Here is a 72,089-nt window from a genome sequence, read left to right on the forward strand (position 1 = left end):
AAGAAGAAGGGGGGGGATGGAGAGGTCATGGGTTCATTGGAAAGCAGGGAGCCTGGAAACAACAGCACTATGCATTCATCCTCTTAGCTTGTAGAACATGGTTAAGTTTTAAGCAGCGATAAAAAATCATGGCACAGCTAATCTTTTTTCCTGCTGATTTTTTTTTTTTCCTCTGAGCAGCCAGTTAAGAGGCAAACATAGATTACTGGCTTGTATATCAGAATGGACAACATGGGTGTCTACAGTCATTGCCAAGAGGATTCCCCCAGCAGTACTTGTCATGCAGGCAAGCAAGTTCTTTTGCAGAACTGTGTGCTGTGGCACTAGTTCTAATCCAGATATAATTACCTGGAATGGTCCAACAGGTGTACAGCCCAGGTGTTATATACTTACTACTGCCTGTGGTATCTTCATGGCATTTGAAGTCAACACAGTGATCAGATTTCACTGAATCCAAGTGTAAAATCTGTCTGCACCTTACTCTGTGTTGTGTTTTTTTAATACAAAATTGCCATTGCCTCCATTGATAATACATGCAAGTTTTTGACAATTTTGTTACAATTAAATGGAAGAAGGACAGTGCTTTAAGAGCACCAGAAAATGAATGAATTTGTTATTTTCAAGTGTCTGGGTGGCATATCAAAGATTCACAATACTGAATAACTAAACTTGATGGTATGGGCTATTCTAAAGGACACTGGGCCAGCAACAAGTAAGCACACTGCTGCAGATACTCTGTGAACATCTGATGTTTGCTCCTTCTGGGACTGGATACAACAGGGGGCTAATATCCATAAAATCTCTGATCCACATTCAAGTACCTGAAGTTCAAAGGATGCTTCTGAACAGAGAAAGAAGTAGAGACAAACAAAACCACTATTACACTATTAAACATGATTTTTTATTCTTTCTGATTTTATAAACTGCTTCTACATATGCAGCAAGTTCTTGGCCAATTGACAGAAAAAAAGCATTTTCAAAAGCATTTAAAGAACTGTTTTCTTAACATGACATTAAAGGTGTAAAACTTTTCAATTGTGTTTTAGTCTGCTGTGTTTTTTCTGTGCCTGCACCCTCCCTTTAGCTGCTCGGGAAAAACATTTTGAGTCTGAGATATAAGAAATACAGAGCTTCAGAGGGTCTGGAAAGCAAAAGCCTGGTCCCACTTTTAGCCAGGCATTCCAGCCAGGCATTCCTTGTCATAGTAGAGGATGGAAAGATGAAATGACAGGCCTCCTCACTGTTAGAACCTCAATACTCCTGATCTGAGTTACTGTCACTGCAGAGAAATGCCAGTTTCTCCTTGACCTGCTCATAGAGCTAATGCTGTGGCATTGAAGGTAATTCCATTACCTTCAATACTCATCAAGTGAACCAAGACTTGTAGGAAAAGAAACTAAATCTCCTTGGTTACATAAAGCCTAGTATAATGTGGCAAAGAGTTAAGAACCAGTTATTTGCCAGTGGTATAGAGGCTGCAGGATTCTTCCTGGAGATGTCAGGAGGGAGATCTGGTGGTATTCCTGAAATCCGCTCTGAAGATGTGAGTTACCAGTAAGCATTCCTTGTGGAAGAGAGGGTGAAGTAAAGACAATCTCTATAGATTATATCCCAGAATTAGCAAATGAACTAGGAGCTATTCATTCCAAGTTGATTGTATAGGACAGGGCAATGGTTGCAGAAGATTGTTTCATTTTGATTGGAGGAGAAGTTCAAGTGTAGAAATAGCCCCTGTACTAACACACTACTGGACTCCTGAGAATATCAGTGGTTGAGTTAGATGTTAAAATAGGTCATTAAATTCAGGACAGGATAGTCTTATGACTGTTCCTCTAGAGCTATCTTTCTGGATTAGCTGATAGATAGGTTGGTTTTTCAATTCCTCCAGCATCTTGAAAGAATGCTAAAAAAGCAGCTGGATAAAGACAGCACTGTATATCAAGGACTCATTAAAGAAATACAAACCACAGCCTACTTAGGCAAGCCTTCACTGGTACTTAACATACTTTTCTCCTAGGCCTCTGAATGCTCTGAAGGCAAGGATGAGGGTCAGATTTGAGTCTCCATCCTGAAAGCTGATGGTGAAAGCAGGACAAGAACAGTGCACCTTCAGCCACCTGAATGGCTGAGGGGATGCACTGTGTCACTCTGAAGTGAAAGGTTCTTTATGATCAGCTGTGCCATGTGGCTGAATTTCAGCTAACTGGCTACCAAAGAATAAGCAGCCCTGCTCTCTTAAAGTAGTAGATTAAGTCTCTTGAAAAGTCCCCCAAGATTAAAATTCAAACAATTTACTACTGGCCATAGCCAGAAGACAAAGATGCTCACTGCTCTCTTATCAGTTTGTTTGGACTCCTCTGCAGGCTGTAAGGTCACTAAACTGTAGTTTTTTTTCTTTCATATGCAAAGCTTCTTAAATGGGACTCTGGCCTTCAGAGATGATCTAATAAGTAAACCTGGTTGCCTCTACCAAGTCCTTAATGAAAAGGAATTTCTTCTAGGTGTAACCTTTTTTTATTGTAGAGGCCCTCGTTTCCACCCACTTAAATTACTACCTGCTACTGATGATTACTTCATCTTTACTTTGTGGGTGGAATCCTGGAAACTGAAAAGCTGGTAAGCATCTCATTTCACATAAGCGGGAAATGAGATATGGATCCCCAAGAGTTATAATAATTTTACACACCATAAACATTATCCCCATACAGCAAGAGATGCTCATAAATAAGTCAGCCACGCTCAAAAGTAATGTATAGGCTTAACAACAGAGGTGCTTAAAAAACCAGAATTGCACATTACTTCCAATGAAGTCAGCTGAAATTTAGGAAAAATACAAAAAGATAATACCTCAATTAGGAAATGCTGAAGTAGTCACTAACTACTCAGAACACTACTTTGATTCATTAGCTGCTCTCATCAAAGAAAAGTTTGGGGCAAAGTATTCCCTCCACCCATTAGGAATTTGAATAGTCCAATTCTCTAATTCTTCTGTAATTCTTTAGTATATTCTACGTGTGGTATAATCCAGTACCAGGCTAGCAGCTCCAAGAAGAGCAGGATCTGCTAGATTTGAGACCACCACATCCACTGTTTTAACAGAGGACAGTGCCTGTCGATTTATCACATCTTTGACAGCATTAACATAGTGGTTAGCTAGAACCCCAGAAAGGATCACAAGAGACGGGTTCACCGTGTGTAGAATGTTCACAACACCAAGGCCCAGCGCTGTCCCAGCTGAAAGATGAAGTAAAAAGAAATTGAGTAGAATACTCAGAGCAGTTCTAGCATCAGTAGTTGAAACAGTTCTGTTAGCAGCAAATAACACTGGAAAGTCAGTAAAGTGTTTTGTTCAGAGTTTTATGTTATCAGGTAATATGTGTCTGCTATTAAATTTTCTTTTGAAAGTAAAAAAAAGAAAAAGCAATATTTTTTGCACAATAATGCATTATTCAACATTATGGATGTGAAAAGACAAAACAAGGCATTAAGCGTGCTTGTAAGAAAGGAGAAAATAGGAAAGCATCGCTCTACCACCTCAGTGTTAACCACTGTGTATGAGGAAGGACTATGCTTAAAACTAGTAAATCAGTAAAATCCACCATGTAAAGTAGCACATAACATAAATTGCCTTTGCTACCTCCGACAGCCATTCACTTGTCTACAATGAAATGGAATTTTCCCTTATGATAATGTTGAGACTTAACTTCTTTTTTAAAGCAGAGCCTTTTAATCTTTTTTTTTTTTTTTTTTACTGGAACAGATACTTTTAACACTTCTGCTGACATTTTCTCCAACATTTATATTTAAAATCTCATTACCATTAGTAATATCTATATTGAGAGGGCCTCAACATGTACAGGCTGCTTGTAGTGTTACAGTGCACTACCATTTCTGTATCCCCTAAAATACAATCATGAAAGTGTTTCACCCTCTGGGCTATGTTCTCACCTGTTCTGAGAATGCTCTCTGCTTTTGTATTCCCAAGTTTAGCTGCTTGAATAAGGTGTGCAGCACTAACAATCTCCTCCTCCTTCATTGACATTCCTTCTACTAAAAGCAGATCATCTGAAAAGGAGAGAAAACCAAGAGCAAAACATGATAATGTGGCAAGTCAGAGGGTGAAAAAAAAGAAAAATTAAAATCTTTCCATCTCTTTTACTTGTATACTGAATCCTGAACAATCTGTTCAACCCTGAGTTTAGCTGAAGTAATCATATCCATATTATTCGGGACACTACTTGCAGAAGCAGGGAATCAAACTCAAACAGTTAGAGTGTGGTAATTCACTAGTCTTGTTGGACCCAAAAATAAATAAAATATAAATATTCTCACATTATTTAAGACTTAGAAGCTTTTGCTGAAAGACAATCACTGTGAAACCAAATGTCACTGAATGCCTGTCAGATGGGTTTTCATCAAGCTTAAAAAGAAAAGGCCAGCTCTACTGTGTGCTTCTGCGAGTTCTGAGACCAGTGGTTCTAAATGTTCCTTGCTACTGAAAATGATCTGTATTATGTATGCTGCCTGTGCACCTATTCTTGTCTCCTCCTAGAAAAAGAAGGCAGATTATTTTTTTCTCAATACCTTCTTTTAAAATGTCTTCCTATACTGCAGTTTAGTAACAGTGTTTTCAAACCCAGAGTAAATAGATACCATCATGCAGTTTCTTAGCTTCTCTCTGTAACGCTATTCCTGAGGCATATGCTTCTATACATCCTTGGCTGCCACACAGGCACTCTGGTCCATCTAAGGATACAACAATGTGCCCAAGCTCAGCAGCACAGAAAGAACTGCCATGGATCAATTCATGTTGATGAACGATTCCACCTCCAATTCCTGCAAAGATATTAAGACTACTTTTGTTTAAAAAAAAGACAAACAGCCCCTGCTCCCCAACAGTTTTTAAAGACTACAAAACACTGATATTTGCTGATTCTGATGTAGACAAGATTAAATAATTTGCTTCAGTGATTTGACACTCCTAATACACAAGCTCATAGCTCCCTCCTATTCATATATGTATCAAAATGGTATATAATGTTTGTAATTTTTTTAAACCTATGGATGGTACTGAAATATGACAGAACTTTTAAGCTTGTGAGTCATACTCTTTATGCAGAAAACTATCCAAGTGGCCTTAAAATTTTGCACTTCAGCAGAGAAGTTCTAATGGTGTATTTAGACAGTTAAACTTGTGTGTTAAAGGGCCAGGACAGATAAATATGCAGGCCTCTGCTGCCCCTCCCCAAACTGGGTGTAGATTCATCAACTAGTTCTTACTGCCACCATCTAAAGGACTATATACTTAACAAATGAGAAAAGTTACCCCATATTTGCATTTGAGATTTAAGCATACTTTCTTATATTCAATTGCTTATCTTCCAGATACATATTCTGCATTTCTGAAGTTGAAAGAGGATTAGTCTATAAAGCTGAAAAATGCCAAATTATTCCAGCTGAAGTTGCTCAGATTTTCCTTACTCGCCTGTGTAGCAGTACCAGAAGAACTTCTTTGATCAAAAAGTCTATAAACTATGGAAGTGGTTTTATTTGCCGGAATAAATTAAAAAGCTCCCCAAACCAAACAAACAGTATAGCAAAAGAATTTTTGGTTTTCCAGGCACAGTGGTAATGTTTATGCCTATAGAACACCTGAGCCTCTAAGTGATGGTGCTGGACTTTGGGTGTCATTGAACTACAACATACCCACCTGTACCAGTAATCAGTGTTACAAAATTTTCTATTCCTTTTCCATGACCAAACTTCCTCTCTGCTAGAGCAGCACAGTTTCCATCATTGTCCACCCAGACTGGCAGGTGCAAAGCATCAGATATAGGAGTTCTGAGATCCACAGAGCTCCACTCCTGAATGAGTTTTGTAGAGTGAAGCACAACTCCTTCTCGAGGGTTTACCCGTCCACCTGTGGAAATACCTAAGTCCCAAAAATACAGGAGAGAAAAATGAAAACTAAGTCTGTGTAACAGACTTTAAGTAAAAACCTATTTTTCGTTCTCTAATGACAAGATTTTTTCCCCCTAATATTAGGCTTTGAAGCAGAGTATGAAAGTAAAAATTTTTGAAGTATTACTGGCAGTTCAACTTTTGACATGTACAGATCACAAAATCATTGAATGGTTTGGGTTGAAAGGGACTGCTGGAGATAATCTAGTCCAACCTCTCTGCTAAAGCAGGTTCACCTACAGCAAGTGGCACAGGATTCTGTCCGTGTGGATTTTGAATATCTCCAGAGAAGACGACTCCACAACCTCTCCAGGCAGTGTGTTTCAGTGCTCAGTCACCCTCAAAGTAAAGAAGACAGTTCATAGAATGCCACACCTCTAATCACAATGCACCAAGTATCTTTAGACTAACTAGATGGGTAGTGGTTGTTAGTCAGAGAGTTAATGTTCCTACTTCAGGCAAGATTGCAGCAAATCACTTAATAGCTGCCTTTCTTGTTAGTGGTGTAGAAAAGACATAACAGAAAAAAAATTTATTCAAACCGTGGAACTCTATTAGTATCCATAAGTCTGCTATTACTCTCAAGATTCAGAATGACTAAAAATAATTACTAGACCTAGAGTAGCGATTTTTCCTTAAAAACACACAGTTTTTGTGAAAGATCAAAACTGTGTTCAGAGATTTGTCTGCTGAACAAAGTAGGCCAGTAACAGGCTCTATTGGCCAACCCAGTTTTCCCTAGCTGGAGAGGCTTCCAGAGTTGGTGGAGTCTCTCAGGACCACTGAAAAGCAGGTGTCCATAATAGAGGTATGTAGCTCTAGACAATAAAGTTTGAATATTTTCTTGTACAGAGCTTATATGACTGCGTCACAAATGAAGATGGCTCCAGGGTTAATGCTGTAATGGAAAGCAGCCATAAAAGCTCCAAAACAAGCAGCTGAATTGAACATTAGAGGTGTAAAAAAGATCAGATTTGAAGGGCTAACATTTCTCCTTACAGCTTTGTGTACTTATCATTGTTTTTAAAGTTCAAGTTAACTTTTCTTTGTAGTGTGTGATTCAGGTAAGTTTTCATCTGGAACAAACTACTTTTCTTTAGGAACATTTCTCAACTAAAATGAATATTCTACATCCTTCTTAAAAATCCAGGACACATTAATCAACATCTTCATAAATAACTAATATTTAAGGCCAAATCTCCTAGTCACCATCAAACTGAAGAAGCCCTGTCTGATACAAGCACAGCTTAATACAGAACTGTACTGCAAGTGAACTAGAAGTCAGCAGAAGGGCTGCTTTTGTCTCTGTTAGCTACAAATTTACTCCTAACATTCTTGCCTTTTTAGTTTGCCTTGGTGTATCTGAAAATTCTGCTGCACAGTTGATCCTAGCCTTAAAGAAAGGCTTACAGACAGCAAAGAGCTGTTTTGATAAACACTGAGCATCTGATTCACAAGGCCAAGACAGAAGAGAGCTTCATAATCCAGACTACAAAACCACATTTTAGATACAGTTTACCATAACTTAACAGATTGTTTAATGGTTGTTACAAACTGTAGAAACTTCAGTCTTTATACTCAGCTTCTCATTTTTAGCTATTTAGAAATGTTTGTTTGTTAAGAATATGTAAGAACTTGAGGTACAGATGATCCATTTTAGAGAGGTGTTTTAAATTAATGAGTAGTGATTTAATTTCATGTTGGAAAACAAAGATGTAAAAAGTATTTGTTAACTTACCTACTCCCAAAATTCTGCAGTTTACATTTACTGCCTCTGATGCAGCCTCTACACACATCTTTAGAATTAATGCTAGTCTGTCTTCATAGGTTTTAGGGTTGAGCTGGGTGTACTTCTTAACTATTTCACCCTAGAAATTAAAAACAACAAAACATGCCCTAGAGAAATGTATGTCATGATGAAATTTCTCTTCTATATAAATTACAGGTCAATTTGAAAATAGAGAGCCATAACTTATCTCTTTAAAAAAAAAACACAGATGCTATACTTTAGTTTTTGGGCCTGCAGGCAACGTTCTTGACAGCTCTTGAGTATAAGTTTGTAAGATTAGGCATTGCATTCTGCTTCTGTAATCAACCTCCCATCTGAAATTAAATACACATTTTAAGGAACACATAGCTCATGTGAGGAAGTATCACCAGAGCTGCTGCAACTGTTGTTAGGCACAAACCATGACAGAGCAATGTACTTAAGCTCAACACTGTGTTAAAAAAAGAGAGTAACAATTGCTTAAAAAGGACAGGAAACCCACAGTGCTTTAAAAATAAAATCTTTCCAATCTGACTGCATGAAAAGTTTCTGCACAAAAAAGCAGAATCAGACAGACAGAAATGCTAGAAATTTCAAGGCAAAATTGACTATACTTTCAGAAATATCTTTTAAGTGATTACACTTCTGAGTTACTTGCAATATCTGTGGAGTACCATCAAGTGTCATACATCATGACACTTGGTGGTACCCAGAATAGTCTGGGTTCAAAGGGATCTCAAAGGTCATCCAGTTCCAACTTCCTACCACTGGTAGGGGTAGGGACACTGAACCAAACCAGGTTGCTCAGAGCTCCATTGAACCTGGCCTTGAACACTTCCAGGGATGCGGCACCCCAGACTCTCTAGACAACCTGTTCCAGTGCCTCCCCACCCTCACAACAAAGAACATCTTCCTAATATCTAATCTAAACCCACCCTCTTTCAGGCTGAAGGCATTCCCCCTTCTCCTGTCACTACATGCCCTTGTAAATACTTTGGAGAGGGTGGGGAGGGGCCATGAAGATTATTTTCAACCCTATTCATGCTGTGTAATGGAAGTATTCATGATGCATGCTCGGAATCTGTGGGTACTAAGGAACTGATATTAATTCAATGTTTACATGGCAGGAGTAAACCAGGAGACTGCTGAAGATATCCTGTGTAACAGTGTTATTCTCCCTGTTAAATCCCCGGTACCATGTATCTCAGTGAACTGCACTGAATTAATGCAACTCAGTAAAAAGGAGTAACAAAGACAGTCTATAAACAACATGGCTGAGTCACTGTTGCCAAAGAACTTGGAAAATTCCACACGGATAATGGGTTTGAGTACTGGGTCCCACCATCTCAGTATCACATAAGCGACAGTTTGTGGATTTTGGATGCTTAGTTTCTTCTTCACTTTTAGGTTTGAGGGTGCATCAGAGAACTTGTTTTGGAAGACAAGGTTGCAGCAAATATTATCAGAAGACATAAGGCCTCCTAAAAGGAATTTTTAAATCTTCTTTTTTTTGTGAAAATAAAATTAAATCTCATATTCTGCCACTGGCTGTTAAATACTTACATCTGTTGTGTAAATTTTATTATGAAAGTCTGATTATTTTCACTCTGATTTACTTGCATTTCAATTTTCACAAATGTAACTTCAAGATCTGTAAAGTGGGCAGAATTTTTTTACATTATTTTTTTCCAGTCTGTGTTGACTCATAGGAAAAAATGTGGTGTCAATTTTGCTTCTAAAAATACTACACTTTTAAAAGCTGTCTTTAAAGACCTTGAAGATCTGTCAGACATCTCTGAAACGAAAATTTTCTCTTAATGTGAAAATTGTAGACTGTGTCAGGTCAGTTTACATAACCCTTCATGCTTCAGGCACCTTATTCTGCCTTCTGGGCAATTATTATTGAACTGATCTAGTTATCTGCAAATATGAAGTGTAACTGTAGGTGTAACTGTCCAATACTGTTGAGAACAAAAGCTAAAGACTTCTCATCATGAATTTTATTAACATCTTTGAAATGCTGCAGAGTTCAGTAAATTGATTTGCTAGATGCTGGTTGTTGCTCAGAATGGTCTTGTGTCGATTACATGGAAGTGTAAGGCAGTGGGGAAGCAAAAAATCTAATACTGCAGCCCTCCATGTTTTGCTTGACATAGAAAACCTTGCAGGTTGAACCGAGTCACCTTTTAAGAAGAACCAACACATGCAAAAGTCTGTAGTCAACCCACAAAGAAGCAGCTAAAACCTTGCACCAACAAATGGGCATTGCTAGTTTAACATCAGTCTTAGAAGAGCAAAGCAATAAGCAAGTTTTTTCAGGACTGTATGAGAGGCAGGAAAGAAGGTGAGAAATCTTCTTTGTCCCTCAACACAAGCTGATAGACTACTTTGTTTTGGAGCTATTTGGCATCACAAGCCCGTATCCACAAAGCCCAGTGGAGCTGGCAGAATATCTAGAAGCACAACAGAATATTTACCTTCATACTGACGATTGCTACTCGGAGATTTGTTCCACCTAGATCCACTGCCAGAGCACTCTGTGTCTCTAGAATATGGTCAATATCTTGAGAGATATTATCTTTGACAGGAGGAAAACAGAATTTCTTTTGCAATGGTTCTTTGAGGTCAATAGATTTAAGGAACTTCAAAATCCTTGGAACAGCATTACCATCTCCATATATTTTTGAGCTATAATACAAAAAAGAATTCATGTAATTTGAAATAACACTGGAATCTATAAAGTTCTTCATATGGCAGAAGAGTGTAACAGTATCATTACAATATTATGATTTGGCTACTCTGCCAATACTGCAGCTCACACTATGACAGACTGTCATGAGACATGGTAGATACTGACAGTAGTTTAAAGAACACACAGATCTTTCAAGTCTGGCATTAACTCCATTTTGGAATATGAAACTGGAATGTAGAAAACTGGAAACTAATGATACCAAAACCCCTGTAAAATTAGGTTTAATGAAGCAAAAATAAAAATATGGACAGTTTATGTGCTACAAATCAAGTAAGATGTACTTATTGCATAGATGCCAACTATGTAATAATAAACTGTACATTCACGTCAGTTTTCAACATGACTGTATCTAAAATATCATACACGGCATCAGATACTTGGTATTAAAGAATTCAGTTTTACTGTTCAGTTTCGATTCTTAAGAAATACTCTTTTTATCCTTAGTTGAACAAGTATCTATCAAACTTTATAAGAACTTAAAATGTTAGAGGAATGAGAGTCAGTACTCATTAGGGCCGAGGAATAAGGAAAAGCACCTTGCCAGAATTCTGCAGCTTCCCTGGAAGCTTGCACTCAGGACTCTCTATGCATCATGAGGTGAAATCAGCTATTGAGTATTGTGTCACAGAAGCACAGAATAGCTGGAGTTGGAAGCGACCTCTTGAGATCATCTAGGCCAAGGCAGGTCTAGATGAGGTGACAGGAACTCATCCAGGTGGGATTTTAATGTCTCCAGGGAGGGAGACTCCACAACATACCTGAGCAGTCTTTGCCTAGGGTCTGCCACCTGCAATGTAAAGCTCTTCTTCAAGTTGAGATGTAACTTGTGTTTTGGTTTATGGCCATTACTCCTTGTCCTATTGCTGGGAACCACTGAGAGGAGTCTGGCACCATCCTCTGGGCACCCGCCTTGGAGACATTGTTATGTATTGAAGAGATCCCCCCTCTCAGTTGTGTCTTTTCTTTGTCTAGGCAGGGCCAGCTTCCACATTCTCTCTCTTCTCATAAGAGAGATGCTCCAGACCCCAAATAACAGAATCACAGAATAAACTAGGCTGGAAAAGACCTTTGACACAACCGAATCCAACCTGTTACCTAACATTATCAGCTTAACCATGGCACTGAATGCCTCATTGAGTCTTTTTTTTAAACACCTCCAGGGGCAGCAGCTCAACCCTGGTGTCACGATCCGCTCATACAAACAGGAGTTGTGATGGTTCAGAATGCAAAACACAACACAGTGGGGATTTCAGTATTAATCAAAACAAATGCATCTTTTATTGAATGACCACAGCAAATGCAATAGAGGGATTAAGGGAGAGAAAAAATATAGAGAAAGGGGGAGAGAGAAAGCGGGGGGGGTATAGCTACCAAAAGTAGAGAGGAAATCCTTTGCAGTCCGGCCAAGGATCCACCTGCTGTGTTGGGGAGATCTTAAAGTCCTGGTTATCTCAGGGTTCTACTATAGTCCATTGCTGAGAGGGGGAACAGATCTTGAAGTAAGTTTATTGAAATGGCTGAGGGGAAAAAGATATTGAAGATGGGTACAGACAGTCCATGTTCTCAGCAGGATAAGTCAATGTCAGCAGTGAGCAGGACCCATTGTGTTTCAGCACTGGTTTCTATGGGAAACCAGTCTAGGTCCAGTGAACACATCTGCAGGCAGCACTTAGCAGGCATCCTGCTCCAGTTGGGCCAGGACCCCTGGATCGGAATTATGGGAGTCTCAGTCTCAGTCCTTGGGAGAATGGGCTTCAATCTCTGTCCATCACGGCGGTAGTGGAGCAGATGAAGGATTTTCCATGGGGGAGCTATCAAAGTTGCCCCAGCAAGTTCATCTGGCCAAGAGGTGGGAGAATTCCTGGGCTAGGGTCGTGAAGCAGGTGCAAGCATATAGGGTGCGTTGCCCCTTGGCAGGCCCTGCTAGAAGCAGTCACTGCAGACACAGCTGTGAACAATCACTTGGCAGGCCAGAACTCTGCTCAGAGGCCTCAGGATTTTTGGAAGTTCATCCACCACCAGCAGCCAGAATTCCAATCAGGTTCCAGATGTCTGTCCTTGGGACGGTCATGAGGCAGATGAAGGGAACTTCACACTGTCTTTCACATCTGGGTAGCACATTCCAATGCTAAACCACTCTTTCTGTGAAGAATTCCTTCTAATATCTAGCCTAAACTTCCACCTGGCTACAGCCTCTTGTCAAGGAGTTGTAGAGAGTGATAAGGTCTCCTTAAGCCTCCTTTTTTCTGGGCTAAACTCCCAGCTCCCTCAGCCATTCCTCATAGGATCTGTATTCCAGGCCCTTCACCAGCCTTCTTGCCCTTCTCTGCATGAATTCAAGCATCTCAGCATCCTTCCTAAATTGAGGAACTGGACACAGCACTCGAGGTGTTGCCACACCAGTGCTGAGTACAGGGGAAGAATCACCTCCCTGCTCCTGCTGGCCACACTATTCCTGACACAGGCCAGGATGCCCTTGGCCTTCTTGGCCCCCAGGGCACACTGCTGGCTCATGTTCAGTCAGCTGTGGATCAGCACCCCCGGGTCCCTCTCTGTCCGGGCACTGTCCAGCCACACCATCCCCAGCCTGTGGTGCTGCAGGTTGTTGTGGCTCAGGTCTGGGACCTGGGACTTGGACTTGTTAAACCTCATATCCTTGGACTCGGCCCATCTATCCAGCCTGTCCAGGTCCCTCTGCAGAGCCCTCCAACCCTCTAACAGATCAATACTTGCTCCCAGCTTGATGTCATCTGCAAATTTACTGATGGTGAACTCAATCCCCTTGTCCTGATCATCAATGAAGACATGAAACAGAACTGGTCCCAGCACAGACCCCTGAGGGACACCACTGGTGACTGCCACCAACTGGATGTGACACAATTCACCTCCCCTCTCTGGGCCTGGCCATCCAGCCAGTTCTGAACCCAGCAAAGAGTGCTCCTGTCCAAGCCATGGGCTGCCAGCTTTTTCCAGGAGTGGAAGTCCTGTGGAGAGATGGTGTCAAAGGCATTGCTGAAGGTCAGGTAGAGAACATCCACAGCCTTCCCCTCATCCACCAGGTGGGTCACCTGGTTATAAAAGGAGATCAGGTTGGTCAGGCAGGACCTGCCCCTCCTAAATCCATGCTGGTTGCATCTGAGCCCTGGGCCATCCTGGAGGTGCCATGTGACCACACTTGGGATGATCTGTGCCATTCTCCTGCCAGGCACAGAGGTCAGGCTGACAGGTCTGTAGTGTCCTGGATCTTCCTTCCTGCCCTTTTTGTGGATGGACATCACATTGACCAGCTTCCAGTCATCTGGGACCTCCCCAGTGAGCCAGGACTGCTGGTAAATGATGGAGAGAGGCTTCACAAGCTCATCTGCCAGCTCCCTCCTTCCCCTGGGATGGCTACCTGGGCCCATAGACTTGTGAGCATCTAAGTGGCTCCACAGGTCTCTGACTGCCTCCTCCTGGATAACAGGGGACCATTCTGCTCCCTGTCCCCATCTACCAGCCCAGGAGGACAGCTGTCCTGAGGACAACCTGTCTTTCTCTTGAAAATTGAGGCAAAGAAGGTGTTAAGTATCTTTGCCTCTTCATCATCCTTAGTTACTAAATACCACTCTCCCATAATGGAGATTATCCTTGCCTCTCCTTTTGCCATTAATGTATTTATAAAAGTATTTTTATTATTCTTCATAGAAGTGACCAGATTAAGTTTTAATTGGGCTTTTACCTCCCTAGATTTTTTTTCCTACTAGACCTAGCCACTTCCTTAAATATTTCCTGAATTACCTGCCCCTTTTTGCAGAGGTCATTGTCTTTTTCTCCCTTAGTTCCTTCAGAAGTTCTTTTCTCATCCAGATCAGTCATCTTCTCCAACAGCTCATCTTTCGGCACTAGGGACAGCCTGCTCCTGTGCTTTCAAGATTACTTTCTTCCTGTACTCTCTTGTTTTTAAGGGCTGCTTCCCAAGGATCTTCCCGAATCAGCTTCTTGAATAGGCCAAAGTCTGCCCGCTGGAAGTCCAGTGTGGAAGTTTTCTTGGTGCCCCTCCTTGTTTCACCAGTTATTGAGAATTCTATTATTTCATGATCACTGTATCCCAAATGGCCATATATCCCAACAACCATATCTCCCACCAGCCCTTCTCTGTTGCCCTTTTTGAAGATCGCTGGCTTTCCTCCAGTTATTAGGCATCTTTCCCACTCCATGACTTTTCAAAGATAATGGAGGCTGGCTTAGCAACATCTGCTAGTTCCCACAGCACACAGGGGTGCATCCCATCAGGTCTGTAGATTTATGGGTGTTTAATCTGCCTAGCTGATCTCTAACCCAACCCTCTACAAGCAAGTCTTCCATTCTCCAACCTTTTCTTCTTACCTCTGATGTCTGCGATTCCTGAAGGCTGTTCTCAGCAGTAAACACTGAAGCAAAGAAGGCATTCAATAATTTGGCCTTCTCAGTGTCCTCCAATACCAGGACACCCATATGATCCAGCAGCAGCCACACATTTCCCCTGTTTTTCCTGTTGCTGCTCATGAATTTGTAGAAGTCCTTCTTGTTGTCCTTTATATCCCTGGCCAGACTGAATTACAAGTGGCCTCTGGCCTTCCTTCTCACATCCCTGCATATTGTGACAATGTTCCTATAGTCCTCCCATGTGGCCTGTCCCTTTTTTCACATCCTGTAAATTTCTTTCTTCTGTTTGAGTTTTACTAAAATCTCATCTATTTAGGGCTCCAGCCCTCTCTGCCTGATTTCTGGATCACAGGGATGCACTGGTCTTTAGGTCAGAGGAAGTGATGCTTGAATACTGACAAGCTCTTTGGATACCCTCCTCATCTGGAGTCCTAACCCATCAGATTCCTCCAAATAGGCCCTTGAAGAGGTTAAAGTTAGCTTTTTGCAAGTTTAGGGTTCTAATCCTGCTTGCTGTTTTGCTTCCCCAGGGGAGGATTCTGAGTTTCTAATGATCACTTCAGCCAATGCTGTCCCCAGCCTTCCCATCTTCAACCAGTGCCTCTTGGTTGTTAGTAAAAGGTCCAGAACACATCTTTCCTCCCTGGCTCCTCCACCATTGCATCAAAATTATCGTCACTGATCTGCAGGAACTTCCTGAACTGTGTGCCAAGCTGTGTTGTCACTCTTAACAAATATCAGGTAAATATCTCCTAGCAGAATCAGGGCCTGTGACGCTATTTCAATTGCCCACACAAAAATACCCACAACAGTGTCACCCATATTAGCCTGTCACTTAATTCTCATCCATAAACTCTCAACTTGTTCATCTGTCCCTGAGTAGAGCCTGATACAGTCCAATTGCTCTCTCACATGAAGAGCAACTCCACCACCTTGCTTCTCTGACCTGTCCTCTCTAGATATAGCCATCCATGACAACATTTATCTCTATACACAGCGATCCATGACAACATTCCAAGTATGTTGCCGTAATTCCAATGAGATCATGGCTCTGCAACCTCACAGCGATTTCTAGTTTATTAGATTACCTTGTTTATACCACCTGCTGAGTGCATTGGTATACAGGCACTTCACAGAAGATCGAACAACCAGGCTGCTTGAAGGGGTGTGAGAGTCATGAACACCACAGTCATAAAAACCCTTGATGTGTTTTGCCCTATGATCCCGTCCTGGAGTGATCTATACTGCTGTATTCCACAACTATCTGGGCCAAAAAATCATTACTGTCTTGTCACTGTCATATTTTCTGAAAAAATCCTTCACCAGGATTTCTTCACCTGGGAAGCTGAGAAGTCTCAGAGAATAATGAAAACAGCAATTATTTGATTGCTTCTCTTGTGTTTTGCTGCTTTGGAATGTGGTTGGAGATTGTTTATCCACCTTGCCTCAGACGGACTCCAGCTGGTGTTTCTGGGCTGTCCTGGGGCGAAGTCCATATGTGCCATCCTGCTGCTGCAGGGAGGGGCTGGCCCCGCCTCAGTCCGAGCTGCTCCAGGAGAGAAGACTATGGGAGTAGAGCTTCTCCCTTTTGTGGCAGCCTTGGGCTTGCTATTCTAAAAACTGCATTTTGCAGTCAGAAACTGTTACAAAGGGAACTTTGCAAGGTCTGCTGGCAGCAAATAAGCCAGCAAGTTCCTGGGGTCGGGCACCGTGTGCCAGTGCGGATGGACTACTCCTTCCCCACCAGCCCATCCCAGAACCATGGTGCAGAGCACAGCAGCAGCGCTGGCAGAGCCCACGGACAGCAGGAGGAAGTGGCAGCAGCCACTGGAACCAGAAAGTTTCCATCTGCCTCCAGAACTGCTCTGCAGACTTCTGCCTTCCCAGTGGGGGTTCTCACCATCTTGCCTCTTTGTTCCTGCAAATGTGTGGTCACCTGGGAGGCACCACCTTGGAAGGGAAAGGTGTGATGCCCGTTTCCCTTTGTCCTTCAGCCATGCAGCTGCCTCTGGCAGGCACCACTTCAGGAACAGTTATTTCCAGCATTTCAGGTCTCTCTCTGTTCCTGTGGGGTTGTGAAATTTAGCAGTTTCGTATCTAACAGATATTTACTTTCCCCTCCCATGCCCAACCTGCAGGCATCCTGTTTGTTAATAAACTTATTTTTTCACTTGCATCTACTGGTGTGTTGTTCCTTATTGGTGGAAAGGGATTGGTTGGAATCAAGAGGGAAGTTACTCATTTCAGAATGCCCATCTCTTTAAATTTCCTCAAAATGAGACAGATCTTCAATCTGAGCTGCAGCCAAGGAACATCTGACTGTGCAGCGGTTGCTATGACCTGCTCCCCAGGAGGAAGCAATGGCACAATTGTTGCCATTTGCACCCTGATTCCCAGTCCTTCAATTTAAAGTCCATCTCACCAGACTGGCCAGCCTGCTGCCAAAGACACACTGCCCTTTTTATGCCCTTTTTAGCCGGGGGATCCAATTCCCCTGTAACAGGCTAAAAATAATAAAAACACAATGCACTGTTATAAAAGCCAAAACCTTCTTGATAGCACCAGCCACAAACCCAGACACTGCTCTGCACAATGTGTCTGCCTCTGACTGTCCTGATTTCTCTGACTGGTAGGATACATGAGGAGATGACTTGGGAAGAGATGTTTTTCATGTGCCTCACCAGGGCTTTATAGTCTTCCTTGATCCTGGCCATTTTTTGGCTCTCAGTATCATTTGTACCCACACAAAGTGTCCTTAAGGCACAAGTCAAAGTAGGCAGACAGGATGTTCTTCCCCATGCTGCTCCTAAAGAACAAGCTCTCTTAATCACTGGTCTAGGTTAATATAAATTTTGTCTTCTTGACTTTCTGTTGGATGTTAAATGAACACATATTGAAACATGAACATGTTAAATGAACTTGTATTGAAACATTACTAGTAACATTTTGCTGTATAAATACTACTGCATACCGGACACCACATTATGGTTCTGAAATGAAAAATCATTTGTAACCTCCAATCAGTGTCTTAAATGCACTCCAATCAAATATGATGAAACACCTTAGGACTAAATGCCTTTTACTCTACTGCTTTAACATCCCCTTCAATGAATTAAGATAAGTGTACTCACCATGGATATTGCTTCCCAAACTGCAGCTGTAGAGCATGAAGAATCTTATCCTGTGTATCAGCATCACGAACATGAAGAACATTTTCACCTAAACAAAAAATTAAGGTAATAGGACAGATCAGATGCTCAAATTGCATTAGAGTATGAGCTGCTTTAGAAATGAAAAAAAAAAAAAAGTTTTTATTTCCTCTGTGAGAGCAAGATGCCCATCAGATTGATATAACTCTTCATCAGTTCTGTGCCTCCCCTTGCTCCCACTAAAGCAATGGTGACACCTCTGAGACACTGTCCTGCAATACAAAAACGCAGTTAAGCAAACATGTACCTGTTTCTCTTCCTGTCTGCCGTGTCCCCAGGTTGATGACAGGTGTGCCAAACGCTCCCACCTCTCTGACACCACAACTGCTGTTACCAATCATACAACCAGCGTGAGCAACTAGCTGAATGAACTGGTCAAATGGCACATGCTTCACTGCCCGAAAATTGGGATGGTGTTCAATGCCCTTCTTCCTCATCACACGAACCATCTCTTTGCTTCCTACAGAAAAGCAAAGTACAATAAATGATTTAAGTTCTACTTTTAAAATCAAAGTCCAGGCACACAAAGAATATAGTAGCCAGCCATTCACTGAGTTGCTAGCTCTGAACAGGTTTTTGCTCTTTTTATCCTTACACTGTAAATCATTTAGCTCAGCACATATGCCAAAGTTTGACACAAGAATTCACTGCAAAAGTGTCTTTGTAGTTTTAAGCTCATTTAAGAGGCACTAATATTGCTCCTACATGTCACCTGGTTTCTCCTCTTTTTCCTTCCCACACTGAAAAACTGAAATGTCCTCTAGCAATGTGAACATAGAGCTGCAGCAGATGCACCCACGAGGCTGACACAATCCAGCTATTTCCATCTGGCTGGAGGACCTGGGATAAAAGCACTCTTTTGAAGACAATCTGTTATGTGTCACTCTGTCATGAAGGTATTCTACTCACCTGCATCCACATTAGGGAATAGAACAAGTGTTCTCTTGTTGAAGGAGATGAGCGCATCTAGTGTCAGCTCAAACATCTTTATGGAATGCTTAATATCTGTGGTTACAGGATGCTGCAGAGCAACTATATAATCTCTGGTTTTGACATCTTCACCTGTCCAAATGGAGGGCAAGAGAAGTTTTTTTATTGGCGTAGAATAGCAAGAGGAAGAAAGGACATACTTTTAGAACTACAAATGTGAAACCCTGAAAAGTTGAGGCACCGAATGGGATATATCTAACACATAGGCAAAATGCTAGAATAAAAATCAAGGGACTTACAGGGTAGCCTAGCTTGTTATTGGCCTAAGCACGTCTCATAATTTTAGAGACCACTGCCTAAATGTCTACAAACTGTTAACTTGCAAGCCTACTTCTGAAGCTTTCCAAGACTATACCAGGAGATCAAGACACTGTTCTCACACCACTATAAATCTGGACTAACTCCTGAAGCTGCTCTGATTTTCTGTCAGTTGTCCATTCTCAAGCAAAGACCTCATTTCCACGGTTTTAAAACAGGCAGTCACACTTGTCTTAGTACATTTGATAAACATTTATCTGCAAAACATACTGATTGAAAAAAAATCCTGCTTCTACACATGGTAGCCATACAGGACACTGCTTTGTCAAAGATAAAAAGCAAACATAAAACCATACTGTTTACAGGAATTATTTCTAAGTCAGTCAGTATTAAACACCAAAAGCCTTTGGTGCATGTTGTCCTGTTGCAGTGCATTCCTCAAAAAAAAGTTCATAATACAAATTCTGTATGATTTTTTTTATATTAGGCCTGAACAGCTTTGATTCTATTTAACTAAAACTCTACTACACCAAAGTAACTGCTCATGTAAGACTGTTCTTTTTAAAGACTGTTCTGTTCTGCTTTTAAATTGTTCAGCTCAGAGAAATTACCCATTTAAGGAGTTATTTTTTGACTTGGCGAAAGGTCTGGAAGTGTTCAGTGAAATAGATTAGTAGCTTTTCAGTTGTATGTGGCAGAATGAAAGCAAATGTAGAAAGAAATACCAAGTACTATTAAAAATATATATTATTTTTAATATAGACTGTAAGTAGACTGATAGCCTACTTACTGAGTTTGTCTAGTGTTCAAAGGCATGTGAGAAAAACATAAGAAGTGGCCCGCTTACCTAGCCACATGCTAATAATACTCATGTAGTCTTTGTTTTTGGCAGAGAGAAGCTTGTCATACGAGGGACAGCCTGCTAAAAGGATGCGGTCGTGGTCTTCACACATGGCTATCAGGTGCTGCTCTGCACTCCTCGTGCAGCACACGTGGTAATGGGCCAGTTTGGTTATGGCATGTCTGATGGAGTCATCGATGGTCCCGCTGACTTCCCCACCTTCAATGTGAAGAATGCGAATGTTCATCAGGGCTGCGGACGTGGCCAGGGCCAAAGCATCGAATCTGTCCCCATGAACTATCATTATGTCAGGTTTCAGGCGGTTGAGGACATCAGGTAACTTGACTAACGCAAGGCCCACTGACTCCACCATAGCTGCCTCATCCTCCCCTCTCACGATGGTGTGCAGTCTTGTATGAATATCAAAGTCATCTTGTTCAATCATACGATAGGTATTACTGAAGGTCAGAGAAAAAGCATTATTAGAGTAAATACAACTTGATTTTACAGCAATGTTGCTTCACAAAATAAACATAAATTACAACAGCTGTACTGGGGTTGAAAAAATACTTGCTTTCCACATCTTCTTCACTGAGGAAAGTAGCTTTTAAGATTTTAACAGAATCTTCTCATCTATGTGAAGATCCTCCCTAATATTCCAAACATCCAGTTTTTCTAGACACCATTAAGGAAGAACTGTGCTGAACACATTGTGGAAATCCTCAGAAATCAAACTCTTTGTTCATATGTCCACCAAGACTTACAGAGAATAGATATGGCATGACTTCCTGTCAGAAAGGGTATGTTTATTGACTTTTCTGTGGACAACTCTATAAATACAACAACCAATGTGATGCAAAGCTGAGGCCTGTATGTTTAAAGAAAACATCCTGCAGGTAGCATATATTATTTCAGATTCTGTATTTTTTTAAGGCATATCCTTTTTATTTTACTGAGTAAAGGGGCTCGCATTTATAGAGCATAAATTTCATTAAATTTCCAACTCCATTTACAAATATCCTTCACAGACCTACCATCTTCCTGATTATGTACATTCATCTCAGAAAACTTTTTTTCTCTTTGTTTCTGTATTCTTTGCTTTTTGAAAGGTGAAAATCTAGGAGACAAGCGAGACTGTGCATTTATGTTTGCCAGATCAAAATCTCTACTGTTTGCTTTGTGCATTACAAATCATTCACAATACAGAGACAAACGTTAAACACCTTGGAACTGGAAAAGTAGTATTTTGTATTACTTTGCACAAGTCTTGCAGACAGCCAAGGGTTATATGATATGGAGAAATCAGGGCCACGTTTGTCGTTTATGGCAAATGACATGGAACTACTTTATTTCTCCAGTCAGAGAGGGTGCAATTCAACATACTAACCTGTCAAGAAGTTAAACTGTTTTGTTTTTTTTTTTAATCAGGTTACTTTTGTGATGTTGAATTCACCTTGCCATGTTACTGGATGGAAACAACGTCCAGTACCAAGCAAGGAACAGAGTGCTGTAATGTGCATAAAGAGAACAGTCACCAGTGGAACATCCTGTCTTACTAGTTCTCTCCCACCTACCCATACGTGACCAGACAACCATATAGCTATCATTTTGTTATTAAATTTTGTCATTCATTTTGTCAGAAACATATGACGACAGTTTCCTGCCTCCACAACACTGGAAGTAAGAAGTAACAGTGTCCTCCTGGCATATGCAATATGTACTTTCTCCAATAACTGTAAAGCAGAAGAGCTGCAATTTAACATGACTGAGGAGGCTCTTTTCTCTATGAAAACTAAAAAACTGTAGCACATTTCCATTTGATAATCACCAGGTTTCAGGGAAAAATCCACTACATCACTTTCTCACTTCATACAGCCTGTGATTCTTTTTGGGGTCTCAGTTACAGCATTTGCACAAAACTTTCTAGAATTCAAAGACTGCCTGAAAAAAATGATTGCATAAAATATGCAATCTCATAAGGAGCTGCAAAATAAAATTCTGGAAAAAAAAAAGTAAAACTTTGTTGTCTGCACTCATGACGCCAGAGTTTGTTTTACCTAATGTTCATATTATCATTGCTAACACCTCAGAAATATACTGGTAGATAAAAATTCACCTTACCCATAATCATCAATCAGGTGGGAACCAAGCACTACCACATCAAGCTCAAAAAACTGTGGTTCTGCCTTAATACCAAACATAATGGGAGCTAATTTTGAATAATCAGCACGGTTGCAAGTAGCAACACAAACACGAAGTTTGTGGTTGTTTCCATTCTTCTCCATTACTTCCTTTTGCTTCTGTTTTGAAAGATTCTTGAAGTACACCTCCTGACATAACAGAGAAAACAAGAAGTGTGTCATTAATAATAGTAATTTACTTACATCAAATGATAATCATTTCATGAACAATACACACAAGTGCAGCCCCAAATATGGATACTACTGCACTTATAATGAACATCTAGTACCTAACAAAACAAATGGGTTCTCCTTCCAAAATTTAGAATAGAAACTTTTTTTTCCAGTTAAAACTCAATTTTAATGCTTCTATTTCTACAAAACGTATATAAAAATTCTGTATTAACAATATTTAAGTGTTATGAAGTTCAGTTGTAATCAAACAGTAAAATTACTTCTCCCTGTTCTGATGGAAACCTCTGCATAAGTAGAAAAACTATTCTGCCTTAGTAAATGAAAGAAAGAAAATCTCATATTCCAAATAAAAGAATGGAATAAATTGCTCAGATGCATCCACTGACAGACTCTGTAAACAAAAATAAGAAGTTTTTGATTAAGACAGCTTATGTATCTCCATTAAACACATTTTGGTGAGGTAAAGCAAGTTAAACATTTATTTCCAAAACCCTACATACCCTTTTGTAGGCCAAAGTACATTAAGAAAATCAATAATACAAAACAACAAAATAACCCAATTTCTTCTCCTCCCAAACAGAAATTACTAAGGTGTTAGCAAGAGTTTAAGTAAACACCATCCTTTTGGTATAAATTTGATGTTATATCAGATTTCAGATTTTTGCTCCACTCTGCAGATGCAACTTCTTCTGGATTAATGGACAAGGCTTGCTTATCCTTGACTCAAAGCAGTATCAATCTCTCTATTGATTTTGCCAGCTAGAAAAGTGTGACAATACATGATAATATTAAGAGGAGCAATTCCATGCTCCTTTTAGACTGCATTCAGATTTTTTCAGTAAAATTCTAAAAGAAAGGCTACTGTGATATCACACTCTCATGAAACTTTCAAAATCAAGATTCAACTTACAAAATTTCAAGATTTCCCTATTTTTAAGACATTAGTTTAGGTTTCATCACACATGACCATACAATGCTTTGGTGTAATAGCAACATCAGGGTGATCAGGAATCTATGCCAAGTTGTCAAAGGCAACGTGGTATCTCTAGTCCACTTGCAGTCCATTACGACTCTGCAAAACTACCAGTGGAAACTATCAGAGAAAACTAGCAGTGACTATCACTGGCAGTGACACCAGCCAGACTAAGATCTAACAGACCCCACTGTTTTTCCTCATTTCTAAAACAACCTCTCTTCGGAGGGAGTTCTGAGCACGACGTCCTGTCATTATTTATGTAAAACTAGCCACTGATTCAAATAAAATGGTGATCAAGATGTGAATGCCACTTTTGACACACCTATAAGCTTGTTCTTTGAAACTGCATGAACAATATTAGTATAACTAAAGCCAAACCTCTCACAAAACTCTTCAAGTTGTCACTGCTGCATACATATTCTATACTATATAAAACAAGAAGCCAAAGTAAAAAACCGCAAAATAAGGAAGTGACAAAGCAAACTAAACCGAAGTCTGCTAACTCCAAGTTACCTGTCTGAGCTAGGACCACCATGACCCCTCTGACAAAGCAGTTTCTCTTCATTTATGCAAAACAGTCTTTTAAGAAGCAGAATAGTTTTCTGTCCTTCTTTTTTCTTCAAGCATTGTCTGAAATTCTAAAAACCTTCCATCCAGACACAGAACATACCATCTCCTAAAACAGAAGGTCTGTAAGTTGAGAAAAAATAAAATCTTTTTCCACCATTTTTTCACAGATCCAACAGGACTGAATCACTAGCCCACATATCTTTCCAGCCATGAAGATCTCATTTAATTAGTTAGTATCTGGCTGTAGTAATGGTCTCTTGAAATAATTTTAGACGTAGATGTGGAGACACTTCAAATCTGTCTGCATTGACTAGAATCAAAGGAAATTCCTGATATTTGTCCATTTCAACTTCTGTTAACATATTTCAAAGCAGAATTATTTCCAGTACTGCCTTAAAACTCTGTAACCCAGTAGCTTCAAAAAGCTGCCAAGTGCAGACATTGGCCTTGGCGCAGACAGGTTTTCTATTGCTTTTTAATTTTAAACACCTGCTTATCTGAAGAACCAAAATATTTACCCTAGTATAAAGTAGGTAACAATGCAGTATAATTATCAACTGCATGTGGAAATTTGCCACTAATTAAATTGGTTTATTGTTTTCTAGGATAACTTGGATGTTTCCTAAACATCTGATGTATTGCCACATCACAGTTTAATAACAGACATTATTCTATCCTGACTCCAAACTTTTCTGAGCCTAAATGGAAAAATAATTCTTAATTTCAGACAGTATTCAGTCCCTTCAGCCATTAACAGCAAATTCCTTCAAGCATAGCTGTGATGCCCAAGTTACAAAATTTTGTTACCACTGCGGTTTTAGAATTTATTATCAGCTTTTGCAGGCAAGTCATCTCTTTTCAGGACTGTTCACCAAAATTATATGAAATAATGAATCACTGACATTTGCCTCTTAGTTTCTAGACGTTTGATGATATACTGAGTTTGATCTACTTAGAACTCTCTAGCTGGGGATCCTCCTGTTCCAAGGCCTATCTCTTCCACCTTGTAGGAACTAGCAATCTTTAGCAGAAGGGTAAAGAAATAAAACAGTCTTCCATGAAGGACTACTTGAAATACTTAATCTCCATGTGCTTTGGTCTACTGCTCTTCTATATTCCATCTAAAGCTTTTAGATTATTACAGATTCAAGGACTTTTTGAGACTGGGAAATTCTGGACCAGACTTTACAGCAGCCAAGCAGCTACTATTTCTCTTAGCAGGCCCCAGAGCATGAGACACCCCTCGATCACTGTTTCACAAATGACACCACCTGTATACTCTATACTCTACATTCACACCTCTGAAACACTGGCTTATAAAATCAAATACCCCGTCTCTACACTCTGTGTATGCCCATGTGTTGAAGGCAATTTCATCTTGCCAACTGCTTTGCTGTGTGGCACACAGGTTACTGTACCCTGAGCTCTTCCCACACCGTTTACCAGTATGTGTATTCCCACCACCCTTCTCCACTCATCTGCTGAGCCATCGGTTTCTACATCGCCTGTGTGCACACACACCCAGGGCCTCTTCCTAGAGCCGAGTGCAGGTGACCAAACATCAAATGACACCCTCAAACACCTCTGTGAGGATGGAAAAGCATCCATCGCCCTGCACATGTTTTAAGGCAAAAAATGCTCCCCACCATTCCCCCCATGAATGTGGCTGATGTCTCCAACAGACCCCTTCCTGGAGCAAGGGATCAACCCCGTGCTTCTCCAAATATTGATAAGAATCACAGAATATGATTACTGCAATGCTGAACTGGAAGGGAACCACAAAGATCATTGAGTCCAACTCTTACTCCTGCACAGGACAACCCAAGCATGCATGTGCCCGAGAGCATTGAACCCTGTTAGGCTGGTGCTGTGACCACTTCCTTAGGGAGTCCGTCCAAGCCATCCTCTGGGTGAAGTGCCTGCTCGTAATATCCAATCTAAACCCGCCCTGACACTTCAGGCCATTCACTTGTTACACAAGGCTGTCCCGGTACTCCCCCGCTTCCGCACAAGCCACGGGGACAAGCCACGCCAGCGGCCCGCCGCTCTCTCTGCTCCTCCGGACAGTGTCCCCGTGCGCACCTTTCCCCGCTTTTCCCGGGGACCCGTACCGCATCTCCGGGGCTCTGGATCCCCGCATTCCGCGGAGACGCGCCCCGCCCCGCCCCCAGGCACAGCCGCGCTCCCGCCCCCGCCCCGCCGCGCTCCCGCTGCTGCCGCCTCCCCGCACATCGGCGGCGGAGAGGTGGGCCCGGCCCGGCCCTGCGCGGCCGCCCCACAGTCACCTTGCCGGCGCCAGGGCCGCTCGCATCCGCAGGCAGCAAGCCCCGCCCCGCAGGAAGTGAGCGCAGAGGAGGGGTCTGCCCCGGCCGCGCCCCGCTGGCCCGAGGCCCGGGCAGCCCCCGGCACGCCCGTAGGGCCGCGTGCGGGTTTGCCATCGCGGAATCACAGAACCAATTAGCTTGGAAAGGGCCTCTGAGGTCACCGAGTCCAACTTAGGAGCCAACACCTCCCTGTCAACGACACCATGGCACTGATTGCCACATCCAGTCTTTCCTTAAAAAATGGACGGTGACTCCATTGCAATGGCAGCCCGTTCCAATGTCTCATCGGGCTTTCTGTGAAGAAATTCTCCTAAAGAGGAGCCATATCGTCTATAAGAACATACTGTCCCACCTCAGTGTCGTTTTATATATGGAATACTCCATATATACACATCTGAGGTAGCTAATTAAAACCGCTGGATGATCACACGGCTTCAGTGGCGACTGCCATCGTGTTAAGACCTTTTAAAGTGAGGGCTGTCAGGGAACGAGGGGCTGTGGGGGTGCTGTAGGAGATGCACAGTTCGGACAAACAGCCTACAGGGGTGTATGGAAGCATTAGCCTGATGGTGCAGGCTGTGAGGAACTACAGCCCCCCAGTCAGAGCACCTGCCAGTAGCCCATGAAGAGTGACTGGGGGTGAGGCAGAATTTTATAATTTTGGCATTAATTCAGCCCAGGGCGTCGCCAAATGACAACTTCATTGGCATGCAGCACAATCAAAAAAGCTGTTAAACCAACTACCAGGTGTTGCTGTCATCTGCGTTCCAGTTGACTGTAAAAGAGATGTGGTTTGTTTTCTCAAGCTGGAGGCGTTTCGAGATCAAGTCTCACATTAGTGAAGTGACTGTGACATGGTTCCTAGCTCAATACCTGAGGCACCATGTGTAACATCAGCAACCTGTGCCCACTATATTCTGCTATGAAACTACCTAAAACATTTCAGTAGCTGAAATGGTGTCACGCAGTCCTAGTAAAAGGACAATTCTTTGCCCATTTTTATTTCTCTGATTTCACATTTGTGTGGCTGAAACCTGAGTCTAGTGTGGGAGGGCCATACATTGGAACAAGCCTGTACAACATTCAGCTATTTGGTACCTGAACTTTGCCACAGTTTTTCAGTACAGATTGTATCTTTGTTTATCCATATAATACCTGAGGGGTCTCATATCCCTTCTAGCTTTGCCCTTTAATTCTTAGAAAAATTAGCTGTAAGAGTGACTCTTGTCTGACATACTTAGAAGAAAGTAGGTGCAAGGAATGAGATAACTGCATTTCTGGCCTTTATCAGGGAGAAAAAGGTTGACTTTAGTAGCAGTTACAAATATTTGTTTAAAAGACTTTAAGAAACAATTACTGAAGTTTTCAGCTAAAAGAAAAAATATCTTCAAGAGTGATTATTAAAGTAAAAACCCTTAACGACTTGCCCTTGGGAATTTAAAGTGATGATCTGACTGTTTCCCAAGAGAGGTAGAAAGGATCTTATCCTATGCTGACATTCAGAAAGTCCTCAGACAGCTGTGGTTCAATGAGTCACAGCTCTGCAAAGACTCAGTGTTTTGAGAATATTGCAGCACACCCACTTCTGAAATTACCAGGCATCTTTGCTTACAATACTGACCACATGCAGTAATAGCAACTGATAGGCACCTTAGTTTCAATTCATGTCCAATTTAAATTATTTTCATTCTTCTCTGCATCACTAGATTTACTTTATGCACATCGCTAAAAAACCCATGTACATTCTGGAAATGCCATATTAAATAAATATGGCATTTGAATTGTCTGCTGTAAATGCTTTCAGGTTATGATAAGCTTGCCAGCATATCTATGTTTGGTTTCACTGAAACACTGAAGAAGAGCCTGAATCATATTTGAGCATGAGTGTATGGAAGTGTGAACATATGGGCAGACTCCGGTTTATACTAGTACTAACACAGCTAGAAGCAACCACATTGAGAGTTAATTACTCTTACAACACCATCAGTGCATCTCTTCATGTGATTTTTTCTGTAAATGTTCTAATGGTGTTTCAGCTGTTGCAGTAAAAGGTGCAGAAGAAACAAGAAAGTTTATGTTCCTTTTGGTTATTTCTCCCAGACCTCACATATTTCATAAACAAGATTAAATTTTTCTTGTTACTGAGTGAGCCCTGCCTCAAGGCTTCTCAGCAGAGAGACAAATGCTGTGCAGAGAGATGAGATGAGATGAGATGAGATGAGATGAGATGAGATGAGATGATGAGATGGGAGGAGAAGTCTCAGCCCATAATCTGCCTGCTTCAGTTGGTTTTATGCTTTGCTGCTCAAAATCTCCAATGACACTGTGAAAAGGGCCTTGACAAGGCCTGTGGCTGTGAAGGGGTTAATTAGAGTAGCAGGGTCTCAATATCCAGAAAATTCATTGGCACTTCCCTCATCAGAAATCTCTGCAGGAATAGTAAAGGCTCTGCAGAGACTAAATAGTCATTAGTGTCAAAGTGTTGGGAAATGTTGGAGATGAGGAGCTTACTAGTTTTGGGAGAAGTCATGTTGCTTAAGATCTGAACAGAAGAGTGGGTTTGGTTTGCAGCTGGTTTGAATTTGCTGGAAACCCATCCTGCAAAAGGTGAAAGGTGCTTAACTGGGATGGTCGGTGCATGACGGTGGCCAGGAGATGGCTAGTGTGGACAGACAGAACCAGAACCAGTACCACTCTGATCTTCTGCACTGGTGCTAAGCACTGTGTGTTACTTATTACCTTCTGAAAGCAGAGCTTTATGACTTTTCAACATCTTCATGATGTGAATCTTTATTACTTCTCCTTAATTTTTCATTTATGTCCATTTTATTTATGTCAAAGACACATGCTGAGAGTAAAAAAACTTCCACTAAGGTTTTCAAAAGTAGCTGAACATATCAATTCTGTACTGTCCAGCCTAAAACCTGAAAGCAACTTGAATTTTAAAGATCAGGGCTTTCAGAAAAGCAAGCCCTTTTGACACAGCCAAACTGATAACCTCTGAAGATTCTGTCATGGTAGTGTTCAGCTACTGAGAATGCACTACATTATAAATATCCCTTGCAGGAAGAGACCAAGTACTGTGCACTACATGATATAAGGAGAATATAAACAGTTACACACAGTAGGGAAAGCCTAATAAATTTTACCTTGCTGCATTTTCCTGTTTGTTCTTCCTGGTGAAAACTACCAGGTGAGGTGTGCAGTTAACAGCAATTGTGGGCAACCACATCACAGTTCATATCTGATGTTCCAGAGAAGGGGAAGAGATCAGGGATAAGACAATGCCATAGATGCTATGAAGAGGGAAATTTGGAGATTTATTCTTTTCTCATCACAATACAGATCTCTTACATCTTTGCTTAGTGTCTTATGCCCACAAAATGGGCATCTAAGATTGTAAGACACAGAATTCCCAGCTAAGGGAGAAGAAATCAATAACTATATGAAAATTTGTTCTTTGTCTCTGGAAAGATACTGTCCAAAGAAATCAATGAAGCTGGTGCAGGGAGCTATCTTACGAGTAGCAAGGTGGGGATCAGTTTCTTTTCCCAAGTAACAATGAAAGACAAGAGGAAATGACCTCAGGGTGTGCCCTCAGTGAAGGTTTATTCTTAGATATTCAGAAATATTTATTCACTGAAAGGGTTATCAAACATCATAAGCAACTGCCCAAGGAAGTACTGGAGTTATCATCCCTAGAATTATGTAAAAGGCACATAGATGTGGCACTTAGGAACATGATTTAATTTTGGATTTGGCAGTGCTGTATTAATGGTTGGACTTGATGACCTTAAGGTTCTTTTCCAATCCAAATATTCCACAAGTCGGTGTTAAAATTAGGTGCTTCAAAAACCCAAGTAAGAAGCAGAATTGTGAATCTCATTGAAGTAATTAGGAATTAGGTAAAAAACATTCTATACTTTTTTTTCCAAGAGTTTCCAATGTTCTGTAATAGATTACAGTACCTTTTTCTTCCTTATTGGAAAGATGGCATATTTTGGTGTCTGGTGTGTTACAAAACAATGGCATTTGCATATATGCTATAAAATGTGAGTAAAGTTTATTGTAACTAGGTAGATTGTAGAATGTGATAGATACATGGCATAAAAAGCAACCTCTTTGTAGAGAATTCCTTGATCAGGTCGGTGTGTGTGTGTAGTGTAGGCTAGGATAATATCCACGTGAAACCCATGTAAAGCAGTGGAAAGAGTACTGGAAACCTCAATAGTTGGGGTTTTTTTTCCCCAGTTCATTCGATGTCTTGAGCCTTTATCTTAACTTCTGCTAAAAAAAACCACCACAAAACTTTTCCTTCCCACTCCATCTAAAAATAGTGGAACTGACCCACTTTTTGCTGTCATCATGTGACTAACTCTGCTTATGTGATCAGTTTAATTCTTCAAATGGGTCTGTTTTCTTCACTTGTAATCAATGCTGTTAGGGTTACAGCTTGTCTGTTTTTTCTGAAGCTCCACTTCTGGTTCAGTCCTACTGGAATGATTGCTGCTGGCGAGTTTTTGACACACATCAGACACCACTGGGAAATCTGATGCAGTTCAACATACCCAAGCTGGCTTCAAACCAGTTGGTCTTGAACAATGATGGCAGCCTAGGCTGGGGTGGTTCTTGTGATGCAATTCTTCCTCTTATGGTGCCGTGCATCTACACCTCTGGATCAGTAGACAATGTGGTTCTCTTAAAACAACTTGGGGTATGTTCAAAATGGAATGAGTAGAGTTGCTCTACATACTCAGAATATTTGGATGTGATCCAGTGCAGAATGAACTTGATTGGAAGCTTACCTCATCACTAGGTAAGACAGTGAGTAACTTTGCCAAATACAAGATCCCAATTTCCACCTCAGATATATATATATAAATACCTGGTCAAGGAAACCATGAAGAAAAAAGAGCCAACTCTGCAACAGCCAAAGATGTAAATGCCTCTCATTTGTGAAAGTCTGGAAAGAAAGTTCTGTTAAGCTTTACCAGTTCTGACGTTAAGACTGCCTACTTTTTTCACTTCAAATTGACATGAAGTGCTGAAAGAAAGTTAAAAGTCTGGCAGGAAGGAGGAATCAAACTCAGGCCACTTCTCGCTATTAATAAATACCTGCCGTGTTGCACACTGGTCTAGAGATTCCTCTTTGCTGTTCCTGTCCAACTGGTATGTTCTTTTTTTTCATCTCTCCTAATCCTTTTGAGGCTCTTTGGCATTCCTACTTGAATGCAACTGTGTTTTTCAATGTGACTATTAGATTACCAATATTTGAATTATTATGTCTTCTCTGGTAATTGCTAATTTCTAATTTTAAGGAGTACTAATTCTACTACATAATTACAAAAAAAAATCCATTAAGAAGTGATCCATTATCAGGATTAAAGAATTATAATAGTAAACATGTATTTCTACCCTTTCTGCCATATTAAAATAATTTCTTTCATGTGTAGTTTGTGGATTTTGGCTATTAACTAAGACAAAAAATATGATGAAAGAAGAAAATGAGATTGTAAAGTTACAGTACAAAGCAGATAGTCAGTTTACATTTACTAAGACAGGTGAGGAAATTTTGTGAGACAATATAAAATGGACAGGTGTAGCAGTAGCTACTCTTCACTAAGTCTGGATTCTCCTGTCTTTCAACACACTATGTATTATTAGGTGAGTTATTCAAATGTCTCCTTTAAACATGTGACTCTCAGAGGAATCTTAAATCTTAATCTATTACATGGCTACTATAATTCCCTGAAACAATTTCGGATTTTCCATTTGAAGAAGCTTGTAGAGATGCAGCAGAAGGTTTAAGTGCCAGTCAAAAGCACAGTGGTATCAGGTATTCCACAAAAGTACATCTGTGGTTTTAATTCTGGAATAAAGAATAAAGTCTCCTTGTTTTTTGAAGTATCTGTAGGCCTTATTTTCATTACCAGAAATGTCCAGAAAAAGTTTGTTTTTTCCTAACAACAAATAAAAGCCAAGGAAAAGCAAAAACAAGCGCACAATTTTAAAAAGAGGTTCTGTTTCTAAAGCCGTCAACCAACAAACCATCAGTTAATTTGCTTTGATTGGACAGTAAATCAAGATCTTGATGATGAAGAGTAAATCTCTGGAATTCAGGATGACATTTAGAAAAAACCCAAAAAGCCCCACATGCTAAATTGCCATTTACTTATTTCCTTCCGGCTTTCTGATACTAATCTGGAAAAACAACCACATGCAGAGCGCCTGAGTCAGCTGTTATTCTAGAATAGTCTGAGTTTCTCAGCTGGATTTGCTATCCATGTTCTTTTATTAAAGCTTTGATTTAGTACCAGATGTTTTAATGAAAAATTGTCCAGAATTACAGAGATATATAACTGCTAAAATATTCCCTGATTTTTGCAGAAAGAGCAAGTCTACAACAGACGTTCTAATAGACACCCATGTCCTTAGGCTGTGCCGAGTCCCTCTGGGAAAGACCATACACTATTAAGAGAATAGCAGTCTCTTTTCCCAAGGCCTTCTGTGTGCCAGGGTGTAGGAGGTTACTCAGAATCATGTGGACACAGACCACTTTTTGACTGGCCTGGCTGCTGAGGCAGTATTTGTAAAAAACTCAGCCTGAATGTATCTGACAATGAGACTCCAGGTTGTGAAAGGCTCTTCCTCTTACTTTTCCTGTGCTTTTTGAAATCGTCTTGTGTGTCTCTGAAAGGCAATTATGAAATACTGGCATTGTGTGTCATGCTGTCATGCCTGTATTTTCTCAAACAAAGATCCAATGATCCAGCTCAATCTTTTGATTAGAATTAAAATTTGATTACAGTTATAAGAAAAAGTATAAAATTTGAACACAATTTTGGAAAGGACAATCTTTAGTACTAAGTATGTAGTGGAAAAATCCCTGTGATTGGCTTCTACCACATGAAATCATGCTTACTTGCAGAAAATATTATGGGTGTCCTTGACTCTGCCCTAGTGTCAGTTTTACATAGCCCATACAAATCTGCCTTCCCCAGGCAGCACAGTGTTGATGGGACTCATGTCCCTGAGTGTTGGGCCCCCAACCTTCTTACTAGTTAAAAATCTCCAGGCTGTAGGTAGTCTTGTTAAGTGTGATATGCTTAAAGAGCACATCACACATATCAGAGATGAGAAATCTTCTGGTAGAAGAGTGCTCCCAAGTCAAACAATCCACATAGTTTCTGTGTACTGACATTCTCATTTAAAATCTTGGGGGATATGCAAACATTGTATAATTTCCATCAGCATCCTTGATTTCCTTAATATGAATGGGGAGATTTGTTAATTTTCAGTTTTGTCTCTGAGTTTATTTACTCTTCAGTATCTGATGTGCTGACATGGTGATTTCAGATTTGGACTCAGAGCACCAAAGGAAAGCAGTGCTACTAGACAGGAAAAAATGTAAATTAATTTCTTACTTAAAAATAAATACAACAGATATATTTTCAGTGCTTTTTGGATATCAGTTTCTTTAAAGCCTGTATCTGAGTCCTAGATAGATACCTTCACTGGTGAATATCCAAGGTGTTATTTCTCAACACCTCCAGATCTCAGGGAGATCTGGTGCCAAATCTGAAGTCAAAGCTGACTGGAACACAAGGGGAAAGGGAGGATAGGAAAAGAAAAGCTTCAGAGAAACAACTGACATGGTAGGACATTCAGATTGAAATGGGACAGGCCTTCCTTCCATGATAGGCACACACCTTTTGTTTTGTATTTTGGCAGACATCACCTCTGATATCTGTTGCACTCTTCAAGCATGCAGAGAGCTATAGCTCCTAGTAGTTAAAACCAGCTGTCAGTCAGCCACAAAACCTGCTCTACAGGTGTCAAAGTCAATGGCCTGGGGCAACAGCATAAGCAGGCACTGCTTCCTGCAGTGGCACTGCTGGTCAAAGAGCAAGGATTCTGGACCCCTCCCTCCCAAGAGTCTTGGCCCTCTCTCCAGTGCCGTATTTCCAGCCTTTCTGCACTTGCTATCCTCCCTGCTGTACAGCTCTCCTCTGCCTTCTCCTCAATGTTGTGTTGACTTCACCTGTTGGCTGAACACCTTCTGAGAAAACCTACCAGAAAAATTAGCCCACAGAGCTCAAGTCCCCTTGTTATCCTGCCTGTATTCATGTCTCTTTTCCCAAACCCTGTCCACATCCTGCTTGAAAGTGAATCCTTGGAGCATGCATGCCTTTTTTCCTTGTACTAGTATAGCACCTGGAATGTCAGGCATTCATCATTGCCAGAGGTACATCAACAAAATAAAACTGAAAATTATTCTAGACCCTTGCCGAGACCACCTTCCAGGATGGGTGAACCTAATGTAGGTGAATCTAATTTCTCATCTCCCAAATAGAAGAACGATAGTCACAGTTACAAGGCACAGTGTGCTAGCTTTGGAAAAGGTCACTGGCTCCCCACAGCTTGCTATGGACTGGGTAATGAAAAAAAACCCAGAGAGAAAGGGCACAAATTCAGCCCAGGGCAACCATTCAGCACAGGTCTAACGAGAACTTCTAAACGCCCAGAACATCAGCCGGCACGGCCCCAAATCCCGTGTGCCCGCTGAAGACACGGAGATACAGAGGCGGGTCCCGCGATGGCCCTGGAGACGGCGCCTGCCGTGACATCCTCGCCGAGCGGGCAGGCAGCTCCCCCCCGGGTGCATCCCCCCGTGCCGGCAGCCGGCTCGGCGCAGGGCTCGGCGGAGCGCTGCCTGCCCGGCCGCCCCGCGGGGCTCAGCCGCGGCACGGCCCCGCAGCGCCCTCGGCCCGCCCGCGGCCCCCTTCGCGCCCAGCCCTGACTTACGTGGGGGCCGCGGGCCAGCGGCTCCCGGCGCAGCGGCGCGTTCGTCCCCATGGCGGCCGCCGGTCCCCGCCGCTGTGCCGGGCCGGCTCTGCCGCTGCCAAGCCGAGAGACACCCGCGGCCGGGGCCGGGGCCGGGACCGCCCTGCAAGCGCCGCCCTCCGCCCGCCGTCGGGAGGGGTGTGCGCGGCGTTGGAAGGCGCCGGAGGGTCGAGGGATGAGGGGCTGTGCTGAGGCTGCTCCGTATTCCGGGGTGGTCCCGGCGTCCGAGGCTTTAGCACTGCGTGCGCTAAGGCCGTGCGGTATCCCCGCAGGGCAGCGTGGGAAGCGGGGTCCTACTCCGGGTATCCCCCGGTATGGCCTCCTTGCGCTCCCCTGTGCCTCGGGGAGCCGCTCCCCTGCTGGGTACCCTCAGAGCACTCAGCGGTGAGGAAATGCAGGCAGCTTTACTACTACCAAGCATCTCTGTGGATATTACCCGCTAATATCCATGACACCTTGTGTGTTTAACATCACCAAGACTACCCAGATCCAGTCAGAACAACAGGAATCTGCAGCTGTCTCAAGGCAAGGAACCTGTCAAGTGAGTCTTCCCTAACACAGGTTTGGAAGACAGCAACAGCCAGAGCTTCACAAGCCTGATTCCAGTTTCTTCTTGTCCCAAGACAATGCTTCAAGGCGGTGGCATGCTGTGTCTTGTAGGTGTACCTCTGGCCCCTTGGAAGTCCTGGGGCCTGCATGTGTCCACCCTGTCCCTGGAGTTACCCTTCTTATGCAGAGCCCCAAGCTGCTGTAGACACCTGTGTGACCACAAATTTCTGGGTCATCTTGGGGTGCTTGCAATTTTTTTGTGCATGTCTTTTGATTTTTGAGATGTCTGCCTTAGTGTTTGTGGAGAAACTGCTTGTCTCCAGCCATTCTCTCCTTTCCTGCTTGTTTTTCCTGGAACACAGATGTTCAAAGCAACACATAAATTTATAGTACTTTACTCTAGTAAGCAGGTCAGCACACAGCACTGTAAATTTTGCTGACTGGCTTTTTCTCTGTGACCAGATTTACACCTGTACACAAACAATTCAACAGTAGTGGCCATTCTGTTGCCACAATGTTTTCCTAGCTGCTCATTTTAATCTGTTAGATGTCTACAAGTTAAGTTACTAAATAAAACATCAGAACAAAAGGAAGGACAATGAAGCAGCACAAAAGACTCTAAAAAGGTGGGCATTTGTAGAATTGGAAAAGGAGTCATTTTCTTAGTTCGGTCTGAACTGTACATTGGATTTTCCCCCCATTTTATACAGTGTGCAGATCTGTGTGGTTCTTTTTTCTATATATTTTCATTGTGAGTTCTTTGCTATTGTCTTCTTTCTTTGTCTCAGAAGTATACATTTTTTTCTGTCTCTAGTCTAATCTGAAACCCAAAGTGTTACACTGTGTTCTACTGAAGTCTCATCCTGCACATATGTATTTTCAGCTCTTATTTCTTCTCAGCATTGAAACATCCTATTAACAGATTTTCTTCTCCCAGGGCTGCATTACACTGATGCATATGTGTAGGCATACACATAAATATATATGTAGGTACATAGGTTTTAAACATATTTGCTGGTTGTGAGAGAAAACGATCTGTATTGAAATTTCCCTTTGTGAGATACTTGGTTTCTAAAATTTCTCTGTTGTTGACAAAAAGAGAGCCTTAGATTTAGAACTTGAGGCTCTTTTTCCTCTGGGACAACACTACTAAAAAGGAAAGCTCAAATTCCCTTGGGCTTCTCCAAACAGCATTCCTTTCTTACTGTACTTTTCCACTTTTGCAAACATTTGTCATCCTGCTTCTTCAAATGTCACTGATCATTTGTTTGGCATGGGACCTTTTCTTCCTACTCTACTGATGATTAGTACCCTTAGAGATGGGCCTTTGTTTTGGATTGATACAAATGCAACTTCATTTATTTAGCTCATTTTTTTTCCTTTAGTACTGTATTCTGTAGCAGTGCAGGAAATTCTCATCTGCCAGGAACTGTGTCTGTTGTGCTACAGGACTTCTTACTTTTCCTGAAACTTAGCAAAAGCAGGAGCCCATGAGTCTGGGATGTCAACCTGGGACTTTATTGAGTCTCCTCTGAAAACTCACCAACTCCTTCAGACAAATGAGCACACCTGGGTGCTTGTAGGGGCAGTCAAGTGTTCCTGTCCTGGTCCCTTGTGCCATGTGATTTGTACTGGTGTTTTACCCAGTGTGCAGAAAATCATGTCTTTGGAGGTGCAGTAAAGTATCCCCAAAGTGTTTGAGGCTCTCAGTATTATAGACCTTTGTCCTGGCCTCTCCAGCTGAAAGATGATTGTTATTCTCAGCCACCCTCTACAGACACACCTGTGTAGGTGCAGTAATTCATAAGTGTAAGGCTTTATTCAGGAGGGATGGCAGGGGCTGCATAAAGCGAACCTTTAGGTGAGATAGTGAGGTTTTCCCTTACTATCCCTTGATTTAGAATAGCAACAGGTAATTTCTGTAATATGTCCGTGCCCTAGTTTTAGATGGGATAATTTAATTTTCCTCTGAGTAGGTGGTATAGTGTTGTGTTCTGGATTTAGTATAAGAATAATGTTGATAACAGACTTATATTTTCAGTTGTTACTAAGTTTATAGTAGTATTTATACTAAGTCGAGGAATTTTCAGCTTCTCCTGCCCTGCCATCAAGAAGGCTGGCAGAACACAAGAAGCTGTGAGAGGACACAGCCAGGACAGCTGACCCCAACTGGCCAAAGGAATATTCCATTACGTATGATGTCATGCCTAGTATATGAACTGAGGAGAAAAGTTGTCTGGGATCTGCTGCTTGGGAAGTGGCAGAATTAGTGGCAGGATCAGTGAGCAGACAGTGAGCATTTCTTTGTGCATCACTCACTCTTTTATATATTCTAACTACTATTATCATTGTTGTTGTTGTTGTTCTTGTTATTATGAATCATCACCACCATCATTATTAATATGTTCTCTCTGTCCCCATTAAACTGTCCTTATGTAAAGCCTGAGTCTACTGATTCTCTGCCCCTTCCTGATGAGAGAGTGGACTGAATGAGCAGCTGTGTGGTGCTTCATTGCCACCTGGGGTTAAACCACAACTGTCCACCACTCCTTCTCTGCACACAAGACTAATGGAGAGGATTATGTTCTCCTTAATCTTCAGTAGGCTTGTGAGACACCTGAGGTTGTGCAAGCTACTTGGACCTGAGTGCCTGCCTTCTCACACAAAACCAGACCTTAAAGTGACTTATCTTGTCTTCTGGCCTCTCCTTTAAGGAACAAGTCTTGGTAAAATGCTGTTGCACAATGTCACCTCTGCCTACAGTCTAAAAGAAATATTACATTTTAAATAACATATCGGTCAATTTTAATCAATTTGACAGAAATTTAAATTTCTCCCTCTCTTCCCCTGCTTTGATGAGACCAGTGACTTGCAAGTAGCAATAACCCCATTGAACAGAGTGTTCTGAGGAAGAGGGAACTGCACAGGGAACTTGCATTGCCTTCTGCTGGACAGCTGACACGTTGCTGACAGCAGCCTGGCTGCTTGATAGTGAAAGGGGAATAAAAAAGGCTTTGTCTTTGTAAAGTTGTATGTCATATTAAAATGAGTATAGTCATACATAAGACATATTCGTATGACTTCACACAGCCATGTCTGTTTTCCACACATCTTTTCTGACCTTTCCTATTGAAAAGGAGGTAGCATCACCCTTTTCCTGCTAGTATTGCCTGGGCTTTCAACAAGATCTTACAGGTTTACTTGATCTCTTGGCAGTTTATACAGTCTAGAGACTTATGCCCTGACCAAGTGATGAGGTATTAGTGTGGAAGAAGCTGAAGTGTGGACATGGATGATTTGTAGAAGTTTTTTTCTGCTCCTTTGTGGGCATTCAGAGCACTGAGGTGGTGTTGCAGCTGAGAGCAAATGTTAAGTCCTCTGACCCCTTCTAGGATATACTTACTTCTCTCTGCTTTAGGGCAAGGAGGGACAGAAGAAACTTTTCAAGTAATCTCTGATTAAACAATTAACCTTGCTTTACTACATTTTCTTGCTCTACCCTCCTTTATTTGCCTCCAGGCTGTTCCTGTAAAAAAGCATGTGATGAACATCCACTAAGAAAGAGCAGACTACTGTTATATAGTTCATGCAGGCTCAGCTGAAAATGTCACCACAAACACTGGAGGAATTCAGTACAACAATTAGCACAGTAAAGTTGCTGAAGGAGAAAGGAAGGTCTAAACTTCCAGAATGACAGAAATATAGGTGATTTCTGCCAGCCACTGCCACGAGGGACTGTGGATGAGGCGGATGAGCTGGGGCCCTTCCCCTGCCCTTTTCATCTGCTGCATTAGTGCCTGACCAGGCTGTCTGAAAGGAGTGTGGATCCTGGACCCACAACAGCAGAGACTCTGTGTCAAGAGGGAGGTGAATGGAAAAGCTCTGTGTAGAAAATCCTCAGGTTTGCAGACTTAGTAAGACCCAGTATTTTACACAGATTCAAACAGATGATGATGAAAAGACCTTACTGATATTTAATAAAAAGACCAGTACTTCATTAAAGTCCAATGTGTTAATGTTGAGAGTTTCTATAGCTAGTAACATACAGTATGGTGAAAAGTTAATACTTTTAGTTGAACACAACTCATTAAAATAAAACCAGTAGCCTCTACAGTATAATGGCATCTTTCTGCTAGCAGTAGCAACATCACATTTGTTACATGTTCACAGCCTGTTACAACACTCAGTGAATTCAGATCTTACTCCTTAGCCAGTTTTTGACTAAGTCCTCTGCTGTATCCCAGTAATGTGGCTGTATGTAACAAAGTTCTCAGCGTAAAGGTTTAGTACACAAGCTATGTAGTGTTAGAGGAAAACATTTACCCCTGCTTTTCTAATTTCAAAAGCTTCAAGCTCTGAAGGATCCTGCACAAATGGAATGCAGTGAAGTATTTGTATGGTGATCATCTTCTGACTGTTCAGGCAAAAATAAACTGCAATCCTTACATTTTATTGAAAGCAGGAGTCTGGACGCACTAGATTTATATAGCTAATATGTATGGAAGCAGGCTGAAGGAAGGATTAATTTGAGATGGTATGGAGTGTTTACCTAGAAAACAAGAAAGGCCTGTCTGGTGCCCTGTATTTAAAGAAGGTCACATTTTACTTACAAGTTTTTACCTGTGAAAATTTCAGATCCCTTGGTTAATTACAAAGGAGGTAATAACAAAAACTCCTCCCCATCCCCATCATCCAGCCAGGTACCACTTCAGAATAGGTATGGGGTCCTGGATCTAGAGACCCAACTAGATGATTTAGGAGAAAATTGTCTGCCCCCCAGTGAACCCCCCAGTTATGATTCATCTGTAAGATGGATCACTACCTCTAACATCAAGAAGAAAAGAAGGGTAATCGTAGTAGGTGATTCCCTTCTGGAGGGAACTAAGGGCCCCATATGTCGACCAGACCCATCCTACAGGGAGGTCTGTTGCCTCCCTGGGGCCTGGGTACAAAATATCACTGATAGACTTCCTGGGCTGATTCAGCCCTCTGATTATTACCCACTGCTGATACTCCAGGCTGGCAGTGATGAGACTGAAAAGAGGAGTGTCAAGGCAATTAGAAAGGACTTCAGGGTACTGGATCAGTTAGTTGATAAGGCAGAAGCACAGGTAGTGTTCTGCTCAGTCCCTTTGGTGGCGGAGGAAAATGAAGAAAGAAACAGAAGAATCTGCATCATCAACAAGTGGCTTAAGGATTGGTGTCATTGACAAAATTTTGGATTCTTTGATCATGGGGAAACTTTTACAGCATCTGCTCTGCTAGAACCAGATGGGGTATGTCTCTCTGTTAAGGGCAAAAGGTTTTTAGCTCTTGAACTGGCAGACCTCATTGAGAGGGCTTTAAACTAGGTTTGAAGGGGGAAGGGGAAGCAGCTGAGCTATCTGGAAGCAGGCCCAAGGGTTGCAAGGCTAAATCAGGGGTGAAGTCAGTAGCCCAGCTGACATACCATACCAATGCACACAGCTTGGGCAACAAACAAGAAGAGCTGGAGGCCATGGTGCAACTGCAGAGCTATGATGTAGTTGCCATCATGGAAACATGGTGGGATGACTCACATAGCTGGAGTGCTGCACTGGATGGATACAAGCTCCTCAGAAGAGACAGGAAAGGAACAAGAGGAGGAGGGGTGGCCCTTTCTATTAAGGAGACTTTCAATGCCATAGAAATTGAAACTAAGGAAGATGGAGTTGAATGCCTATGGGTAAGAATTAAGGGGAAGGCCAACAAGGCTGATATCCTACTGGGAGTCTGTTACCATCCACCCAACCAGAAAGAAGAGGTAGATGACTTATTCTATAAGCAGCTAGGTAATGTTTCAAGATCATCAGCCCTTGTTCTTGTGGGTGACTTCAACCTACCAGACATCTGCTGGAAACTCAATACAGCAGTAAAGAGGCAGTCCAGGAAATTCTTAGAATGTATGGAGGAAAACTTTCTGTTGCAGCTGGTGGGTGAACCCACCAGGGGAGGGGCTATGTTAGATCTGCTGTTTGCAAATAGAGATGGGCTGGTGGGAGATGTGGGGGTTGGAGGTCGCTCGGGGCAGAGTGATCATGAAATAATAGAGTTCTCAATATTTGGTGAAGTCAGGAGGAGCACCAGTAAGACTCTTACATTGAACTTCTGGAGGGCAGACTTTGGCCTGTTTAGGAGACTTATTCAGAGCGTCCCTTGGGAAACAGCCCTTAAAAACAAAGGAGTTCAGGAAAGGTGGGCATGCCTCAAAACAGAGATCTTGAGGGCACAGGAACAGACTGTCCCTGTGTGCCGAAAGATCGGTCAATGGGGTAAACGTCCAGCCTGGCTGGGCAAGGAGGTTTTGGAGGTACTTAGGAATAAAAAGAGGATGTATCAGCGTTGGAAGGAGGGTCAGGTCTCTAAGGAAGTATTCAAGAAGGCTGCTGGAGCATGCAGAAAAAAAATTAGGGAGGTCAAAGCTCATTTTGAACTTAGAATGGTGACTTCTGTAAAGGATAATAAAAAATGTTTTTACAAATACCTTAATGCTAGAAGGAAGGGTAAGACCAGCCTTTGTTCTTTATTGGACAGGGGAGGGAACTTAGCATCTGCAGATGAGGAGAAGGCAGAAGTGCTTAATGCCTACTTTGCCTCAGGTTTTAGTGGGAAGATGACTTGCCCTCAAGACATCTGCCCGCCTGGAATGGTTGATGGTGTCAGGGAGCAGAATGGTCCCCCCATTATCCAAGAAGAGGCAGTCAAAGAACTACTGAAATGCTTGGATGTTCATAAATCTATGGGACCAGACGGGATCCACCCCAAGGTAATGAGAGAGCTGGCAAATGAGCTTGCAAAGCCACTCTCCATCATTTACCAACAGTCCTGGCTCACTGGTGAGGTTCCGGATGACTGGAAGCTGGCCAGTGTGACACCCATTCACAAAAAGGGTGCAAAGGAGGATCCTGGTGATTATAGACCAGTCAGCCTGACCTCAGTACCTGGCAAGATAATGGAACAGTTTATATTAAGTGCCATCACACAGAATTTACAGCATGGCCAGGGTATCAGACCCAGTCAGCATGGGTTTAGGAGGGGTAGGTCATGTTTGACAACCTGGTCACCTTTTATGACCAGGTAACCCGCCTAGTGGATGCAGGGAAGGCTGTAGATGTTGTTTATTTGAATTTCAGCAAGGCCTTTGACACTGTCTCCCACAGCATACTCCTGGGAAAGCTGGCAGCCCATGGCTTGGACAGGAGCACTCTGCTGGGTTAGGAAATGGCTGGATGGCCAGGCCCAGAGAGTTCTGGTGAATGGTGCTGCATCCACCTGGGGCCAGTCACCAGGAGTGTCCCTCAGGGGTCTGTGCTGGGGCCAGTTCTGTTCAATATTTTTATTGATGACATGGATGAGGGTTTAGAGTGTTTCATTAGCAAATTTGCAGATGACACTAAGCTGGGAACGTGTGTCGATCTGTTAGAGGGACGGAGGGCTTTGCAGAGGGACTTGGAACAGTTGGATGGATGGGCAGAATCTAATGGGATGAAGTTCAATAACTCCAAGTGCCGAGTCCTGCATTTTGGCCACAATAACCCCCTGCAGCGTTATAGGCTGGGGATGGTGTGGCTGGACAGTGCCCAGACAGAAAGAGACCCGAGGGTGCTGGTCCACAGCTGGCTGAACATGAGCCAGCAGTGTGCCCTGGGGGCCGAGAAGGCCAAGGGCATCCTGGCCTGTGTCAGGAATAGTGTGGCCAGCAGGAGCAGGGGGGTCATCCTTCCCCTGTACTCGGCACTGGTGAGGGCACACCTTGAGTGCTGTGTCCAGTTCTGGGCCCCTCAGTTTAGGAGGGACGTTGAGATGCTTAAGCGTGTCCAGAGGAGGCAATGAGGCTGGTGAGGGGCTTGGAACACAAGCCATATGAAGAACGACTGAGGAAGCTGGGGTTGTTCAGCCTGGAGAAAAGTAGACTCAGAGGTGACCTTATCACTCCAACTTCCTGAAGGGTGACTGTGGTGAGCTGGGGATCGGTCTCTTTCTCCAGGCAACAACAGACAGAACAAGAGGACACAGTCTCAAACTGCACCAAGGGAGATACAGGCTAGAATTAAGGAGGAAGTTTGTCACAGAAAGAGTGGTCAAATACTGGAATCATCTACCCAGGGAGGTGGTGGAGTCACCATTCGTCGATGTGTTTAAAAAAAGACTGGATGTGGCACTTGGTGCCATGATCTAGTTGAGGTGTTAGAACATGGGTCGATGATCTTAAGGGTCTCTTCCAACCTAGAAATTCTGTGATTCTGTGATTCTGTAATTAGACTGATGCTTGTTTTCGTGCCCCAGCAGGGAAATGAGAGCAACAAATATTTTGAGGAAGGTGAGTGATTAGCTCCAGGAAAGTCATGTGGATCTTAGAATTTTCTAAGGAGGCCTGTGACCATTATGCAGGAGTAATGAGATTTAATTAAGGAAACAAATCCACGCGACTATTAGGCCAGGTCAGATCTGACTTTTGACAAAAAAGAGCACTTGCTTATTTTGGACAGAACATACCTGTCTTAGAATGGTCCTTAGACAGCCTCTGCCCTTAACCAAATGTTGGGAAAATGCCTTTACCTGCCTTCTACCTCAGGGCTGTGATGAGCTACCAGGGGAACCAGTCAATATTCAGCACTTTCCAATAAACCCTGGTTTTTCACAGAGCTGGCTGTTTATGAAGGATGCACTGTCATCAGGTGCATGAGAGAGCTCTGGCTGGTGTTCTCAGAGCTACCTGTCATGTCTTCCCTGACAGAGCAATGAGAGGCACTGATTGCTCTGTTCCCACTCTGAGGTGAGATGTGTCATCATATGTCTAGGCTTGAAAGCTGCTCTGGGAAGATTTAGCCAGCTGTTCTGATATAACCCTGACAACTGCTCACCCTCTGTCTTTGGTCAGAGCAGGGGAAACTGAAGATTTTCTTCCACAGCTTAAATTATCAGAGCAGGAGAGGACAGCTAAGGATCAAACTATAGAGGTTTTTGGTTAGTAGCAGATAGACAAGAGAAAACAAAACACACTCCCATCAGAAAACAGCAGTGATCCATGTCCACACATGGATCTCTTCTCTAAGAATGGTCATCTCAGTTAGTGATAAACCCTGTCCCAGCCCTATCTGGAAAGTGTCATGCTGAGTACACACAGGCACACACAAGAAACAACCCTATTCTTCTATTGCTGTTTAATTGTGTTATTGATGCTAGTGTATTTGTTCAATTCCCAGCACTTGGCAACAATAAAAACTATCTCACTTGGGTGCCAAATAACAAACCAAGGAGCTCAGAATTTGACGTGGGAGACTGGAGACACCATTCATGCATTGCCAACACTTAGAAGACACCTCTGTACCTTGCCTGCCTTGGTCTGTATCAGTAAACAATGGCTTCCTCATGGCTTACAAGGAGTGGTTTGGCCACAATATGACTGCTTGCTTGTCAAGCACTGTAGGCATTAACTAGTTTAAATATCAGTGAGAGTGGGGGGAAGTCTGAAGGGAGGAGGATTTAGTACTCTTTTTGTTGGAAGAGATTCAAATTAGGGAATACTTAACTAAATTACTGCCTAAGGCCATGGGCCCTGATAGTGTGTACCCATGAGTGCAGAGGGAGCTGGCAGATATAATTGTGAGGCCACACTGAATTATCTTGGACTGATCATAGTGACTGGGAGAGGTTCCTGAGACCTGAAGTAAAAAGAATGTCACTCCCATCTTTCTTGTCTTCAAAGAGGACAAGAGAGCATATCCAGGCAACTATAGGTCAGTCACCCCCATCCTGGCTCATTAGTAGGAGGGATGAAGTGCACCCTCAGCAAACTTGCTGATGATACCAAGCTGAGTGGTGCTGTTGACACTCCTAAAAGGATGGGATGTCATCAAGAGGAGGCTGGTCAAGGTTAAAAAGTGGACATATAGGAATCTCATGAGGTTTAAGAAGACCAAGTTCATGGTGCTGCACCTGGGCCAGGACAATCTCCAGTATCAGGGGACAGGCTGGGGATGAACAAAGAGATGGAGAGCAGCCCTGTGAGAAGGACTTGGGGATGCTGCTGGGTGAGAGGCTGGACATGACCCAGCCATGGGCACTCCCAGCCCAGAGAGCCAAACGTGTCCTGGGCTGCATCCAAAGCAGCGTGGGCAGCAGGGGAGGGGATTCTGCCCCTCTGTTCTGCTCTGGGGAGAGCCCACCTGGAACCCTGCATCCAGCTCTGGGGCCCCAGCACAGGGAGGTCATGGACCTGCTGGAGTGAGTCCAGAGGAGGGGCACCAAGATGACTAGGAAGAGGGAAACCCTCACCTATAAGGAAAGACTGAGAGAACTGGGATTGTTCAGCCTGGAAAAGAGAAGGCTTTGGGATGACCTAACTGTGACCTTACAGCGCTTGAAGAGAGCCTACAAGAAAGACGGAAAGGGACTTTTTACAAGGGCATGTAATGACAGGACAAGAGGGAATGTCTTCAAATTGTTAGAGAGTGGGTTTAGTTTACATGTTAGGAACAAATTCTTTACTGTCAGAGTGGTGAGGCACTGGAACAGGTTGCCCAAAGAAGCTTTTGCTGCCCAGTCCCTGGGCATGTTCCAGGCCAGTCTGGAGAGGGCTTTGAGCAATCTGGTCTAGTGGAAATTGTCCCTGCCCATGGCAAGGAGGTTGGAAATAGATGATACTTAGTGTCTCTTTCAACTCTTTCTGTGGTTCTCTGTCTCCTGACATGATGGTGAAGGAACTTTCTGGAAAGTTTTATTCCTATTTATTATTATAATATATTATTAATAATATAATAATTTTTATAATATTATTATAATATATTATTATACGGTGATTTGGATTAGGCAGCATGGATATACAAAGAGGAAGTCCTGCTTATTGAAGTCAATAACCTTCAATGATGAAATTACTAATTTGATATATGAGGGGATAGCACTAGATACTGCCTACCTTGATTTCAGTAAGGCTTTGGATACTCCCATAAAATTAATGGATAAACTGCTGTCACATGGGTTTGATGAGCAGACAGTGTGGTGGATTGAAAACTGGTTGAAGGCTGGGCCCAGAGGGTAGTGTTCAACGGCATGAAGTTTGAGGCCAGTAACTGGTAGTGCACCCCAGGGGTCAATACTGGGTCCAACACTCTTTAAACATCTTCGTTAATGATCTGGATGATGGAACAGAGTGCACCCACAGCAAGATCACTGCTGACACCAAACTGGGAGGAATGGCTGATACACCAGAGGGTGGTTCTGCTCTTTAGTGGGATTTTGACATCATACAGTTCAGCCAAGGGAAGTGTAACATCCCGCATCTGGGGAGGAACAACCAGAACTAGTACTTGTTGGAGATCAATTGGCCAAAACAACTTTGTGGGAAAGGACCCAGTGCCCTGGTGGGCAGCAAGTTGAACAAGAGCCATCAACATTCCCTTGTGCCAATGCAGTTGAACAGCACCCTGAGTTACATTAGGAAGAGTGTTACCAGCAGGCTGAGAGAGTGATATTTCTCCTCTATTCAGTACTGGTAAGGTCACACCTGGAATGCTGTGGTGAGCTCTGGGCTTCCCAGTACAGCAGAGATATGGAGGTGCTGGGAGAGTCCAGAAGGGCTCCAAAGATGATTAAAGGCCTGGAGCATCTTTCATATGAGGAAAGTCCAAGAGAGCTGGTACTCTTTCTCAGAGAAGGCTCACGGGGAAATCTCATCAGTGTGCTTCAAAATCTGAAAGGAGAGCAAAAAGAAGAAGGACCCAGACTACCCAGACTCTTTTTGGTGATGCCCAGTGACAGACAAGGAGCACAAACTCAAATGCTTGAATTTTCCTCTGAACATCAGTTAAGACTTTTTTACTGTGTGAGTGATCAAGGTGGTGGATTCTCCTGCCTTGGGGATCTTCAGAGGTCATCTGAGTGTAGTCCTGGCCTTGTTTCAGCAGGGTGGTTGGACCAGATGAACTCCAGAGATTGCTTCCAACCTCCGCCATTCTAAGATTCTGTGATAGACGTCATAAAATACTAAAGACATAAAAGTTCCTACAGGGTGTGTGCTGAAAACTAAGGGTTACTTAAAGGTCTCTAAATTACATCAGATGCCTGTGTTTAAATTCCTGAGTTACTCCTTAGTGTCTTGGCAGTAACTTTTACACAGAGCAAACATATTCCATTCAATGTTGTATCTGTGGATGGGCAGGAGCAGGATGTGGATCCTGTTGAAGAGGAAGAGCATATTTATCTTAAAGGTGTTGGCTTGTTTGGTGTGAAATTATGCATTACAGACATTTGTGTATTTTTTCCCCAGGAATGAACTTTTTACAGTTGATTTTTCTTTTTTTTTGGGTCAGTTTTTGATTCTACTATTTTGCAGTTTTGTCAGACCAGATATTTGCTTAGATTTGTGGTGGCATGGGACACTTTAAAATATGTGAGCTCAAGTATCAAGGTAGCAAGGATCTGGGAACCTGAGGACTCTTACAGATCTGAACCTTGCTGCTTGATAATTCAGAGGTGGAGAATACAGTCTGGGTGGTCCTGAGCCAAGTGCTTGGGATTTGGGACTTCATGTTTTTGGAGAGGTCTGCATCAGAAGATTTTGACAGAAGAGCTGAAATCAGGGTTAGTCACTGCTGTCCTTCAGTTGAGAATCTAGGCTTAGAGTCCAGTTGGCATTTGGAGTAGCAAGAAAAAACCCTTTTACCAATGAGAGAAAATTTTCAGGATTGTACTGCTGCTGCATGTACAGGCATGCTAGTTTTCAATCCCAGATCACCTGCAATCTCATCCTGCCTGTTTCTGACTGTAAGATAAATTATCACAGAAAGTTACTGCTTATAATACCATTTTGCTGCGTTCTTCTCTTGAAGAAATACAGATCTCTGTTTGATTTGCTTTTTCTCCCTGGTTCAAACTATGATTGACAGGACATCTTTGCTTGTGTGACCACTTTTTACTGTCCTGAAACCAAAAGGCCAAATTCTGACATGAGAGTTTAAATGAGGATCTGAAATATGTTGGGTCTGAAATGTGCTGGATTCACAACTGCAACAGATCATTGAAAATCCAGGGGTAGGAAAACAAGATGTAAATTATGCAGATTTCCTATATATAAAGGATAAAGTAGAAATATTTGTGGGATCACACAGAAAGGAATATATAGAGCCACACTCAAAGTAGTGTTTATTAAGCAAGTTTTCCTTGGAAGGCTAAAAGAGCCATCTTCTTGCAAGTTACTGTTCTTGCTAAATGCAAGGGGAGAAACAGAGATTGTACTGTGTGAGAGCAGTCCTGAAGGTGAGTTCATAATTTGAGATGAGCAGGGAACAGGGCAGGACTTTTTGTTCTTGGCAAATGTATTTATAATGAGCTGTGAAGCTGGCAGTCTGCTGCAAAGATAATAAAAATCCTGCTCACACACTGAGGCTAGTTTTTCTTTTAGTTTACCTGATGAATAAAGGAGATTCCTACTTACTTCAGCACTTTGCTCATCCAAATTATGAGATGGTCTATCTACCAGCAAAGTGCTTTGGCATCAGTGCAGTTCTGTGAGTCAACATGCCATAAACTTTTATCCTTTTACTCCAAGAGCAAAACAGAGACAGGAAGGCTCTGGAGGACATTCTAGCTTACATTTTGTTTTTATTGGGTTTTTACTCCAAGTGAGGACCCTAGCATATTCCTTTGTTTGGGTGAGGCCAGCAACCTACTGTGGAGGGAGAGTTTAGGAAACAAAGTTGTAGTGTGCGAGTGATATCTCTTTCACAAATTCTGCAGTGACATTCACTTCTGTACAGACTCTCTGCACAGAGAATCTTAAGACAAATTCCCCTCTAAGCCTTCAAAGCAGAATCTTTTCCCAGTGCTTCAGGTTGTCTATCTTCATAAATGTCACACATGCTTCTAGAAAGCACAAGAAAGTGTGTGTGGAGTGCACAAGTTCAAAAAATTCCTAGCATTAAACCTAATGAAAGTTTTAGTGCTTCATATGTGTTGCAATTATCTGTATATTGGCTTGCTGGTATCTGAAAGGTTTTTGAAAATGCTCTATTCTGATGTTCTACATCAGTTACCCCCAAAAAGCCAAACTGAAATTCTTCATAAATCAGGAAAATAAATCACCTCTGAGAGAGTAGAGTGCAAAATTGCAGGCTGAAAGAGATTTTGTTTGAGGAAGTTATCTACAATAAAGAAAGTCAGAGGTGCTGAAAACTGTAAAAGGCCTAGCTGGATTCTTCTCAGTCTAGTTTGAAAGCCACTTTTGGCAGGCAGGGCTTGCTGGATTTTAACTGAGGAATGTCAGCTTTTTAAAGGTACTTTGGCACTTAAAGTATATGAAGACACCACTGGGAATTTTGAATATGCATTGGAAGGGGATAAGATTCAGAACTCCTTTCCCTCCAGTATCTAGCCAACTGGGATCTAACTCAACCAACACCTTCCTCCGCTCATATGTGGACCTCAGTGTTTTTGAGAAGCTGACAGTGTGATGTCCAGTTTTTTCCTGGAACGGGAATGGTGTCCTGAAACATAATTTCTGAGGCTGTTAAGAAACTAAGAGTGCATTCATTCTCGACTTCATCCCTGGCTGAAGGTAGGGAAAGTATTAGCAAACCTGCAAACCTGCCTGGCCAGACTTTGGGACTTGGCACAACCTGTGTGGGCTCTTGCCTCTTCTTTTGTGTCAGAGGACTTCCAAGGGTGCCACATCATGGCACAGCAGCAGGCAGAGCGTGGTGAATAGCATGTCTTCTGGTCCCTTGTTCCCTTTAGGTCACATACTTGTTTTAACAAAGAGATACAGTTCTCACTCCAAGCCACAACTCCACCCTCTGGAGCATGGAGTCCCACAGGAGTACGCTGCTTAGCAAACTGTTGCAGAGTGTTCTGCAGCCAGTCTAATGGCTTGGAATAAAAATGTCTATTTGTGCTTTTGCTTCCAGTGTGTGACTGGGCTTTCCTAGGTCTCTGTTTAAGCTGCAGAACTCAAGAGCACACAATTCTCTCAATGAAGGAGCAGCAGAGAATAAGCTGTGTGGTAAAAGTCTGCTGCCAGGGAAGAAAGCTGCAGTACATATGTGAGAATGGCATACCCAGAACTAAAGAACTCAAGACTGCCAGTATTTAGCTAAAATCTGTGGCATATTATACCTGACATAGACCAGTCTTTCCCTTCTTGAAAATACAGATAAGAACAAGTCAAAAATAACTTACAGAGCATGCCTCAAACAGTCAGGAAGAAGCAGATCAAAGTAAGAAAATCTGAAATACATGGCATCAAAATCTTCCTTTGTCTTTTTAGTGAATAAGACAATAAAAATAAAGTGTCTGGGACTCTCTCCTCTCTCTCCACTTTCCACTGCTCTCCTTCAGTTCATTTGTGCTTTGTTCTTTTTTGGAAAGTGAATTTCCTGAGACTGTGAGGACCCTATGACCTAAGCAGACTATCAAAATCTGTGCTGTATTTTAGGAGTCTGCATGCCTACATTTGCAAGAGCAAGGGAGTCCTTCAGTGATTTCTTAATCAGCTAAGCTTAGAGACAGTGAGGAAGGCCACAGGCCTTTACCATGGCCCTTTGCAGAAAAGATTGCTCTGAGAAATGCTGTTTGATAACTTTAGGTGGGGACTTCTGTATCAGAATGAAATATTCTGAACTAGTCAAAACAACTGATTTTGTGGTCTACCACAGGTGCAAATCAGCAGGGGAGGTACCTGTGTGGGTCATTGGGGTGTCTCTCTGAAGCTTCATGGTGTGATTTATTCAGGTCTTGCCAAGTAAACTGTGCTAGGATGTAAGAAGCCAAGGCAAAGCTTTGTGTGCAAGCACTGAAGAGAGCTGTACACAAGTGTCCAGAATTCATCTACAGCAGCAGTGAAGGGACCAGAAAGAAATGACTTTAAGCAGAGAAAGCCCAGACCCCTTTAAATTGGGTACCTCTTTCTCGACATGGCTGAGCACAGGTCAGTGCAGGCCAATGCAGACTTCCTGGGAGAATTCACCACAGCCACTGGGTCTCCCTGCAATGAGGACAGCATTTGAAACCAACATGGGTGTCATGACACATCAAGGTAAGCATGGCCTCCTTGGAACATCAGAGGACAGGTTGTGGACAGAAAGCCAGGTATCAAGGGAAGCTGCAGTCAGCTTTACCTGAATCAAGCTGAGTCTTTCACATTTGAGAACTTTGGGTTGGGTTAGGTGAGTTGTCTTCCAAGGAGAGGTGCATGGTATTGCCAACCTAGAGGTGCATGTATTGTCCATGCTAGAGCTCTAAATGCCAGTCCCATGGTACTTGATCTGAATTTGGACTTTAAGAAAGTGTCAAAATAAATCTATAACTCTTGGGCCTGGGATTTGAGAAATTTTCTCTGAAGGTAAGGGGAAAGGTAAGACCTAAAAAGACTTGAAATAATTTAAAAAGCCAAAAGTCAATCTGAGAGGGATTGGCATTTCTGTGATCCTATTCTGTTGCATCCCTGGCTGACAAATCCTCATTTGCTGCCCATACTTTCCAGTCCTGACTGAAGCAAATGCCAACCTTCAAGACAAAATTGAAATCCATGTGCTGGACCTTTGGATCTCTCATGTATACCCGTCTGATATGGAAAAGACATCATGTACTCCAGGAGCACAATTCACTGACAGAATGGTGAGACTCACAGCCTAGTATGCTGAGAGAAGCAGCTTGTTATGGGGCTTGCATACTGAGAGACGACTAACCCAAACACTTTACCACTGCTCCTTTCATCTGCCAGCCCAAGATTTTGTTCCAACTCCAGCTGCAGGCAATGTATAACAGGAAAACTTCAGTGATACTACTTCAGGGCTTGGAGGGCACTTCAGTGTGAAACAATGTGTGCTTGGAACTTATGGGCTTGGTATTCTTCCTTCAGTACCTTTCTTCTGTTTCCAGGACAGTTAATGAGCAAAGCGGTAATGGAACTGTATACGTAAGTGATAAATTCAGCACTCATAAGTAACTTAGATTTGCAAACAGGAACTGCCACTCCCCCTTCTAAGAAAGCAGAGTGCTTCATACAAAAATCTCAATCTAAGCCTGTGGAGACATATGTAGTCTTAGCACATGCTAAAACTGTAATACATCAAGGCAAAAAAAAATTGTTTTCTCCTCCAAAAAAATTGTTTTTCTTGATGTTCTCAGATGTTTCTTTATCTCTACATTTTTTGTATTGATTAGTTGATCCCACTTGTAAGTGTAGAGCTACATTTGTTTTCCAGTCTGGGTTTTACTAGCCTCATATTTCTGAAGATGATGATGATGGTGTCCTGTGGTGCAGGGTACTGACAGGAAATTCAGGGCCCTGTTGCTACCTCAGATAGCAATCATATTCAGTATTAGTGCTGCTGTCATAGGGATACGCCAGATGTGAGGTGAAGAGAAGAGAACGAAATAACATATGGACGTTGGCAGGAGGCCATGTGGACAATGGTCAGTTGTTTAGAAAGCATGTGAAAGGGTTCCAAAATGCTATGCTTTGCACATTCATTCCTGCCTCTGAGCAGTGTTCAGCTATTGGGGCTACTGTGACTGTAAGAATCTTTCCACTCTGCTATCCTTCACCTTAAAGCAGTCAATTATTGAACTCCCTTAGTTAAAAATAAATGTGTTGCAGTAGTTCTGAGAACACCATCTGTTTTAAACAAGGAGACTAAAAGGTGTTTATCAAGTCACTCACAAAATTTTCTATGCAAGATAGACTTATCTGATCTTTTATAGGCCATTATTTCTGTGCAAATATTTTTGTTAAAGTTTTTTCTGTAATTTCTGGACTAGGACCTGGCTCTTTGTCCTCTCCTTCCTGCCTGTACAGAGAGATGAGGAAGTGCCAGGCCTGTGCCATGCAGACAGCAGAACTGCAGCTGTACCAGCCTGCAGGCAGCAGTTCCCTCTCACATCCTGTACCTGTGCTGGGGTTAGGAGGACAGCAGCTCCTCTCAAGCCAAGCAGAGCAGAGATAAGGGTCATATGCATCAGCAGGCTGGCTCGGCCTGTGGAACATTCAGGTTGGCATGTCCTGTCTAAAGGCAGAAATGTTGAATTTCTTGTTTCCCACATTGGCTGAATCACATCTTGGTAAGGTATTACTCAGAGCTGGCTGAGGCTATATCATTAAAGCTCCAGTGCATATATTTGCTCTTTTCATCTATTTCTTCTATTCCTGTATGGTTGGTTTGCCAATTAATGAGATTTTTTTATTCAGACTGTCTTTTCAAACTTGTATTCTCACTGTAGTCACTACAGGTTCTTGAGGTTCCCATAGTATTTCTGGGAATTAGCAGGTTGGAATCCTGATTCCAGAGCAAGAAATTTATTTCTAGCTTGCAGACTTGTGTATAACCCACCACAGTTGGCCTGGGATTGTGGACTTCACTAGAAATGGAGTATTTAATAGTGAAATGACTACTCATCCTCAAAACTCAACAGAGATTTTTATTTTGATATACAAGCCAAGTATAATAATGTTATAAATGATAATGATAAATGTTTCCATTTTATGTTGACTGACACCTCATGGACCAAATAAAAATTTCTGTCTTGCTGAGCAGCCAATTCCCATTAAGAGTTTTCTTCTGGGACAAAGCACAGTCAAAAGCACAGCATGGCTCTCCATTTTTGTTAGTTAAATATTCAGCTGAACTAAAGCAATGAGTGCTGAACGTGGATTTTTTTATAACATCTTGGAAGAAAAACAAAAACTTCTTTCTTGCAGACCATATGGATTTGCATTTGAACAAACTATTTTTTTTTTCCTTTCTCAGAAAAAAGTCAGATATTTTTGTTTCATTTGACTTTTCAGATGGGGCTTAAGGAAAACATTCACAAGGTCCTTCTGGGAACAGCTGCTAAAATCCTGCCTGACATGGCAAATCTAAGTGTGTCTTGTTGAACTATGTTCTAGTCTCTGTAAATTCAGGGATGGTGATGTGATATAAAAAGCTGTCTCTCAACAATGAAAAGAATCATGTGTAATCAACCCAACCAAACCTATGCAGTTATTTCATATGATTTTCTGTTCAAGACACTAAGCTACCAAGTGAGACAGTGGGAGGTCAGAGAACATTCCAGTGGTTGAGGCTGTTTGGAAAAATTATATATTATTACAGGGCAAGGATACACCCATGGGACTTCCTTTCCTCTTCCTGTAGGCAAATCCTGACTAAGCACTGTTACAATTTCACATTTAGCAACCAGGAATTGTTGAGGGAAAATAGATGTGTATGACACTGGGCTTTTTATTTTTAGGTGGACCAGGATGGCTTGATTCATTGTGATTGCTCCAGAGGGGGAATGGTCTGGTGGATTGAAGGAATGAGTAGGATGATGAAGGAGGTAATGCCAAAGGCACAAAGGAGCTCCACTGTTATTGACATATCTAAAAAGTGCAGCAAGCACCTTGGTATTCCTTCAAGAGGTGCTTCTTGCTCCTGCAGTGGAAATTCTGCAGGAGATGTACAGTCTTGCAACAGTCTCAGAAGTCAGTCCTGCAAGTGCTGGCTAAACAGCACACCTTTGTAACCTGGGGCACTATGTCACTAACAGCATTCTCCCAAATTCCCATGTCTTCAAGCCTAATAGGAATCTTATCTTGAGAGTTTTTTTTACCTTCTGACAGGCCTGGGGTATGTTAACTCAGGAGTTTCTGTGTAGCTTATGATCCTTTAGTGTTTTGCTTTGTGTGTCAGATGTTCCAAAAACATCCTCTACCAGTATTAACCCAGAGAGCATGTGCCACAAAATACTATATTGCTCAGAGTTTGTGAATGGGTCTGTTGTAGTCAGTCGTTTGGAAGAGGGAAAACTTTTCACTCTGAAAAGGGCATTTAAACAGTGCTTTATTATCATGTTCTGTTCAAAGGGTATTGCAAAATTTGGCCTAGAAACCTTTATCTATAAACTGAGAGTCAGCTTACAGAGTTTCCTGGTATAAGTTAACTTTCAGTTCCTACTAAAGAAATTGGGCAAATCTGTGTCTCTCTAATCTCCAAGAGTTCAGAAAGCATCAGTTATTTTGTGAAGTAGGGTTAAATTCTTTGCTTTGAAAAGTATTTTCAGTTTTTTATATTGAAAAGCTACTGATATTTACTTAAAACCATAAATCAATGTATTTTGCCTTCTTACTGTCTTTTTTTTTGTGTTTGAGTCTTTTGTATGCCCCTATTTTTCAAGATTTTCTCTGCCACTCTGAAAACAAGAATCTTAATTTTTTTTATTAATAAGGAGGAAGTCAGAAAATTACTGCACTATCTGGGGCTTAAAGCAAAACCACAGTGCTTGCCAGTATAGTTAATTGAATCCTCTGTCTTCAAACTGTAACAACTGCATTTGAGGCTCCACATCAGCCTCCTGGCATGGCCTGAGTTATCTGCTCAGAAGGCAATGTGCCTCAGAGGTTGGTTGTATAAATCACAAATGGAGCAACTCTGCACGGAGTGCTCCTTTTTATGTATGGGACAGACATTCCTGTTTGGCCGTGGTAAAAACCAACCAAACCCTGACACAGTCCTAGCACTGAAGAGAAAGCTGAATTGACCTTGTTATTTATCTGCAGTGGAATTGGAGAATAGTGTTGGCTTTCTCTCACTCATTTTCACCCAGGGTGAGAGAGGAATCCATTCCTCTAATTTGAGTCTCATTCCTGCAATTCCTCTGTTATCATCCCCCGGGTACGATGTTGTTGCAGACATAGTAGGGACGGTAGGCAGAGACTTGTGGTATTACAGAAGTTGGATTAGGCTCTTTGGTATTTACTTCAGTCTTCCATTCTTACTACATTCTTCAGTGACAACCTCATTCATTCTAAACTCAGCTTACAGGGAGTGGGAATGAGCCGTTCCCAGGAAGATAAGTAGGATTTCCTCCAAAATGCTTTGCAACGTGTGTGTGAGAAATTTGCAGACAAGTCCAGTGAAACATAAATGAGATTTTTTCATGTGTCCAGTGCTGCAGTATATTTTTTGAAAGCTTGTAACAGAAATCTGTCATTGTTCTACTGGATGCTATAACAATGAATAACCGAGATTGGGTCCGAAGCCACTGTAATCACATGCACCTGAAGAAATCCATTATGCTGTAAATCAAATTGGTATGTGTGGTGGCCTAGGTTTTCCAGCAAAATGTCACCATGTTCACTAGGTAGGAAATGAGATACCTTTGTTGGTGGCCTTTTTTTCTACTGATAGACCACAGAGCAGAACTTCGTGGAACATTTCCATTGGAGTAATACCCTCTGGGAAATAAAGTTTTAAGGGAAGTAAAATGATCCACTAAATTCAATAAAGTTTAGTTGAAAAAACCCCCAAATATAAATAAAAATTGTTCCTAAAAGCTGTGTTTTTTCATGTGACTCAGTTTTATTTAACCAAATTCAGTTGAAGAAGTAAGAGTAAGTGGGTAAGTGTAGAAAGGTGCTTAGAATTAATAGAAACTAAAAACATAAATTGGGTTTCTAATAGATGTCTTTTATCTCAATTTGAGATGAATATATGAGTATGAAATATGAAATGTCAAGCATTTCCCAAGGTTTTCTTTTTGTTGTAGGTCTGAGTCAGTATAGCAGAGTATTCCTGAAAATCCATCTGCTTTCCTGGAAAAGAAGGTCCAGTGGAATGCTTCATTATACAGCACTTAGAATAAATTAGAATAACAGCAAGGTTGCAACTACTGTCTCATGTTGCAAGATATACTTACCACAGAATTTAATTTTTAAGCCCTGAAAGCCTAAGTCCTTTGAGTAAGGAAAGAAACACTAAAACAAGGCTTGATTTTTCTTTCTTCCCTTCTTTCTATGCTGTGTCCACAGCAATGAATATTTCCTTTTTTTTTATGCCAAAATCCATTCACAATATCGTGCAGTAGCACACAGCATAATATTTCCAACTCTTGTAGAAAATGAGGCTGTCATTGGTTATCTTGTTCAGCTGAAAGCAGGCTGGCTAGACAATGATGGCAGTGATGCAAAGATAATGGGTCTGTCAAGCTGGTAGAGCCTGGGTGGTACTTCTCCAGTGACTCTGGGATCATCTTTCAAGGGTGATCCTGATAACCATGAGTCCTGGATGGTCACACTTGGCCCTAGCAGAGCTTTTTCTGATGTTTGACGCCTCTATGTTGAAGCTAGAGCTGGCAGGCTTCTTCAAGTGATTACAAAAGTCCAAAGGTTAAAGATCAAATTAAATCCAGCAGAGGTAATATCACAGCATGGGCATCTGACTTCAGGCTGTGAAGGGGATTTATTGGGAACCAGCTGTGTTCCTTGGTGTTCTTTGGTGAATAGCAGGGAATGGTGGCTGATAGACCACACCTCCTTAGGCATAAATAATTTGCAGATACACAAACTGAGTTGGTTGTGTATGGGCCAAAAAGCATTTATTTTCCTCCTTTTTTCCAAGAAAAGCATCATATTTCTCATATGTCTAATCAAGGCAGAAGTTGCACAAGAATCTATTTGGTTATCTAGATCAGGCCCAGAGCAAAGCTAAACTTTGTAGACAGGACACCAGCTTTTATCCAGATGGACCAGTGAGAAAAACAGACAAGGCTCATTTCACTTTTTGATGGACAGTTTTCTTGTCACATGACAATTTCAACCTACTCAGTAGGTACCACCTACTTTTGAGGGGTCCTGAGAGAGTGAAATTCCTGAACTTCCATTGGATTTTATCTTATTCCTCTTTTTGCATGGAGTAGTGGGATTCTTTCAAAACATCTGCTCTCCTTTGTTGCCTAAACTTTTTTATAAACTGGTGTCATGAAATACTGATATTTAAAAAGGAAGATTTCTTCAAAATTAGGTAATGATTTTATTTTTCTTTGTCTTATTTTCAGTGATACTTTATTCTTTTTTTGCTTCCTGCAGTTTATTTTTCCTACTCAGCAGACAACTCTGTTTGCTATTATAGATTTGCTTGAGAAATGTGACTGAAATTTGGGGGTGGTTTTTTTTAGGCCAGAGGTGGCATGAAATTGTACTCAATATTGCAGAAAATGCCTCAAGTAATTTGTGCATGCCTTAACAAAGATAAAAGCATGAGGTGTGTGCAGAGAGTATGGCAGTATCCCATGCACTGTGCTGTCATTGTAATCAAACTGGCTCAACTGGTCTACGAGAGCCTAGTGTAAATATTAGGCTTTATTGATACCATCAACCCCTCCTTATCTAATGAAAATAAGAGAGTGACCACAGGGAAGCAGACCTGTGGAAGCCTGCATACTACTGAATATTCCTACATAAGGAGAAAGGAAAAAACGGTGATGCTTCCAACAAGAGAGTTTCTTACTGTGCCACCCTCTGAACCCAATGTCAGTCCTTTTTAACCCTGCTGGTGCCACCAGAGATGGGGGTTACTGCCCACAAAATGTTTCTCTGTGGGTGAAAGGCATTGGGGATGTGGTGGTCAGAGGGGATCTAAGCCTACTTCAATTTAGCAAGCATGGGGAAATTGCATAAGTGCCTGAATGCTGCTTTGGTTTTCTGGATGTTGGGGTGGGGTTTAGAGGGAGTGGTGCTCATTTGGGCCACATTATGTGCTCATCATGAGCACATAAACAAACCCATGCCATGGGGACAGGTGGGGGATAGAAGGAGCTTGTTCAGGGCCAAAGACCTTGAAAGTCTGAGGGGTTCATCAGTTTGCTGTGGTTTCAATCTGAGAAGTGCTGGACTTCTGGGGATTTGCTGTCAGCAAACCTCTGTTTTGTAAACTAGAGGAAGAGGGAGCATTTTCAGAGATTTCTTTGCTCCTTGCTTTAGGAAGGTTGTTTAGGGGTGCATAAACTGAACTTAAAATATTTTGAGGGGTAATTCTAGCAAAATGGAACAGTTTGCAAATTTGTTTTTGTCCTTTTCGGTTTGTTGCTGTGAGTCAAGATATTTTTTGGTTTCGATAAAGTTGAAACTTTCTATTTCTTTTGGGAAAGCTGACTTCCTGCCCAGCTGACAACTTGTAGTTCCTCCTACCTCAGCCTTTCAAAAAATATTGACGAGTGCTCAAAAAGGACATTCAGCCCACTTAATTCTGATGTCTCAGAAACTTTCTCTTCACTGTCAGATGTGCCAAATCTTGTCTGTTTTATTTGCTTTTTTTTAAAATTTTTTTTTGAGAAAGCAGAGTTGTTCTCCAAACTGGACTCGAGATTTTCTTAAAAATTCACCCTATGTGTGAAACCAGTTGCAGACAGATGAATGATGTTGTTTTAGGGGACTGTGTGTGTGTATCTTAGTTCTGAGGTGGGGAAGGGTGTTTCTGTTCCCTTCGAATGTTAGCTATTTGAGAACATTAAACAACACTAGGATTAGAGAGCTGGGGTGGGGAGCCTAAGGAAGTGTCTGTAGATTAACTTTTAAATTGTAGAGAAGAGACTCCTGGGTGGGACAGAGCAGCTTGTGGGACACTGGGAGAGGTGTAAGGCACTTCAGACAGTGAAGGAAAAGTAAGACTCAGTTCCTGTGAGTTAGAATCCTCCCTTGACACACTGAGTCTGGGGATGTCTCATTTGGCTTGCAATCAGAAAGAGCAAGAAATCCTTATTTCTGCAGCCAAGAGAAGCAGGCAGGTTCAGCTTTCACCAGCTGTGGGGAAGTGCAACAAAACAGTGTGCCAAGACAAAGAAGGTACAGAAACCAGACAGCTCAGGCCAGTTCAGAATCACCCCCCTTCCTTGGGTTTCCTGCTCTTGTAGAAAAGGTGGATGAAAGAGAGAGTCTGGACAGGAGACCTTCATCCTCCCATTATCCTGAAGATCTGCCCTGAACATTACTTGGACCATGGCCTTTAACAAACCACATAATGGCTAGACTGGGCTTCAAGGCAGTTCTGGTCACCGCCCTTCTGACAGCCGGACTCCCTGATGGAGTCAGAAAACTGGAACAAAAGTGTCATCCACTCTAGACAGGGACACATTCTGACCCACACCCAGGCTGTGGGAAAGGTGGAACTGTGCATGGTGTCCTGTCTTGGGAGGTGTATAGGGGTGGGGGACCTGAAGCAAGAAGAAACAGAGAGATATGGTTTAAGAGCTGGCTGATGTGAGTAATTTTGGTTAACACTCCCATTTCTTATTTCATATATTCTTTGTGTCTCCTTTGGAAATTGAGTTACCTTCCTCCCCACATCCCTTCTATTTCTAATGGAAGTACTTGTCAAAGCTCTAGGTTTTAGCAAGGTACTTCTGTTATACAAGGCAAATATATACTGACAGAAGCTGTGGATAAATAAAACTCTGGAGCAAAAGGCTGAGCTGATCCAAACTTGTGAAACTGAAGCTAGGCTGGTTCCTATTAGGTGACAATTTGGATCCATGTATTCCGTCAAGAATGTCGGTTTTATATTTTGGGTTCTTCTGCCTCCTTATGTTTTGTTATTTAGTACAGTAGTCACTCCTGATCTCCCACGGCTTTTGGTCTACAAAATAAGGTTTACAAACTGTGGAACTAAACTATTGTCAGGAAAAGAGAATCTACATGCCAGTGCCAGCCACCTTTAGCTTTTCACATAACAGAATTGAAAACCAGCTTTTGTTCAGGCTTGTGGTCATTCACCACAGAGGTGAATCTCACCATCTCACCATCTCACATTCTACCATCACTCTAACTGATTGCCATTTTGAGATCTGCTTGGTACAAATAAAAATTATGATTGCAAGGTTGGTGCCCTGCATTAATTTGTCAGAGTGTCACTCTTGTCTCAGTGATGGGCATCTCTAGAATGTTGCTACCCATTAATTCCCAAGAATATGGAACGATTCTGGGAACCCTTATTATCATACATTAGGAGGGGATATTTTACAGTTAAAGAAGGATATATTGAAAGGAGATGGTAGGTCATGGGCAAGGAATGGTGGATTGAGAGTGTCAGATGCACCTTTTGAGGCCTTCAGCAAGAGTCCCTTGACATGCCAGGACTGTGAGCAGCAAGTTGGACCTTTTGCTCCATGGGCTAGACGGGCTGGTACAGTGGCTAGATCTGGGCTTGAGGAGATGCAGTCTGTGTCCCTGTGAGCAAGAGGCCAGCCTGAGCAAGGGCATGGCTGCAGCCTGTCTGTCTGGGTGAGAGACAGCACAGCCTGTGCTGTGATGGGAAGTGCGAGCACACACACAGCACTGAGGAATGCTGACAGCAAGGCTGCAGTCTCCTAAACTGTGTGTCTGGCTTTCCAGTTTATCTGCTGATGACCTGCTTGAAACCCGCAATCTCTAAACTGGGGTTAACATTTACCCCACCTTGAAATCCAGTGCTCTCTGGGAATCCCTCTAGCCCATTCCTACTTCATAAGGAGCTCTCTTTTCTTGGAAGGGCTTATTCCTTTCCAATTCACCTTCACTTCTCATCAAGCTGTCACAGCCCTTTTATCTTGTAGGGCGAGAAAACAAAGGAGGCTTAGTAAAAGAAGAACAAAGACTGCTTGATTAAATTAAAGAAGCTGGAGAAAAGATGTAACAAAGTTTCTAAAATATAACAGATAGAACCTCAGTAATTTGCAGTAAGCTATAACAAAACACTTCTGAAAGAAGTGGTCTGATGCTTGAATAATTTATTCTATTAGCTGTCTAGAGGCATGTATTTTAATCTGATGGTAAAACTATTATAAAAAGTATATGCTTTACAATAAATATTTCTGGTCTTATCACTGTCTGGGGACCATTCTTTGTGTGCTGATATGCTGCAAAATGGCACCTGCTTAACAGGGACCCGAATTTTCTGAGACTATACCCAGCTGAACCAAAGGGTGGATTTCGAGAATTGTTGAGGACTTCCTTCTTGTTGTGGGCTAAGGAAAAATTGCAGGTCAGCCTTGTGAGCTGTTGGGGAAAAAATTAAATTTTATAGATAAACAAAAAATCACAAACAAATAAGTAAGCAAATAAACAAAACTCCAAACTCTCTCTCTCTCTCTCTCTCTCTATATATATATATATAATATATATATTTATATATATTTAGGATGGGGAATAATAAAAGTAAATTAGAAACCCTTCATAAAACCTGTTTATTATGTATCATAAGGAAGCGAGGTTATAGAATTCAAGAAAGAAAGCTTATGCAACTCCTTATGTGGGTGAAGGCTAACTGTCTGTAGTATGAAGTAAAGGAATTATATAACCTTGAAAACTGGAAGTGAGTGGGTGATTCTTTAAAGACTCATCAAGATTCATCAATCAGAGAACCATGAGGTTAATCCTGATAAATTTATTACATGGCAAATTGTTTATTTTGCCCTACAGTCTTTTCATGACTTGGATGAAATTGATCAGCTCACAGTAGATCTGTTGGCAGATTCTTCTTCTGAATCAACACCACCACTATCGCGTCATGATCCGGTAGTTTTGCAAATGAAGGAGGGAATTAATGAGGAGGAATCAGAGGGCGATCCCATAAATTTAAAAGACTGTAATTTACAGCCTACTGTAATGCCACAGCCAACGAAAGCTATGGCTGCAGTACCATCTAGTGACACAAAGCTGCTAAAACAGCAATTAAAGCCTCTGCTCTATGTGACGGATAATGAAGCTTTGCTGTCCTCTGAGCCAAAACACTTTTTAGATACTTGCTGAAAACAAGTGGATCCATCAAGGGGATGTTGAACTTCTCACTGCTATGCCTGTAATTTATCACAACAAGCATCTTGTCATGAGCAAATTTCTTATGATATGGCTAAGGAGTTAAAAAACTCTGAGTGTAAAAGGTCTGCAATCTTCCCATACGATGGGACTTACAGAATCTGTTGCAGAAAGCTGTATAATGTTACCAGCTGTTTGGAAAACTTTATTTAAATTGGTTATGACACCAGGAGAGTATTCAATTGTGTGTCGTCTGAATGCCAAGATGTATGTCAAGAACAGGCACTGGCAAATTTGAACACTTACAATGCTGAAATAACATAATGGATCATCTGGCAGGGATGGAACCTCAGGCATCTATAAAGGATCAATTAAGAATGCCCCCAGAAACATTTAACCAAGTGAGAGGGCTGGTTATGAAAGCTCTGAGAAGAGTGCTGGATGCTAATAAGACTGAGCCTGGCTTTTTCACCATAACACAAGGACTCTGAGAGGCTTCCATCACCTTTATTGATTGTTTGCAAACAGCTGTGAACAGGCAAGTTGATTTAGCAGCTACAGCACAAGCTTTATTGAAATCCTTAGTCTAGGAAAATACTAATACTGGCTGTCAAAAGGCAATTGATCCAATCAGATTCTGATCCAATCAGAAACAAACCTGATATTACTATAACTGACTTTGTCAAAACCTGTGCAGAACAATACAGAGCAGATTTGTTGGCAGCTGCTTTGGCTCAACAGCTACAAGTGGCTTGGACAACAATTAAAAAAAATAAATGCTTTGACCGTGAAGAGGAAGGTGATGTGAGAAAGCAGTGCCCAAAGAATGCGCAAAGGAATAAAAAACCTAGCAGGCCATGCCCCAGATGCAAAAAAAGCTATCGCTGGTAGAGCCAATGCTGTTCTAAATTTGACCAAGATGGACGACCTCTGCCAAAGCAGGGAAACTAGAAGAGGGGCTTGGGAACCTGCACCCCTCTACAAAAAAAGACTCAGGCACAGCTACTCCCCACAGCTCAAGCTATATCAGGGGAACCCCAGGCAGTTGCTGGCTTGGACTTGATAGTTTCCACTAAAACCACAATAAATGACACATTGGTTCACTTACAACTTTATACCTACAGGTTTAAATGGACCCCTTCCTTTTAAATGTCATGCATTGTTACTTGGGAGATCATCATCATCTAAAAGTGGACTTTCTATTTTACCAGGAATCATCAACACTGATTCTAAGGGTGAAATAAAAATCATAACACGACTCCTAACCCATCTTTTACTATTCCATCAAGATCATGCATTGCTCAACTCATCCCACTTCCTATATTGCCAGATACCGAATCAATACCATCTGTCAATGCTGACAGGGGCACTGGAGGTTTTGGGAGCACAGGCACTCCTCACATTTACTGGTCTAAACTTATTTCAGTGCAACAACCTTTTCTAACCTGTGTTGTAGGTGGCAAGTCTTCTATGAGATTAATAGATACCAGAGCTGACAAAACCATTGTCAGTGAATGTGAATGGCCACTACCTGGCCCTTGTCAACACCATCAGCGATTGTCACAGGCATCAGAGGTCAGCAGATGCCAGAGCAGTCAGCTAAGGAACTCATGGTATATGGGCCAGAAGGGAAACAAGCACAGCTCAAACCACATGTACTTTCTGCTACTCCACACTGTGGGGAAGAGACCTGTTACCACAGTGGGGACTGACACTGACAAAAGATTCTTAAAAGGAACCTCTGATGTGCAGCCGAGACTTAAGCTCACATGGAACAAGAACACTCCTCTGTGGGTGGATGAGTGGCCCCTCAGAGAGGAACCACTGCAACAAGCACAAAAACTGGTCAAAGAATGATTTGATCTGGCAAATATAATTCCTTCTACAAGCCTGTGGAACACACCAATATTTGTAATTCCAAAAAGGACAGGCAAATGAAGACTCTTACAAGATATGGCTATCAGTGCACTAATAGCCTTGATGGGCACTGGAATTCCTAATCAAGCAATGATCCCTGAAACATGGGAATTATTAATCATTGCCTTAAAAGATTACTTTCTCACAATTGCATTGCACCCTGATGCTGCACATCGTTTGGTCTTTCATTATCATCCTTGAACAACAGTGATCTGATGCAAAGGTATCACTGGATTGTGTTACACAAGGAATGAAAAACAGTCCTAAAATATGTCAGTTTGTGGTAGCGAGTGCTTTACAACTGGCGTGGCAGCACTTGTCAAAGGTTTTCCTGTGTCATGGTATGGATGATATACTGCTAGCAGCAGATCACTCTATAGTACTGCAGAATTGTTTTGCCCCTTTGTGTTTTTCTCTTGATAAATTTGGTCTTTGTATTGCAGCAGACAAGGTTCAAACTGTCTGTGGAAATCCCTAGGGTTTCTATTATTTGAATGGAAAATTGTTCCTCAGCCCATTGTGCTGTGGATCTCTATTAAAACACTAAATGATTTGCAAAAATTATTGGGAACTATTAATTGTCTCAGACCTACCCTTGGTATCTCCACTGATGAATTGTCATCCTTGTTTAATTTACTTAAGGGAGGCACAGATTTAATATCTCCTCTCCTCAGAAGCTGGATGCAGAAGCCCATGAAGCATTGGAACTCTGAATGCAATTCAGACCTCTTTTGTATCCAGACAACAAGGAGAGTTACCACTGAGGCTTTTTCTAATCCTGGCTGAATTCCAACTATATACAGTAACAGCACAGCGTTGTATACACAACAATTGTGGATAATAGAGTGGGTATTTTTACCTCACACATTTTCAACAACAGTAACTACATTGCTTGACATGATTGTTTGACTTATTTCTACTGGATGAAAATGATGCCAGACCCTATGTAGGGAAGATCCTTTTCACATTCACATTCCTTTACCTGCAAACATTTTTCAGGATATGTTCCAAGAGTCATTATCTTTGCAGATGGCCCTGACAGAATTCTTGGGAAACATTGTTAATTCTTTACCTAAAAATAAATCTTTGCAATCTTTAAAAGATCTTTCTTTACTGCCACAGTTTTTAACATTGTCACAGCCCCTGTCTGATATAAAGACATTTTTCATCAATGGCTCTGAGAAAACTCAGAAAGCAGTTATTGCCTGGAAAGGTTCGCCAGGGAATTGGGAAAACTCTGTGATTTTTCAGCCAGGATTAACACAGCTGGTCAAATTAGCAGCTACTGTGGAGGCCTTTAGATTGTTCAAAAATGAGCCCTTCCACTTAATATCAAATTCCTTGTATGTAGTTGATATTTTAAACCAAATAGAACATTCCTTTCTAAAAGAAGTACACAACATAAATGTTTTAAAATTGTTATCTACTTTGATTTTGTTTGATGCAGATCTCACTGTTTTTATGTTATGCGTCTCAGCTCTCACTCGTCATTGCCTGGACCTCTGGTGAAAGGCAACGCAGCTGCTGACATTTTGATGATGATGGCAACAGTTGTGAATCAAATTACACAAGAAAAGTTATCACATGACTTTTATCACCAGAATGCAAAAACTTTAAGTAAACTATCTAATCTTACTTTTTTTCAAGCTAAACAAATTGTTCATTGCTGCCCTGATTGTTTAGCTTAACACCCTTTACCTATTACAATAATTACAAACCAAAAAAACATTAGGTGCCAATGAAATTTGACAGATGGATGTTACACACATTTCCTCTTTCAGCACCTTAAAATATGTGCATGTATCAGTTGACACATATTCCAAATTTTTGTTGCCTCTGCTCATAAAGAGAAAAAGGCAAGAGATGTCATTGGCACATGTTGCAAACTATTGCTACTTTAAAAGTCCTTAAAGTAGTGAAAACTGATGCAAACTGATGAAGTAAAGTAGTGAAAACTGATGAAAGTGGTGCAGCATATGTTTCACAAGCAATGACATTTTCATTGCTGGTGTATACGTCACTTAACTGGTATACCTCATTCCTCAATAGGTCAAGCTGTTGTGGAATGAAGACATGCCCTTTTAAAGAATATGCTTCTTTAAGAAAAAAAGGGAGGAATCCCCTTTGTATAACACCTCAGGAACAATTGGACAAAGCAACATTTGTTTTAAATTTCTTAAATATTGCCAGATTTGATAACAAAACAGCAAGTGAAAAAAGTTTTTCCTATGATGCTTTAGCATCATGTTGGAGGACAAATTGGACAAATTGTACAATCAAACAGTTCCACATGATTGTACAACTCCAGGTAAGCGTAGATCATCATGATATTTGGGATCATGGCAGTCTAATGCTGACCAGTCTGTGGGATGGTCAATACTGATGGAGGCACGAGAAAAGCAAGTAACTTCCCTGCTCTCTCCCTGCAGCCTTAAGAGTTAGTTGTACTAGGCTCTATAAAAGCTCCTTTATGTTTTTATGTCAATTATGCTAACAGTACAAACACAGACCACACAGGAGTCAATATAAGTGGCACTGGCATTTACCATAATGCCTCCGCCTGGTGTAGTCTTACTGCTCCCTCACATGTCACCACAAAAATCAATGCAATAAGTCTGCCAGATAACATTTTTCTATTATGTGGTGACAGAGCATGGAAAGGCATTCCAGGGAAAGCAGTGGGAGGTCCATGTCCCTCTTTCAGTCATTTAACCATGTTTTACCCCAGTCTCAAAACTCTAACTAATTGGACACTACGACATAGGTGAAATAAATGTGATGCTGAGTCATTTAGCCCTGATTGTACTCTGAGATCAAATTCTGGAATCCTACAAAAAGATTTTTTAGTTCTTTAGTTGCTTCTGTTGGTAGTTGTGGCATGCCTTGAGCACAATTGATAAGCTGGGTCATTGGCTTGCAAAGGAGAGTAAAGCTACTAGTAATGCTTTAACAGGATTGTTAACAGATATTGAGTCTGTATGTCATGAAACACTGGAAAACAGAGCAGCAATGCTTATTGCTGTTAGCCCAAGGACACAGATGTGAAGACTGTGAGGGAATGTGCTGTGTGAACCTGAGTGACCATTCTGAATCCATTCACAAAATATCGAGAAATTGATGGAACTGTCTGGATAACGGCAGAAAAACCAGAGATGGGATCGATCCTTTTGGCTTGTTTTCTTGGCTGGGAAGTTTCAATTTTGGACCTTAGGTTAAACGTGTAGTTGCCATAGCAATAATGGAACCTGTAGCTCTTTTGGTGATCATGTTGTGTTTGCCATGTATCTTTCCTTATATTCAATGGCTTATCAATCAAAACTTAAAGTGAGTAAGGCTAATTTATACACACAGTAATGGCTTTACAACCATTAATAAATAAAAAGGGGGGATACATAGGGTGAGAAAACAAAGGAGGCTTAGTAATAGAAGAGCAAAGACTGCTTGGTTAAATAAAAGAAGTTTATTCCACTGAGCCAGGGGAAAAGATGCAACAAAGTTTCTAAAATATAACAGAACCACAATAGTTTGCAATAAGCTATAAAAAAATTCTTGTTTTGAAAGATATGGTCTGATACTTGAATAATTTATTCTATTGGCTATCCAGAGGCATGTCATTTTAATCTGATGGTAAAAATATTATAAAAAGTGGAAGATTTTCTAATAAATATTTCTGGCCTTATCACTCTGTGGGGACTGTTTTGCATGCCGATATGCAGCAGTATTTGCTTTCAGCAGGTGCAGAAGTCCCTGAACTGCCTGTTTCTTGTTCTCTTTGACTGTGACAACACGAGCACAGCTGAATTTCCAGACTGGAATTACCGATTCTGGTTACTGCTCAGGCAATCATCTCTGGCGGAGTAGCAGTGACACCCGGTGGCCGAATTTACATTAAGTAAATTCGGAAAACACTTCCCAGGTGAACTCCACCTTCATCTGCCTGCCTTCATGCCCTTGGTGCATTCACAGGTACATTAAATATAGGATGTATTTACCTCACAAGCTCTGCAAAAAAACTCTTTTAACTCCTTGTGACCTCTCTCAGCTATTGAAGAAAAACTGTCAGAAACAAATTTCTTTAGTCACCTGGGAACTGTGGAATCAAGTGCCTGCTGTAGGCTATATGAGAACAAAACATCTCTGGAAGATGAAAGGTCAGATCTGAGTAACCGAGTGTGTGCAAAGGAAATAACACCTCTAAACTAGCTGTACACAGTTTATAACCCCAGCAAGAAGCAAAAGAAATAGTGGCAATTTGTAGCAATGTACCAGAGAGCTGCCCAGAACATCTTGGCAAACCTTGGGGAGGACACTATGCTGTATACAGACCAACTTATCCTTGCATTAGCAGGCAAGTATTTAACTACAAATTGCAAACTGTCTGATCATCAGTAGATTTTGTCCCTTTTTCTTTTCACTTTGAGAAAATTGTTATGTCCTAGCAGGAGGACACCTTTCTACAAAATTACAGTCTAACCTGGCAGATTCTGTACACTTTCTCTAGTCTACACCTGTTATAACAGGAACTGTTATACTGTCACACATCACTTCCACTCCAACACCTCTGCCTAAGCACTGTCAGTTGAAGCAGGTTTTCCAGGACTGTGTCCAGTGAGATTTTGAAGAGCTTCCAGGCCTGAGATTCCAAGCTTTCCTGGACAACCTGTCCCAGTGGTTGAGCCACCTCACAGCTAAAAATTATGCTCTTGTGTGCAGTAGAGTGTAATGTGTTTTAAATTGTGTCCATTGTCTTTTGTCCTATCAGCATCACTGAATAGAGCTTTGCTCTGTCATCTCTAGTCCTCTCATGAGGTATTTATTCACATTGATAAGATCCTCAAACCTTCTCTTCTCCGGGCTAAACAGTCCCAGCTTGTTCAGACTTCCCTCACATGACACATGACTCAGCTCCTATATTGCCTTAGTGGACTTTTTCTGGACTCTTTACGGTATGTCCATGATGCCTGTCTTGTACTGTGTAGCCCAGAAGAGGATATAATACTCCAGGTGTGGCATCACCAGCGCTAAGTAGTGCTGGAAGAATCACCTCCTTCCACATGCTCAGGTGCTCAGGGTTGCTCTGTCTGATGCAGAACCTCACATTTTCCTCTGTTGAGCTTCATGACGTTTTTGCTCTCCAGTTTCTCTGCTTTCTCTATGTCCTTCTGAATGGCAGCAAAGCCACCTGATGTATTAGCTACTTCTCATATGTTTGTCTGCTCTGCAAAGTTCATGCAGGTGCAGTCTACCTAAGTGTCCAGAGCAGTAATGAAGTTATTGAACAGTATTGACCCACAATTCTAAACCCCCACAGGATACATGACTGGTGATCAGCATCCAGATAGCCTTTGTCCACAACCCTCTGGGCCAGCTCTTTGACCAGAGTTTAATCTTCTTCAGAATGTTGTGTGTCAACAGACAGTGTAAGACAAGATGAACTATATTTACTCTGCTCCCCTCATCCACCCAGCTATTCAACTTGTTGGAGAAGCCTATCAAATTAGTTAAACATGACTTCCACTTTGTAAGTCAGTGTTGACTATTCCTAATTACCTTTTTATCCTTCATGTGTCTAGAGATGGTTTCCATCACCTTCCATGGACTGAGGAGAACTGGTCTGGCCTGGGCTTCTCTGACTCATTATTTTCTCCCTTCTGGAAAATAGGATGGACATTTTTTCTCTGCCAATCCTCAGAAACTGTCCCGTCTGCCCTCCAGAGACAACAAAGAGTGGTCTTTCAATATCACCAGCTTCCCTCAGCATTTGTGGGAGCAAGCTGACGGGTCTCACAGACTGCTGCATGTCCGGTTTGTCTGTTTCCTAGAGTCTTCACTGCTCCAATTTTCTTTCTGGTCTCAGAAATCTGAGGATTCCTGAATGCTGGTTTTACTAGTAAAGGCTGAGGCAAGAGAGGCTTTGTGTACCTTGCCATTTTCCTTTTGTGGTGGTCTCTGCTCCATCTAGTGGCAAGCCCACATTTTCTTTGTCTTTCTTTCATTTATATAATTGCATAATCCCATTTTGTTGCCCCTCACATTCTTGATCAAATTTAACTCCAGATAGTCTTTGGCTTTTCTGTTCCCACCTCTGCCATGATCATGTTGTGTATGTATCTTCTTTGGTCACAATTCCTCTTGTTCCTAGTCATCCTCAGAGAGGAGTTTCTCACTGCTTGAGAGGAAGCTGAAATGAATACTTTTAACACTGTTGAAGCTGGTGGTATACTGACACCCCAGCTGCTGAAACCCACTATCTAAAACTATTTTGTTGCTGACCCCCAGGCTGTTTCCTGCCTTGGGTGTAAATGGTCTTTAAGGGTGAGATGACATTTTCTTCTGGTTTCATATTACAAGGAACAAGAAATAGTTTGTCACTTATTGGTGTACAGAAGCAACAGGCAAACTTGTTTCTTTATTCTTGTTTTCACTTAAATGATAAGGAAAATTATATTTGTTCATCTGTATTTCTACATAGAGTCACAGAGTCATCAGGCAGATCTTAGGTGCAATAAATGTTCATCTTCAGTCTGTGTCCAGTTTTGGGTTCCTCAGGTCAAGAGAGACATGAAACTCCTGGAATGGGTGCAGCTGAGGGCAAGAAAGATGATTAAGGGACAGGAGCATCTCTCTTATGATGGAAAGGCTGAGGGAGCTGGGCCTGTTCAGCCTCCAGAAAAGATGACTGAGAGATGTCTATCAGTATCTGAAGGGAGGGTGCCATGAGGGTGAGCCAGGCTCTTCTGAGAGATGCCAAGCAATAGGACAAGAGGCAACAGGTAGAAACTGATGCACAGG

At 41.9% G+C, this 72,089-nt stretch overlaps 1 protein-coding gene across 3 annotated transcripts; it reads right to left on the reverse strand.

Annotated features, from left to right (window-relative positions):
• Window positions 1–879: 879 nt before the first annotated feature.
• Window positions 880–35,549, reverse strand: GNE (glucosamine (UDP-N-acetyl)-2-epimerase/N-acetylmannosamine kinase). Of its 3 annotated transcripts, none has more exons than XM_054651837.2 (12): window positions 35,234–35,549; window positions 22,305–22,513; window positions 20,190–20,641; window positions 19,004–19,156; window positions 18,342–18,554; window positions 18,017–18,104; window positions 10,207–10,417; window positions 7,700–7,829; window positions 5,711–5,932; window positions 4,654–4,836; window positions 3,949–4,065; window positions 880–3,234 (listed from the first exon to the last, which is right to left on the reverse strand). In XM_054651837.2, exons 1-12 carry the CDS (start codon window positions 35,282–35,284, stop codon window positions 2,999–3,001), a joined length of 2,265 nt encoding a protein of 754 aa, XP_054507812.1. In that variant the 5' UTR covers window positions 35,285–35,549; the 3' UTR covers window positions 880–2,998. The 3 variants fall into 3 exon arrangements, with proteins under 3 accessions (XP_054507812.1, XP_077027915.1, XP_077027916.1); XM_077171800.1 differs by lacking the exon at window positions 35,234–35,549 and adding an exon at window positions 26,390–26,522; XM_077171801.1 differs by lacking the exon at window positions 35,234–35,549 and adding an exon at window positions 24,048–24,188.
• Between the last annotated feature and the right edge of the window lie 36,540 nt (window positions 35,550–72,089).

The sequence above is a fragment of the Agelaius phoeniceus genome, chromosome Z, assembly GCF_051311805.1.
Source record: "Agelaius phoeniceus isolate bAgePho1 chromosome Z, bAgePho1.hap1, whole genome shotgun sequence".
Lineage (NCBI taxonomy): Eukaryota > Metazoa > Chordata > Aves > Passeriformes > Icteridae > Agelaius > Agelaius phoeniceus.

What these genes read in the sequence shown, in the direction of transcription:
- GNE (XM_054651837.2), bottom strand. Translation starts at nt 35,284, where the DNA reads ATGGGGACGAACGCGCCGCTGCGCCGGGAGCCGCTGGCCCGCGGCCCC. An exon ending in ATTCCCTAATGTGGATGCAG is followed by an intron (nt 18,555 to 19,003) that starts GTGAGTAGAATA and finishes GCTTTTCTGTAG; the next exon opens with GAAGCAAAGAGATGGTTCGT. An exon ending in TTTGGGAAGCAATATCCATG is followed by an intron (nt 10,418 to 18,016) that starts GTGAGTACACTT and finishes TTTGTATTATAG; the next exon opens with CTCAAAAATATATGGAGATG.